We start from the raw sequence: 72,089 nt of genomic DNA on the forward strand, positions 1-72,089 counted from the left end.
TGCAGGAACACCTCCATCACCGAGTAGGATACATGAACCACGGGTTGACCGAGAGGAACTGTATCAGCGGATTCAAGGAGCGCATGACAGGCGCCAGATTTCCTGAAGGTGTCGAAGAATGGTTTACACGGTTAAGGTCAACAACATCTGACCAAATTGAATGGGCATTTGGTTGGTTGACTGATACTGAGGTTATCTACATGTCGGCTGAAGAATGTCATGTTCTCTTAATGGGGCTTCGCAGCATCCAGCCATATGCCCCTCATTGGGTATTACGACAACTGGGCAGGTTTCAAGTGGTCCCTAATGATGAAAATCTGAGCAAGCATGCCTTGGAATTAAGCCCGAGAGTCATATTCCCCGAGGGGAAGATTAGAAAACTGTGGCATGAATGTAGATTCTTGGATCCCAAAACCATGGTACGAGAGCTAGCTAAAGGTGAGGTAGACCCAAAGTACGATGCTTGGTTCGAAAGAAGGTTTCAGACTCGGCAAAGACCTGCTAAAAGGGCCCACGTCCAACACTTCACCAATGATTCACAAGAGCAATGGGGATGGTTAAAAAGGGAGAAAGGTTACCGGGTCGAAATCGGGAAGCTAAAGCAACAAGTTGAAAGGCTTGTATTTGAGAACAATGTGCAAGTCGCCTCGGAGCAGGCTGAAAGAAACAAGTTAGCCCAAGAAAACCAAACCTTGAAGGCCCGCCTTCGCCAAGCCAGTAAGAGTAACGTTGACCGACAGAAGCGTCGCTCTGATGAAAGATTGATAGCAAGTTTGAGAAATCAGGTCATCCAAGGCCAAGAAGAATTAGAACAATCAAGAGCTTGCATAACAAGGATGAAGGTCAGAGGGGCAAAGTACGCAATGGTCCGGAAGCAGCATTTGCAACAGGTCATAAGGGATTATGAAATGAGCGTCAGAATATTAAGGGAAACGAGCTCCACTCTACATGATCGGATCGTCAAACAAGCACGAGACGCCCAGGCCGACAGAAGACAGTGCTATGATGCAATGGCCTGCATGGAAAGACAAATGGGGTTGTTTCAGGATCGAATTGCTGACGATGCTCAGGCACTGGGGTTAAAAAACCAACAAATCAGGCGGTTGCTCAGTGAAAGAGATGACATCCGAGCAAGGATTGATGAAATAGGGCATTACATCTACATGAAATGCTTGGCATGTGAGCAAACACCTCGGAAGACCCTCCTTGTTTCCATCATGGGCTGCGTCCGCCGGATTATGAGCGAGTTGAAGAACCTGCAAAGAGACCTTACACCTAGAGCCGCGGAAAGGCCGAATGATGCCTCGCGGGCCCTTAAATTGGAGAATTAGTTTTGGTCGAGTCCTGTTTATTTGGCTTTGGTTGTTTTTCCATATGTTGTTTTCTTTTCATCAAACCAAGTTTAAAACCGTGGAGTCTGTACTTCTGCTATTTTTATTTAAGTACTGTGTAATAGCAAATTTTGATAATGAAATTAAGTGACTCCAGAAGAATTACTGTGTGTCTTTGTTTTAAGGCAGAACTACGCTTGGTCTGATTCACGCGGGGACGTGATACGTAGGCAATCCCCATAAGATTCGACCGCTTTCAATAAAAAAAAAGAAAAAAAAAAGAAAATGTAAATAGAATAAAACGCAGGGTTTCGCAAAATACTTTAAAGAGACGAATGAACAAACCGGGATGACGCATGTGGATTGAAGCAAAGCATGTAGAAACGGTTAACTGCTTAGGTGCATTGCATCCTCTATGTGTTATGATCAAATCTGTTAAGCTCTAACACTAACAAAGTTTGTTGTTGTCTGACATCAGACAGTTAGTTGTTAAAAGAATTCTGGCAACACATTCATACCAAACCAGATCCAAAGGACCGGTAGCAACAAGCATGACTACTTCAGAGAATAGTAATGAGGAAGAAAGGCCGATGAGCCAGTTGCTAAAAGAGGCAATGGAAAAGATTGAAAGGATGGGACTAGAGATGCATGCAATGCAGCTAGCCCTGGCCAAAACGCAAAAGAGCCCTGAGACAGTGGGACATGTGCCGGAGTACCCTCACTCTGGCCCTTCCACAAGCCGCCCAAATCCCCTCTATCATCAAGAAAGAAGCCCTCATGATTCCCAAGCTCCACCACCCCATCAACCTCTCCCAACACCCAATATTCCCATTTTTGTGGGACCTGCATCAGCCCCTTTGCAGCGAACGACCAGTGAGCCATTGTTTCAGGCTCACGATACACAATACTATCCCCCTGAGCCTACATTCCACGCACCGGAACCACAGGCTTACAATCCCCATTTGGAAATACCGGTAGAGGTTGAGAAGCCGGTTAAGGCCCCTGAACAGGATGAAGTGTTAAGAAAGTTCAAAATCCTGGAGCAGTCCTTCAGGAACTTGCACGGGTTGGGCAATCAAGTCAGCGTGGCATACAAAGATCTGTGCCTTTTCCCAGATGTACAACTCCCGGCTGGGTTCAAGATGCCCAAGTTTGATTTATATGAAAGGCACGGCGATCCCATGGCACATTTGCGGGGATTCTGTAGCAAAATGAGAGGGGCAGGAGGCAAGGATGAGCTTTTGATAGCTTATTTCGGCCAAAGTCTGAGCGGATCTGCACTGGAATGGTATACCAGGCAGGATTTCAGCAGGTGGTACACGTGGGATGATCTGGCACAGGCTTTTGCAGGTCATTTCCAGTACAATCTAGAGATAGTCCCTGACCGTCTCACGTTATTGAGAACTGGGAAAAAACCCGGGGAAAGTTTTCGCGAGTTCGGATTCCGCTGGAGAGAACAAGCAGCTAGAGTCGATCCTCCCATGAGAGAGGGAGAAATGGTAGACTACTTTTTGCAGACATTGGATCCAACCTACTTTGGTCACTTGGTGACAACGGTTGGAAAATCTTTCAACGAGGTGGTCAAAATAGGGGTCATGATAGAAGAAGGTTTGAGGTCGGACAAGATCTTAAACTATTCGGCACTTAAGGCCACAACCCAGGCTATTCAAAGCGGCACGGGAGGTGCGCTAAGAAGAAAGAAAGAAGAGGTTGCCACGATCGAGGCAGGCAGTTGGTCCAGGGCTGGCAGGCCGCACTACAACCAACCCAGGCCTCACAGGTCAAACTACCCATACAACCCACCACAAAATTTCTATCCACCTCGAGAACCACATTGTTCCGTACACCAAGCCCAGGTATACACTCAGCCTCCGGTTCGCCCACAATGGCGCGCACCGGCTCCCCAGAACATATATGCACCACCACAAAACACTTACCCTCCACCAAGGGCATATAGAAATCCTTCAGGGGCAGGTTTCCGGGGAAATCCAGATGCCAGAAATGACAGGTTGCGGAAGCAAAGAACCTTCACCGAACTGGGAGAAACCTACACCGCTGTGTTCCACAAGCTGCGGCAATTGGGTTTGGTTAGTCCTGTCCATACTCGGGAACCAAATCCCCCACCTCAGAATTTGGATCGTTCAATCAGTTGTGAATACTGTTCAGGGATGCTCGGGCACGATACCGAGAAGTGTTGGAAGTTAAGGCATGCCATACAGGATCTTATTGACACCAATAAGATCGAGGTCCAGACACCGGAGGCTCCTAACATCAACCAAAACCCACTGCCAGCGCACCACGAAACTCACATGATTGAGTTGGTGTGTGAGGGAGGAGAATTAAGAAAACCCTCACAAACAGTGATGATGATCCAAGCTGCCCCAAAAGAAGTCTTAACCAGTGGAGGAACAAATGTACAGTCGCAGGAAGAAGGCGTCAAGCCGGTAGTGATATGGGGGAAGAGCCCGTCCATCATAGCAAGCAAACCCGAGCCAAGCAAGTTGGTAATACCAGGGATCCTGCCCATACCGGCAGTCATGTTGAAAGGGGTATGTGGAGAACGGGTGACCATAAAGCCGGTGGTCCAACTGCCAATGCTTGACAGCAGGGCTGTGCCCTGGAAATATGAAAAAGCAGTGGTGACGTACCAAGGAAAACAGGTGGAAGAAGTCAGTTGTGAAGCGCAAGGGCTGACTCGATCAGGTCGATGTTTTGCTCCGGTGGAGTTAAGGAAAACCAACCCAGTGGCAACCAAGAAGCCAGTGTCAGAAGAAGAGGCTGAAGACTTCTTGAGGAAGATGAAAGTGCAAGACTATTCTGTGGTTGAGCAGCTGAGAAAAACACCTGCCCAGATCTCACTATTGTCATTACTCCTCCATTCCGAGGAACATCGCCGGCCCTGTTAAAGATATTGAACGAGGCCCATGTACCCAGTGAGATTTCTGTAAACCACCTGGAAACCATTGCCAGCAAGATTTTCGAGGTGAACAGGGTAACATTCTCAGATGATGACCTGCCGGTGGAAGGTACGGAGCATAACAAAGCTCTATACCTAGCTGTCAAATGTGAAGACTCGGTAGTAACTCGAGTATTGGTGGATAACGGCTCAAGCGCCAATATTTGTCCATTATCCACCCTGGACCAGTTAAAGATTGACCGTGGAAGAATCCGGGAGAATAGCATCTGTGTCCGAGGGTTTGACGGAAACGGAACAGCCACTGTGGGGGATGTTGTACTTGAACTAACCATTGGCCCGGTCCTGTTTACCATGGAATTCCAGGTATTGGACGCCACGGTATCTTACAACTTGCTGTTAGGACGACCCTGGATTCACGCAGCTAAAGCGGTGCCTTCCACCCTACATCAGACAGTGAAGTTCGAGTGGGAAAGACAAGAGGTCGTGTTGCACGGCGAGGATACAACATGCACCATGGGCGGAACCATTGTGCCTTTCATAGAGACCACTGATGACAAGGGTCCCTGGGTCTACCAGATTCTCGATACAGGGTCGGCCAACAAAATTTCTGAAGGAGAAATCATCCCGCACCCTAGGGTAGCTGCCGCAACAGTCATGATGATATCAGAAATGCTGGGTAATGGGTTTGTGCCGGGAAAAGGCCTGGGAGTTGAACTTCAAGGGATAGTCCAACCTGTCTCCCTTCCTAAGAATCTGGAAACTTTCGGGTTGGAGTTCAAACCAACCGCAGCAGACAGGAAGCAAGCGCGAAAAATGAAAAAGAGGGTCTGGTCTCTGCCTAAACCAGTGCCACGCCTCTCAAGGTCTTTTGTTAAAGCTAGTGCCAAGGGGTCAGCGATCCCAAAGATTCGAGGACCTTTGATCGGCATAAGTGAAGACCTGAATCAGAGTTTTGAGAGACTATTCGCGGATGTCAGTATGGTGGAAGCTGGAGAGGGTTCCAGCAGAGCAGAGATAAAATTTGTGGGGCCTGAGGCCAAGACCAACAATTGGACGGTTACTCCTCTTCCTGTCCGAGGGGAGTCTTGGTAGTAGGCTTTGATTAATGTTTTGTTTGTTTATTTGTTTGATCGGATTATTCAAGGGTGTAATCCAAATTTTACTTTCGTTTTGTAAAAGTGTGAACCCTTTTTATCCTGCAAATTTAATAAAGTTCTTTTCTTTTGTCCCATTTTAATTTCTTGTTTTGTTCTTTTTCTTTCTGAACAGTTCTCTTTTTACTGGTCCTAATGACATGGCATGCACATCGGATCTTCGACCTAGTCTAATAAATCAATTTGAATCCGACTCAATGATGCAAGAGGTCGTTTGTGATAATGAATCCGAAGGTGACGAAGGGGAAGCCTTCGAAGAAATAAACCGAGAACTGTGCCAATTTGAAGAGAAACCCAAGCCTAACCTAAATGACACTGAGGCTGTGAACCTAGGAGACGCTAATAACATCCAAGAGACCAAAATTAGTATCCACATTGAGCCGAATGTCAAAGCAGAATTGATCGAAACTCTCAGGGAATTCAAAGATGTTTTTGCATGGTCATATGATGATATGCCTGGATTGAGCACCAATTTAGTGGTTCACAAACTACCCACTGACCCGGCATACCCTCCGGTCAAGCAAAAACTAAGGAAATTTAAAACAGAAATGAGTGTAAAAATCAAAGAAGAAGTGATCAAGCAGTTGCAATCGAAGGTCATTCGGGTCACTCGATATCCCGAGTGGCTGGCCAATGTGGTACCAGTCCCAAAGAAGGATGGAAAAATCAGGGTGTGCGTCGACTACCGCAACCTCAACAAAGCAAGTCCCAAGGACAATTTCCCGTTACCCAACATTCATATCCTGATCGATAATTGCGCTGGGCGCGAGATCGGATCCTTTGTGGATTGCTATGCGGGTTATCATCAGATCCTAATGGACGAAGAGGATGCTGAGAAGACAGCGTTTATTACGCCATGGGGAACCTACTGCTATCGGGTAATGCCGTTCGGGTTAAAGAACGCCGGGGCAACGTACATGCGAGCAATGACTGCTGTGTTTCATGACATGATACACAAAGAAATAGAGGTGTACGTCGATGATGTGATCATCAAATCTTGGCGTCAGGAGGACCATGTGGCAGACCTAAGGAGATTTTTCCAAAGACTCCGGAGGTATGATATCAAGCTTAACCCGGCCAAATGCGCATTCGGGGTTCCATCAGGAAAGTTGCTAGGATTCATCGTCAGTCGACGGGGGATTGAGTTAGACCCATCCAAAATTGAATCCATCCGAGACTTGCCACCACCAAGGAACAAAACAGAGGTAATGAGTTTGCTGGGTAGACTCAATTACATCAGCAGGTTCATCGCTCAACTCACAGCAACTTGTGAGCCCATATTTCGGCTACTGAGAAAGGATGCTGCAGTAGGTTGGACGACAGAGTGTCAGGAGGCTTTCGACCAAATCAAAGGGTATCTGTCTAATCCACCCGTATTGGTCCCGCCTAAGCCCGGGAAGCCCCTAATCCTTTACCTGACGGTCTTGGAAAATTCATTTGGTTGTGTACTGGGGCAACATGATGACACAGGAAGGAAGGAGCAGGCCATCTACTATCTTAGCAAGAAATTCACAGTACATGAGGTCAAGTACACTCAACTCGAGAAAACGTGCTGCGCCCTAACTTGGGTAGCTCAGAAGTTGAAACACTACCTGTCTTCATATACTACTTATCTCATATCCCGCTTGGACCCATTGAAGTATATCTTTCAGAAACCTATGCCCACGGGGAGGTTGGCAAAATGGCAAATTCTGCTCACAGAATTTGATATCATCTACGTGACAAGGACGGCCATGAAAGCCCAGGCACTGGCAGACCATTTGGCAGAGAATCCCGTTGATGAAAAATACGAGCCCTTAAGAACGTATTTTCCTGACGAAGAGGTGATGCATACGAATGAGTTGGAATTACCCGAGGAACCGGGTTGGAAGCTTTTCTTCGATGGAGCTGCAAACGCAAACGGGGTTGGAATAGGGGCAGTACTCATTTCTGAAACAGGACGGCATTATCCTGTTACGGCTCAACTGCGCTTCTATTGCACCAACAATATGGCCGAATATGAGGCTTGCATTCTGGGTCTACGCCTGGCTGCCGACATGGATGTCCAAGACGTCTTGGTCTTGGGAGACTCGGACCTCTTGATACATCAAATTCAGGGAGAATGGGAAACACGAGATCTAAAACTCGTACCATACCGACAATGCTTGCATGATCTGAGCAAGCAATTTCGATCGGTAAAGTTCAAACACATCCCGAGAGTTCACAATGAGGTTGCGGATGCCTTAGCCACCTTAGCATCAATGCTGCACCACCCTGACAAAATGTATGTTGATCCTCTGCACATCCAAGTCCGTGATCAGCACGCCTACTGCAATGCCATAGAAGAAGAAGCGGATGGCGAACCCTGGTTTCATGATATCAAAGAATACCTCAGGATGGGGATATATCCAGAACATGCCTCTGGAGACCAAAAAAGAGCCCTTCGGCGGTTGTCGAATGGTTTCTTCCTCAGTGGAGGGGTATTGTACAAAAGAACCCCGGATTTGGGATTGTTGAGATGCATAGATGCCGGGCAGGCAACGACAGTTATGGCAGAAGTACATGCTGGAGTTTGTGGGCCACACATGAGTGGATATGTATTGGCAAGAAAAATCCTTCGAACAGGGTGTTATTGGCTCACCATGGAACACGACTGTATCACTTTCGTGAGGAAATGCCATCAGTGCCAAATACATGGAGACTTGATTCACTCTCCGCCAACAGAGTTGCATACGATGTCAGCACCCTGGCCGTTTGTAGCATGGGGCATGGATGTCATTGGGCCCATCGAGCCAGCAGCGTCCAACGGTCATAGGTTCATTCTAGTGACCATTGATTACTTCACCAAATGGGTTGAGGCTAAAACCTTCAAATCAGTAACTAAGAAGGCAGTGGTGGACTTTGTTCACTCCCATATCATCTGTAGATTTGGGATCCCAAAAGTGATCATCACGGATAACGGTGTGAATCTTAATAGCAGCTTGATGAGAGAGGTATGCCAACAATTCAAGATTACACACCGCAATTCCACCCCATATCGTCCTAAGGCAAATGGAGCAGTCGAAGCAGCCAATAAGAATATCAAGAAGATACTGCGAAAAATGGTGGAAGGGTCCAGACAATGGCACGAGAAATTACCCTTTGCTTTGTTGGGTTACCGCACTACCGTCCGGACTTCCATAGGCACAACTCCTTATTTGTTGGTGTATGGAACTGAGGCCGTGATACCAGCGGAGGTCGAAATTTCGTCCCTCCGAATTGTCGCTGAAGCCGGAATTGATGATGATGAATGGATCAAAGCTCGCTTGGAACAGTTGAGCCTGATAGATGAGAAAAGATTGGCAGCAGTGTGCCATGGTCAACTGTATCAGAAGAGAATGGCAAGAGCGTATAATAAGAAGGTGCGCCCCAGGAAGTTTGAAGTAGGACAGTTGGTATTAAAGAAGATCCTCCCACATCAGGTCGAGGCAAAAGGCAAATTCGCCCCAAATTGGCAAGGGCCTTATATCGTGACCAGAATATTGTCCAACGGTGCTTTGTGTTTGACAGATGTCGAAGGTAGATGTGTCGACATGGCTATCAATTCAGATGCAGTCAAGAGATATTATGCGTAATTTCTTTAATTATGGCAATTATTCGGTTTGTTTGTTTGTATTTGGCATTTATTGGATAATGAGATGACGGAGGCAATTCTTTCTTCTACCCAAACACTGTTTAACCCTTGCTTCCCCCTTTGAGCCTTAAGCAAATTCTTTCAATACCCCTCTTTTGGAATCACTAATGGGAAAGATACGAAAAAAAAAAGAAAAAAAAAAGAAAAGAAAAAGAAAAGAAAAGAAAAGAAAAAGACATGAAAAAAGGAAAAGAAAATGAAAAGAAAGAAAAGAAAAATCAAGGAATATAAAACCGTGGGAACTACGTTTGACCTGATTCCTCAAAGAGGATACGTAGGCGCCTCACGGCTCGGTCATAGTATGCATCATAGCAAATATAGGATGCATAATGTACATAGTGTGCATAATAGGCACAATGTGCGTAACGCACGTAGCTCAACATAAGCATAAAAGATAAATTCCCCAAGCAAGAAAACTGGGGTAGAAGTTATGTTTTAAGTTCCAACAAAGGTTTGATTCCAAAAGTCGTAACACATCACCCTTCAAATTTGTTTTCATTTTTATAGCCTTTCTTCAAACCCACACCAAAACCAACATCAACATCCAAAAGACCTCCCGATCAATGTTCGAGAGATGCCAAATCCGGCAAATAAGACCGAGAATGATACACTGATCCCCAGCAAAGAAGAGGATCGTGAGACTGGGAATGAATTGATAGTCAAAGGAATCTCCAGAAGAGAGGGTCGTATCTACAACGCCCCGATTCATCGAAAGAAATAAAATGAGAGAGTCTCATCGGTGAAAACCTTCGCAGTCACCGAGAGGCGACGTAAGACGAGGGATATGAAATGAGAGAGTCTTATTGGTGAAAACCTTCACAGGCACCATAAGGCGCCGGGAGATGAGAGAAAAGAGAGAGTCTCATTAGTGAAAACCCCTCGAAGGGCACTATGAGGCGACAAGATAAAGCAGCAAAAGCTACCACATTCGCAACAAGATGAACATCCATTTATCATCCCCAGCAAGTCAGACCATCGGACAAATCGATTGATACAAATAGACTGGGTCGGGAATCTATGGTGCACGCCATGATCACGGGGACCAGTCATGTCCTCCAGATAAGTTCTTTTGATTAGCTCCTCCCACAAAATATTGGTTCACAAAGTTTTTCTCTTTTCCATATCTTTATTTTCTTTTCCTAAAATGTGTCTTTAAAGGATTTTTCAAAGCTTACTACCAGAAATCGAAGGGGAATTCATCCAATGCAGGAGAATACAAACAGTCCTAAAAGCCGGCCCCAGGCAATGCAGGGATTGTGCTCGGAAATTTTGAAAGAAGTAAGCTCCAAAAGGGAGTGGTTTCGGGAGGTAGAAGCAGACTCCCACAGAATATGCTTAAAGAGAAAGTAGAAAAGGGGATAAACTGAAAACCGATCCCCAGCAGGCTAGAAGCCCCCCCAACAGGCAACTTTGCCCGCCAACCAATTATGGGGACAAAGAGCAAGAGAAGGGGAAGAGAGAAAAATGGCTCGCCAAAAAGGCACCCTCTACCACCACGATTAAAACTGATTAAATCCTTTTGTCTGCTGCAGGAAAACAAAGGATTGATGATGGCAGCAAGATGCACCGCCATGGAAGTCACCAAAAACCGGGGCAGAAAATTTTCTGCCAATTGTCGAAAATTTTCTCGGAAGAACGGGAAAGCAATTTCAATACTTTTAAGTTCTAGGTCGCCCACCAGTATAATGCGGGAATACATTTAAGTTCTAGGTCGCCCACCAGTATAATGCGGGAATACATTTAAGTTCTAGGTCGCCCACCAGTATAATGCGGGAATACTTTTAAGTTCTAGGTCGCCCACCAGTATAATGCGGGAATACATTTAAGTTCTAGGTCGCCCACCAGTATAATGTGGGAATACATTTAAGTTCTAGGTCGCCCACCAGTATAATGCGGGAATACATTTAAGTTCTAGGTCGCCCACCAGTATAATGCGGGAATACATTTAAGTTCTAGGTCGCCCACCAGTATAATGCGGGAATACATTTAAGTTCTAGGTCGCCCACCAGTATAATGCGGGAATACATTTAAGTTCTAGGTCGCCCACCAGTATAATGCGGGAATACTTTTAAGTTCTAGGTCGCCCACCAGTATAATGCGGGAATACATTTAAGTTCTAGGTCGCCCACCAGTATAATGCGGGAATACATTTAAGTTCTAGGTCGCCCACCAGTATAATGCGGGAATACTTTTAAGTTCTAGGTCGCCCACCAGTATAATGCGGGAATACATTTAAGTTCTAGGTCGCCCACCAGTATAATGCGGGAATACATTTAAGTTCTAGGTCGCCCACCAGTATAATGCGGGAATACATTTAAGTTCTAGGTCGCCCACCAGTATAATGCGGGAATACATTTAAGTTCTAGGTCGCCCACCAGTATAATGCGGGAATACATTTAAGTTCTAGGTCGCCCACCAGTATAATGCGGGAATACTTTTAAGTTCTAGGTTGCCCACCAGTATAATGCGGGAATACTTTTAAGTTCTAGGTCGCCCACCAGTATAATGCGGGAATACATTTAAGTTCTAGGTCGCCCACCAGTATAATGCGGGAATACATTTAGCTCTAGATTTTGGAATCAGTCACCCCACCTGAAGACAGAAGGTTACAACAGAGATCCCCAAACGGGAAACAATAAAATCCCCAGCACCAAGAAGCAGACAACTGCAAAAGCAAGCGCACATTCAAAGGGAAGAAGGAACGCGTCTCAAAAGAAGTAGTTTGGGAACGTTGTAGCATGCCCAGTATAACAATTCTGATGAAAAGCCATACCACTGAAGAAACCATTGGAAGATCTAAAGAAGAAAGCCGTGTCCCCAGCAAATCAAGCAAAGTGATGAGAACTGACATTCAGAAAAGGTGAAGGACTAGCATCATCTCCAAGTTCACAAAATAAAGGCGTCGGAGGAAAGCATTAGCCGACAAGAAAGCAAGGCAACAAGAACAAGTTGAAGATGGATGAAATTTCAGGATCCTCAGTTTAACTTAGCTTCTTGTTTTCCTTTTAGAGCAATGTAATAGGGAGATCGGTTGAGCAGTAGCATCCTACAGCAGCATACAACAGCGCACAACAACAGCAAACACTACAGTCACACGGTAGTCCCAGCTACCAAAATTTCCCGAACTACATTGACCTGATTCCTGTTTCAGCCCAGGATATGTAGGAAACCCCTGAAGCAAAGGTTCGGTCAAATCTTTTTCAAAAAATGCTTCACACGGAGTATTCGGACGGGCAAAAATCGCTCGCTTATCTTTGCGCGAAAACCCTTCGTGTCTTCGTGCAAAGAGGGGCAGCTGTAAGCACGTGATTTTTGCTTTACGAGCAATCGCTCCAAAAGAAAATAAAAATAGTGACAAATGATTTCGCTGTACAATTTTTCGATCTTTCCGTGACATGTGTTGTTAGTCGTTTGTGAGTCTGTCCATTTTGCATCTAGTCCTTATCAAACAAAAATACAAAAAATATATGTGGCGTTAAGAGAAAATTCAAAAAAATATAAATATACGTGCATCGTCCGTTTTAGGTTGTGATTTAACTTACCTGGTATGATAATTATGTTGAAATGCCATATTGTTATTTGTTTTAATTTCATTTGTTTTATTAATTATTTTTATTTTTATTTTTATTTTAAATTGGAAAACAAAAGAAGTTGAAATCAGTTGGGCCCAAAAAATAAGACAAAAACAGGCCCAAACCAACGATCTGACCCGGTCCAAACCCAGCCTGCCCAGGCACGGACTCAAACGACGTCGTATCGGCGTCCCCATTTGAAGCCGTTGATCTGATTCAAAGGAACGGTCCAGATCAGGTTGTCCAACTCACCTCAACGACGCCGTTTCAGGCAAGTTGAATCTGAGCCGTCCAACCTCATTGATCCAACGGTCCCTGGTTCCCTCATGACCCGACCTATTTAGCCGGTTTAACCCAACCCCTCACCTAAACCAAAACGACCCCGTTCCCATACCAAACGACCCCGTCCTGTTACCCACCAATAGATCTAAGCCGTTCAGATCACTTGATCTAACGGCTCCAATCTCTCTTCCCCTTCCATATATAAACTCGACCCTTTACCCCGCACCCCCTATCCGAACCCCCCCTTTCAGTCATCTCCTTCCCCGAACCCTGAAACCCCCAAACCCTAACGCCGCCCTGGTTTCCTTTCCACCAAAACCCGGCGGCACGAACGCCGGTGACCACCCCCTTCACACCCCTAAAGCATCCAACCACCCTGAACACGAATCCACTAACCACGAACCTCGAATCACTTTCGTTCGTCTCGAATCTTCATTTGAAGATTTGAGTCGAACCCGGATCTATGCCAAATCATCCCATCTTCATACCAGACACTCCCCTGACCTTCCTCGTGACCAAACCAAACTTGGTTTGGTCCGAATCTACCCACAACTCCCAAAAATCCAGATCTGGAAATCCAGACTTTAGAACACATGTACTTGGGGAATCCGGCCGGTTTGGACATAGGTTTGAGGTCTAATAGACCTTAATCAAGGTGTTCTCATGTGAGAACACCCTGATTAAAGTTTGTTCGGCCTCAAAAGTTCGAAGTCGAGTTTGATTTGAGTCCGTTTGATTTCAAACTTTTTCAGTAAGTTTCCTTTTCTCTTTGTTTGGTTCTAATTAAGTTGTCAGCATATTTCTTTGTGTTTGTTTGTTATTTTGTTATTTTTCATTCGGATTTCTTCCATCTCTGTTAAAGGCCTTTTATTTGGCCAATTGTCTTCTGTTTGTGTTCTGAATATACCCTGTGATATACGTGTTCATCAATTAGATTAATCGTCAAGCGAGTTTAATTCATATAAGTTCCCAGTGTTTGAACAAATTTATCTGAGGTCATTCGGGACTCTATACGTGTTGTTTATATGAACGATTGATTGTTATATGTTACGATTAATATAGTCGAGTCGATATATGTCGTCAATTAGTTTCAATCGTTAATGGTAACAACTTGATTCGTATTGCTTATTTCTGCTGTGATCGTATTTGAGTCTCATTAGGAACTGAATTGTATTGCCTGTTGATTTTGTTCAAATTAAATTAAAAGAACATCTAGGGGAAAGGTTATAATGGCAGATTCAGATTTTAGTTTTTAAACACAATGCCATTTGGTTTGGACTGTGGGCAGCATGTGTATGGTTTGCTTTAAGGAATTAAAATAATCGGACAGCATGTGCTGTCAGATTATATTCCTACTGCCCATACTTTGTTTAAACAAACAAGTGATCAGTACACTTTAACAACCAAAAAGAGAGAGGGGCTGTCAGGGATTTCATGGGGGCTTGGTTATTTAAAACAAGTGAGTGGAAAAGCAACATGGGGGGGGGGGAATTTTGAGTTGTTAAACAGACTGTAAAGTGTTAAGGTTAGGCTATAAAAGAGGAGACCATTCGTTAGAAAAGGGAGTTGATTTTTGAGTCTTGAGAGAGTCTATGAGTAAGAAAACTGGAAAAGGAAAAAAACAGGAATAAATTTCAGAACATTGTGAAGGAGTATTGCCTAGAAGAAACTGTGTAAGAATCCAGTTTGATCAGGTTGTCTTCGTGGCTTTGCTTTTTCTGTCGTTTGCCAAGTTTTCTTGTGGTCATTGGATTTCTGTTGCTGTTACATTCAACATTCTGGGCTGTTATTCCCTACTCTGTTTTACTGGGATTGTCCATTTGTTGTTCGACTCTTTGCTGAGCTTCATCATTATTGGCTGGTTGTTTGTTGCTGTGTTGTTGCTGTGAATCTGCTGATTGCTGTTGTTTGCTGTGTGCTACTCAGCTGACCCTTTTCCTTCTTCTTCTGTTCCTCTACATCAGGTACACAACCAAGGCACTATCAAATGTAATTAGAACATTGAGCATGAATGCAAAAGAAAGGAAAAAGACTTGAAGTTGATTTTCATATATATACTGTTATATTAGATATCATGTATTGTATGATAATTTTCATTCTTGTATTGACAATCGAAGCAGCCTATATGCCTAATGTATATTAATATAAGTTAGCTAAATGGTAGCTTACATATGTATGCTGATAGGTGATAATATGTTCAATGAGATATGTTGCATTTCAGATTCTAGTTTACTTTGCAGTATATGTTGATATGTATACCAAGTATGAACACTGTACATCCTGGATTAAGTTCTTCCTTTTTCGGATTGATGGTCTCATATAACTAGTAAACCACCTGTTAAGACAAAGAATACCAAACTTGCAATATCAACCCCGTAAAGGTTGAGTTCAGACCAAAACAGGCCTAGCCGGCCTGCTTCGAGCAAGCAGTGGCCCAGGTTTGGCCCATCACGCATGGGTCGAATTTGGGCCCATGACTACTTATTCGACTGACTGTGCGCGCAGCCTTGTTCCTGATTTTAGCATTTCCGAATTCTGTCATAAAATAACTTGCAAGCATTAATTAATTAGGATTATCTACTGCTTTCGATTGATAGAGGCAAACACGACAAGAAACGTAGTTGCTATAGGATATCCTTTAAAAATAAGAATGAGATGAGCCTCGCCGAATAAAAACACAGATTGCGGGGCCCTCAGTAAATACTTGTTTTAAATTACTTAGAATTCAGGAGGGCCGCTTAGTGAATTCCGTGGCCTTTCCAAAAATAATAACGCGATAGTCTTTTTAGGCGCGTGTTTAATAATTTATTTTCTTAAGACTTAGGGTGTGCATTTCATGCGACCCAAATCCAAATCCCAAAACGTCAAGTAAGATATGTTCCGGATTGTGGGTGCATTTCATGTGACGCAATCCAAAGACATGTTTTAAGCGACGTTCACATTCCTAATAATGATAATTAATAAAGTGGTTAAAAGATAAAATTTGCACATGGTTCATAATTGTATTTAAAAATCAGAAAAATAAGCCGAATATAACAGCTGAGCGACCGTGCTAGAACCACGGAATTCGGGAATGCCTAACACCTTCTCCCGGGTTAACAGAATTCCTTATCCGGATTTCTGGTACGCAGACTGTAATATAGAGTCATTATTTTTTCCTCGATTCGGGATTAAAATTGGTGACTTGGGACACCCTAAATCTCCCAAGTGGCGACTCTGAAATAATTAAACCAATCCCGTTTCGATTGTCCTTTAATTGGAAAAAACTCCCCCCGCGTCCTCCCGGGCGCGGAAAAAGGAGGTGTGACAGGACTGATGTGCATAACCGATATCAATCGAAGATCAGAGTCGAAGCTGATCAACTAGGATCTCCTTCCGGGTCCGTTTATCCTGTTAGACCCGTCAACAGAGTCAAGAGAGATATCGATCGTGAACCAAGGTCGAACATGGATCGATATCTACCGTACAATAAGGATCGAATAAGCAATGGGTCCGTATGGGGTTCTATATGAAATGAAAGAAGAAATGACCGAGGCTAGAGCGACCGGGGACTCACGAGAAAGAATGGTTTTGACAGGCCTATCGAACCTAAAGAAGCACCAAAGTTGTCAGAATATAACTTTAACGGTGATGATACTACTATCGTAACAACTATCGAACGCATCAAAGACACCAAATGTCCTCGACCTCTACAACCTGACCCAACCCAAAAGGATCCGAACTAGATGTGCGAATGTCATGGCACTGACGGCCACACAATAGAGGATTGCCGACAATTGAGGGAAGATATAGCCCGGTGATTCAACAACAGGCATCTTCGAGAATTCCTAAGTGAGCGAGCCAAGAATCATTTCAAAAATAGGGACTCCAATAAACAAATTGAGCAAGAAGAACCTCAACACGTCATTCATGATCATCGAAGGGGTCGATATTCCTCAAGGTCCGATGTTAGAATGCACCAAAGTATCCATCACAAGGGAGAAATGGACTAGATATTACATACCAGAAGGAAATTTGTCTTTCAACGACGGGGACGCAGAAGGAATCATGCAGCCCCATAATGATGCACTAGTAGTATATGTACTCATGAATAAATCTCGAGTTAAACATGTGTTGATTGATCCAGTTAGCTCAGCTAACATCATTCGATCGAGGGTCATAAAACAACTCGATCTACAGGACCAAACTGTGCCTGCAGCCCGAGTGCTAAACGGATTCAACATGGCTTGTGAAACTACTAAGGGAGAAATAACATTACCAGTAAACGCAGTTGGGACCGTCCAGGAAACCAAGTTTTATATGATCTAAGGGAACTTCCATCCGAAAACAAGCTCGAACAGTTCAAGCTATTAAACATTGGTGGCATAAAACCTATTAGGCAATCCCCAAATTTTAAAGGTCACAACCATCCCCACTCGGGGACTGTTATCTTAGGCAAGCCTGGATAACTCGGGGAAAGCAAGCCTACTGGGCGACACCCAAACTAAAAGGCTACGACCATATTAACACGGCTCGGAGATGTCCGAGAAATAAAAACAAGGCCTTCAAAAAGAAAATTTTCATAACCGGTTCTAAAGGCTACCCTCGGCGAACTATAATCTCAGCTACTTACTTTGGGAAGAAGTTTCCGGTAACACATAACCCCCAAGATGCCTTAAATCAGAATAATATAAAGGCGAGGTTTGTTTGAACCTTCGAACATAACCCAAGTTATTTCATGCTAAGGCATTTCAATCATTGTGAACACAAATAATAAACTAAAGGAAAAATTTGAAAGCTGAAAGGGAAAGAAAGCCTTATATATATATTTATCCAAAAATCCTTTCACAAGGTCCAAGTGGCCCCCGATACAGAAATCTACAACGGCCAAAACGGCCTCAAAAAATAAAAGACAAAACATCTAAAAAGATATTAAGTGGCCTAATCTTCATCAGGGACCGCGTCGTCACATTCGGGGTCTTCACCACCTTCGGACTCATCCAAGTCTTCAGACCCCTCGGAATCCTCCTCCTCGGGATAAGCCAGTTTCCTAGCCTTGGCCTCAGATATCTTGGCATTCTCGATCTCAGCTAGCAGGTCGAAGCCCTGAGCTTGAACTCCTTCGAGGGACTCCCTTCGGGATTGCCACTTTATGTGCTCCACCAAATGCTTCACTGGAACCTGAGCTGCCCCGGCATCGGCCTTATGCTGGGCCACCTTCTCATCAGCTTCGGCCTTGACCACAACAATCTCTGACCTAGCTGTCTCAAGTTCCTTGGCCGAATTTTCTTAGCTGGAAGCCGCCGAGCTTAGCTAAGATCGGATTTCCTCAATTGTTTTGGCCTAGGTCGAGGCCTTTTCCTTTGCAGCTGGGAGCTGGACCTCAATTGATGTCAGCTGTGCCTGGGCAGTCTCCTTTTCCGGGGCTAGGAGGTATATGTTTTTCTTCCATACTTCGGTCTCAGCTTTCATCGTATCCACCTCTGCCTGAAGTTTCCTGATCTGGTCAAGTCTCTTTTGAACCTGCAAGTTCGGGTCATTAGACACTATGTCTGAATTGCCGTCACTATCTTCAAGTGCTCGTCTTACCTGATCGACCCAGTCGGCATGCTCCTTCCGAGCCGCTTCTAGCTCAACCTAGAGTTTCTCACTGAGAAGCTTGTAAGAATCCCCCGTCTCAGTAAGCCCCCTAGTCTCGGCCTTGTGTTGGGTTAACTCCTCCCTAATTCGGAGAAAAGCTTCATGGTAAAGCACTAAGGCCTACAAGCGCAAAGAAAATTTTTACGATTATTTGCAACTTAAATCTAAGTACATAATAAAGAGGCATTCGAAATTACCCAATTTAACGCCTGTTGAGCTGCGTTGAACAGGAAAGACGCTTCCAGCTCGTCCATCTTGGCCCGGTCTTCTTCGGTCACCAAGCACCGAAGATAGTTGGCAATCCTCATGGGGGTGGAGAGAACCCGGGCATCCTTCGGGATTGATATGATAATTGATCGCTTTCGGTCAGGGTCTGCACTTGGAGCTGGCAATCAGTCCACTAATCTCGGACTTGAAGAAGACCCGTTAGTTCCCAAAGACAGTATCTTCTTTTCTACCGGTACGTCACCTAGCCTGGTGACATCCTCCGAGGCAGTAGAATCTATGCCATCAAAGAAGTTATTGTAAGAATCTGCTGCCCCTTGAGGCCCCTCGTGTGAACATTTTTTCAGCGTATGGGCCTCGTTGATCATGGAGTCGGTAAATAAAGGCGACCCAGAGAGATCTATCACCCTGAATGCATCCTTCGAAGTACTTTATTCTACTCGAGGAGTACCGGACGTGATCTCCTTGTCAACCTCCCCAGCTCGGGGAAAAACGACATCGCCCCTCCGATTCGGAGGCCTTGGCCACTACCCCCTCAACGGCTCCCTAGCTTGAGGCAATGCAATGTTGCCTCGCACATGAGCCACAAACTCGGAATTCTCTTCTTGTTTTTCGGACTCATTCCTCAGGCGGTGGACTATGTCCGATGAGAGGGCACCAGTGTTTTCCTTGGGTTTGCGCACCTACCTTCTTTGTGGTTTCTGCTTCTCCGAGTTCGGGGAACTCGGGGCCCCTTTTCTTTTCTTCTCTTTATCCTGCTTCGGAGCAGGAGATTGGGAAAGGATGTCTTCATCTTTGGGATGGGGCCTCATTGCAACATCCTTCCCAAGGCCTATAAAGAAAAAGAAATGAGTAAACTCGGAAAAAGCCCAAGTGTTATCTATTTTAGGAAAGGATCTTACCTTGAGAATGGGCCTCCCACTGGCCCTTTGAAAGTTCGCATCATGCGCGCTCAGAATAGAGCTTCTGTGATACGATGCCCTCGACCCACTCCTTGAGTCGAGGGACTACATCCGGCATTCGAGCAACAACTACACCGCAAAAGCATCGATAAGAAGGATGGGAAAAGGAAAAGCAGTAAATGAAATTTTAAAGGCAAATTTATACTTACGTTTCATGTTTCATTTCTCGGGAAATGGCATATCCTCAGCCAGGATCAAATTCGAGGTTTTCACTCGAATGAATCGGCCCAACCAACCTCGGTCTCGATCCTTGTCTATGCTCGAGAATTGGGCCTTAGAGGCCTGACATGCAAGTTTTATTAATCCCCCTCAATAGAGTCGGGACGGTATAGACGCATGAGGTGGTCGATGGTGAAGAGACAATTCTCGATTTTGCTCACGAAGAAACGGAGGAGAATCACTATCCTCCAGAAAGAAGTATGAATTTGACCGAGGGTCACCTCGTACCTCTTACAGAAGGCAATAATGACCGGGTCTAGAGGGTCCAACGTGAAGGGATAAGTGTAAACACTTAAAAAACCCGCCGATTAATTAGCGAATATGAGATTCCTTACCTTTTATAGGATTGTGCCCAAAGTAGGACTCCCCTACTATATAAAGGAGGTATGATTCTTTGTAATACATATTGTAACACGCATTCAAAAGCAATGCACTGTTATTTATAGTTCATATTATCTTGTTACTCTGTTCTGACATCGATTGAGGCACTTTTTGACTCGAGGGTGACCAACCTTCAAGGCTAAAACTGTTCAACTTGTATTGTTTGCATTCAATTTTCTGTCATTGATTTCAATATTAATCTGTTTTCTCAATTTGTGTCAAGTTATATCACGTATCCTTAAAACCGCGCATAAATTCAATTGTTATCTGATTTTGAGGGTAAACACATTTCAATTTTCACTTAGCACAGATATGTCCAATTGTTTGGAGGGTCGTGGTGTGGCATGCCTCTATTTCTTATAGAACTTGGCTTCAGTGAATTTCACTCTCTGTCACCTTCTTTATCTTTATTCTCCCAAACTTTTTCGTGCTGGTGTTTTTGCTCTTATTAAAGTAGACAACGAGTACAGGTCTCTCCCAAAAATGACCATAATTGTGGGTGGCGCAAAAGGTTCGTAGTTGTACCTACCCATGAATTGATTCAACCTGATGATCGTCCTTTTCCTGAGAAGTGGAACTTTACCCATGTGTTTTGTTGTCACTGTCGAAACATCATATTTATCTTCTTCATCTTTTCTTTTTTTAATCATATCATAACGTTTCTCTTGTAGCGTAGCTGCTATGGAGATTATTGGAGAGGTTTCAAATTTTGCTCATTGGATGGAAACGATGTTATCGTCCGCTTCCATGGAGCAAAGGACTTGGAAATACATCTAAGAATTTTTTGGATAGAAAGCTAAAAGTCACGGTGAGTTTTCGAGATATCTGGTATATGTGTGTATGCTTTCTCGTACATAATTTTGTATGTAATATCCACTATTATAGGAGTTGGGTCACGGAGAGCTCAATCTAGTGCTTTGATTGATAAGCATGCAGTCAACGAAGCTCAAGGAATCATCAAGTTCCGTGCTGGCAGATGATCCCGTTAGTCCTCTCAAGAAGAAAACTAAAGGATCGGGGGATAGCCGGAGCATTCCCTGAGCTAGTCCCTGTGATACTCAACTTCGCCTTCTAGACGAGTCCAATGATGCCCCTATCTTCATGTTGGAGGATGATGAGGGAGGGGATTTAGAAGAGCATGCCAACAATGCATCAACAGTTAAAGTGCCCAGACAAAGTTGCTCCTTGGTTGAAAAGGTTGGTCGGCCCGTGAACAGAAAAAATATGACCTATTCTACCGCCAGTTTGGTCAATGATATGGACCGTGTTGGGTTTCAACACAACCTATATTCCTATACTAGTAAGGGCAAAAGTGTGTGAGATTAAGAGAAACCAAACGAAATAGTTTAATCTGCATAATAATGTAATTGCTAATAATCGTTCTTGTAGTACAATTGTGAATCAATCAGTCCTCATACACCAAGTGTATCAGAGAGAATGACTCCTCTATGTTAGTATAGACAAATCTATTTATATATGCATAAAGAGATTATAGATATTTATAGGGAATACAACTAATTTCTCCCTCTCTAGCAGAGATCAACCTGAAATGGAAACTCATAATGTTAACCTTCTACTCCAATGCTGCCTCCTATAAACTTTTATGTCCGATATATACACCGGTAACCACTAGGAAAAAGCCTTGCCTCTACATTCACAGCTCCATTTTCAGCTGATTTTGGTGCAAAGAAGCTGCACATAATGAACAGAGCGAAGTTAGCAATAGTCACTGGTTCTACTTTGACATACAATTTCCCTATGTTTTCCAGTACCGGGATTTACCTGAATTTGAAGAGGAATCATAAGTCAAAAGTGAGTTCTCTGGAGTAATGAAGCTAGAATTATCTTCTTCCCTAACCCAGACAGGCTGATTGAATCCATCAATTTGCAACAGCTGTTGATACTGGTTTCTATTCCCGCTGGTTTGCCCCTCAGGCCAAATCGATGGAGCAACTATGCCCGCGAAGTTACTATCCACTGCAGAACCATTCTGCTATTTTTCAAAAGCAAATGAAAACTAGGTATAAAATACAGGAACGATCTTTTCTCTTTAATAAAGACTATTACGGGTATGATATTCTGAACTTATGAACATAAATTATCACATTTTTTAGACGCTAAGGCCAATTAACAGATATCAATCTAAAGCTAGCAAAAAAGCTTAGACTTTAAAATAAAGCATAAAAGCAAGTGAATTCAAAATCCAATCATCAATTGTTATGATTTTAATCATTATCAGTCAATCCACGACGCCTTAATCCCTAATATAGTGCAGCAAAACATGACACTTCAAGATATTTCTGCATTTCCAGCATTGTAGAAAAGACAGTGTGAGATGGCTCATAACTTTTGATAAGGTTGATTGTAGAGATACCCTTGCCAATTCTCTGTTCACTGATTTAATGAATTGAGGACCCACTAAAATTGAGTCTGACAAAGGTAACTCCCAAGGCTAACAACATTATGGTATGGTGACAGGCAACCCTTCAACTGATCATGTTCTATATGAACAGTTCTATGGTGTAAATGTGCACAGACTGGCAGATAATAATAGTTGGTCCACAATTGACCACTCTTCTGACAATTAGGTTGGTTGAAACTAGTCCTTTAAAATTTTAAAGGGGGGACCAAGAAATTTAACAGCTCTAAATACAATAATACAAGTCATAATTGATAAAGTGGGTTAAAACAAAAGCTGCAACCACAAACTATTTATGTAACTCACAATTTAAGTAGGTTGACGAGGAAGGGAAAACTTACTTCTGCAGCAAAGAGACTATCAAGGTTGAAATCTACTCTTGGGTTTACTGCAGCAAGTCTCATTGATAAGAACTGCAAGCCAAACAAAGCTCCTTCAGGAAAAGAACAGAGACCACTTACTTAAATATAATCCAAAAACAAAAAAATAGGCAACGCAATTTTTTGAACGTTCACTTCTTAAGTGGGATAACCTTGATCTATGACTATCTTCGACCACACTCCTAAAAGTGTGTCTAAACGAAACAGGAGATAAGGCCTGTAGGCAACAAGGTTCGAATACTATATATTCACCATCCAAAGCTGGCTTACTCTCCATGTAATACTACAAACGAGAGGGAGTGACAATAAGAATCATTACTGGAATTTTCACACAACGAATATTGAAAATCCATGATTTCCGCACTAATAAATCAGATGTGAGGATTTTCAAGGTCTTACCTCCACTTGACGCTGAAGGGATTGTACATGGTTAATGATCTCATCCAGCACCATCGCCGTACCTGAAATCTGCAAAACATACTCCAATCTTCACAATGTGCTGCTAAAATTGGATTGAAATTATTTGTTTGCAAACATCAGTCTTCCAAGTGCTTACACTATAAAAAGGGGAAGTATTCAAATGTATGGAACTTCTGATTAATTATACTTTAACGAATAATTAGTTCATTACATACTTTCTTTTTATGTGACAAAGCATAAAACTTCCTTATCGATAGAAAGAGCATAAAACTTTCTAGAGATGAAGTTTAAATCAATAAATTTCAATATGAGATGAAATCCTTGTTAAACTTGTGTCTCAAGATCAGTTTTATATTCTTGCTTGTTGGATGTTTTTTTTCCCAAAAGTTGGATATTTTTGGTTTCTCATTTAATTCGAAAGATTTTAAGGAGTTAAAACATTTTTCCGACAAGGAGTTATAACATATATAACATGTATGAGCACTTCTATTCATAATCACAATCAAGAAAGAGTTAAAAATCAAGTATGAGCATCTAATAAACAAATGCAAATGATAAGCATGGTAGGTAAATGTGTATAAGGTTACAGTTTGATCTAAACGTCGTGAGAAATAATGCCATAAATATATATAAATATATATCTATGGACCACCAGGTGAATGCCCTCACTGCCAAGAAAGGCAAACATACACTGTATTAACTGCCTGGGAAGAAGAACAAACCATTGTAAAGCAAAATAGGTCTTCCTTTCTATGGTTCAACTTACCTATTCTAAAAATAGTAAACTGCAGTTTTTAATTATTTCTGTGGACGCTATACAGTACCTACATACGACCCTTTAGAGGACTCCAAATTCAATCAATCAAGAATCCCAAAGTACTATATTGGCTTTGAATTAATTACCCCTATATCTCAAAGAGTTTTTAAGTTTTGTGCATTTTTACACAACAGGTAACTTTTCACGGTTAGCCTGATATATTAACTTGAAAATAGAGTAGTAAAGTAACTTACGATAGTATAAAAATTCCTTTATATTATTGGTGTATATAACTTAAATCCTTTCACAGACAGATTATGATGGATACACTACTTTGATACATACACCAGGTATTATATGTAAGCATCCCAAAATCATGTTGCTGGCCCAAGGTTTTTGAACTGTGTACCGATCTGATTAAGCTGTGCAACTTAGACAGTATCCTCTATCTATGAAATCTGAAAGAATCAGTACTGCGCTGAAATAAATAGAATAAAACACAAAGATTATCTGTCTGGTCTAATTTTCAGTTGTTTTTTGCAATGCCGCCTCATCATCAATTAAAGTTTGGTATAGAGGCTTGTCAGGACATCTCATCACAGCTTCAAACTTGTACAATGTGTTTTATACCAAACTAACTCTTTTGGTTACTAATTAAAATCTTGAAGGTTTTGGTACAAAACTCGGACCACAAAACAAGTTCAATTGCAACAGGTAGGTAGCAACCGGACCCATGAAGAGTACAACTTAATTAAGTTGCAATCTACATGTCAGTTCATCCTTCTTCCTCTTACATTATATCATATGATTAAATTATGAAAAGTTATACTCAGCAAGACATCATCAACACATGCCTTGGGAAAGGGCCTTCATATTTTCAAAATTATAGCAGCATCTACATTATATTTGTCAGTGTTACTACGATCCTCCAAAATACTATAGATTCTTGAAAATGCATAACTTTTGGAGAAATTCGACATGCATGTACCGTCATTTTTAAAGGACCCGGGCAATATATATATTTGTGGATTGAATGTCTTTCTTCATATTCATATGAAAGTCTAAGAACAAAAACTAAAATAAACACAAAACTTTAGTGAAATGACAAGATTAACCTCAGAAAAGGAGCAGAGTAAAAAGTAATTGGTCATCATGTTCAAATCAAAAAGCTGAATGAACAATAAGAAATACACTTCAAAAATACCACTTTTCTTGGTGCAAAAGAGACCACCTTTTTTCATTAAAAAAGGCAAAAACGACCCAACTATTCTAGTGGTAATACAACTTACTACAATTTTAATTGATAACTAATGATAACAGCTAACCTTGTTACATCCTGGGACCAATTCCTGTAATAGCTTCATTCTCGCATTAATCTTCTCTCTCCTTGCCTACACACATATATTCAATTAAACAACCTTGATTAGCATTCATTATAACCAAATTTAACAAAACATTATCAGAACTAATCCTGCAAAAACACTTTACTCTTTCAGCTAAACTATGGCTATCTGTTGCTTGCCCCCTAGCTGCTCGGACATGAACATATGGAAGCTTCTCTGAGGTATCATTTGCTGATTTTTTGCTCTTTTTGCTACTGCTTTCTTTCCCCTGAATTCCACATAATTCATTCATCAAAACACAGACTTCGTATATATCAAATCATAATTCATTTAGAATTTAAACTTGAACACTACCATTCTTTGTGATAAACCAATAATGTATCATAATGAAGTAGTTATATAGAGGTGAAATTACATGCTAACTTAGGCGTTTGGACATAAGAATTGTGAAATTCTGGAAACAAGTGGGAAAAAAAAATCAAGTGAAACTAGTATTTGAAAATTAGAGTTGTGTCTGGACATCAATATTATTTAGAGCTGTTTTTGAGTTTTTGAGTGATTTGAAGTGAATTTTGAAAAATAATTTTTTGGAGTTTTTCAAATTTCCAAAAAAATTTGGAATAGTTTTTCAATTTGAATTTCTTTTGCCCAAACAAAAAAAGTGAAAAAAATTGTATGGCCAAACGGGCCCTAAATTAATTATAATGAAGTGATACAAGTTCCTATATTAAAAAAATAAAAAAAATAAAAAAAATAAAAAAACACGTCACATATAATTTACCTTTTTCTGGCGTTCTTTTCGCTTTGTGGTTTTCTGATCAAAAGTTGGATTTGAAAATTCGGGAGAAGAATTAGGATTGGAATCAGAATCATCTGGTTCTTGCTTTACGAATTGTGGATTGGACGGAAATGAGCCATTCTCCGGCGAATTCCCGGCGGCGAAGACTGAGAACTCTCGGGCGAATTCTCCGGCGGACGCTCTGTCAATCAGAGGAGAAGAGTAGTAGGTCTTGTTGTGAGTATCTGGTAGGGAAAGTTTAGCTGAACCCATTTCGTCAGAATGTACTAAAAGGTCCAAAGCTTGATTTGGTGGCAGTTCAAGTAAAGCAGTAAAAGAATTTCCAGCAGCTTCCATTGGTACTGGCATTATTATGCTCTGGCTAATTTGATGAAACCCAGTTGCCGTTTCTCCTGCTTTGCCTCCGCAACTTGCGGATCTAACTTGGGTTGACTCCATTTTACAGCTTTTTGCGGCAAATTTTCAAAATAAGTATGCACCAATGGATCAAAATACAGTGCGAGTCCTTTCCAATGACCAACTATATATTATAGTCTACTTAAATCCGAGAAGTTGAGTAGTTTCAAGTCAAAGAGCTGTAGAAAGGGGTAAAACTTGGATTATACTTCAAGATTTTCAAATGGGGGTGGCATGGAAAAGGAGTGAAAATGAAGGGTCTATATATATATATGCTTCTTCTCTTTTTTTTTTTTTTTTTTTGGGGGGTGGGGGGGGGGGGGGGGGGGGGGGGGGTGGTAAGATGGAGCTTAAGAAGCTTCAATGGTGGTAAATATCTTTTCGTCTGCTAGAACTTGATAAAAAGGCATGCTGATGCCGATGCCGATGCAGAGCAAGTAAATTGTTTTTTGTTATATATGGGAAAGCAACGTTTGCTTTGGTTCTCTCTCTCCCCCCTCTCTTTTAAAGGCTACATAAGCTGGAGGTTAGTACTTAGTAGAGGTTTATTTCTAAGGATTTGAACCTCAATTTTTAATTCTTAAATATTTAGATTTCTTTTATGATAAGTGCTAATTAAGTTAATTCTTTTTATGAAGTATTCGAAATCAGCCTCAAAGTTATTAAAAAAACGATTTGATCCAAAGCATAATTATTAAAAAATCACCAAAAATAAGAAAGAAAAACCCAATTGTTTTCCCACTGCTTCTTCTTCTTCCACAACTAGCAATTGGGAGTTATATAAAAAGGTTTAGGCTGAATACATCTCCAGCCCCTTAAACTTGTCCCTTTTTTTCATTTAGGCACTTGAACTAAACTATGTTCCTATTAAACACCCGAACTCAATAAAAATATATCAATTAGACACAAATTGTTGACATGTTAAAGTGAGCGTAATTCACCTCCTTTGAGAGCGTGAAGTTATGTTTCTCTTTCTCCTTCCTCCATCTCCGATCCGCTGCATCCCTATACTTCCATAACACTAGCTCCAACACCATCTTGCCCACCTCCACTATTATAGTCATTATTCCCATTTTTTTGAACCACCAGAAAGGCCATTGTCCACCAACAATGGAAACTACCGTCCAACTCCACCATCACCATTTTTATTGAAAATTTATTATGCAAATGTGTAGGTTGAATTGGGGAAGCCACATGGATTCAATTTCAACAATATTTCACATTCAAACCAAATTGGAATCTAATAAGAACCAAGTTAGATACACCAAAAATTCATTTTTTGTAGGAAGATCAATAACCCAATTGGAGAATTGAAAAGCTATTTGATAGTAGGATCTCATTAATAATCGATTCTTCTTCACATTTTATATGTCAAGTGGCAATTTGATAATTGGGTCTTCTGAAATTGCCCCAACTTTTGTAAATAGAGAAGACGAGTTTGAATGGGATGTGATCAGTGCTAGAGGGAGCATTTGTTGTTGTGGAGGAGGTGTCGAGTGGAGGACAAAACAGGGGTGGTGGATGCCGGAGGCAGAGTTCTAATTAGCGATAGTGTGGCTGGAGGTCGTCGGTTGTGATCCTTTTATGCCGCTCCGTCAAGTGCCTTTACCGGTGGCATCGTCGCCTCAAAACTTATCACCATAGAAGTTTCTGTAGTTTTTTATGTGGGTTGTACTCCCTGAATAAGAAGAAGAAGATCCACGTTTTTTCTTCTTTCAATTTTTTTTTGCTGATGTGCCTTTTCTTTATTGGTTTTATTCCATGTCATCCGCGTGTATACTTTACCCGTTTAGATTTTAGGGTAGGTTGTTTGTAAGTTTAATAGATACAATTTTTAACAAGATAAAGTGTTCAATAGGAATCGGGTTTAGCTCAAGTGCCTAAATGAAAAAAAGGGACAAGTTTAAGGGGCTGGAGATGTATTCAGCCAAAGGTTTATATTATTACATTATCGCTGTTAATTTATTTTTTTTAAAGAATTCGGACCTTAGACTACCTTGGCAGTGCACGATCTCAAAATTCTTGGAGTTGGCAAAGAAATTTTTGTGGATGTCACGATCCAAAATTCCACCTCAGGTCACGATGGCGCCTAACGTACTTGATAAGCAAATCAACTCACAATCAATAGAATAAAGTTTAATTTTCTTTAATTATCAGAGTCATATCATAAATAAAGACGGAAAAGATCTCGATACTATATAATATATGATACAATTAGAATATGGTGAGAGTACGACTAAAATAGTACAACCACCAAGAATTAGGTGACACAAGCACCCGATCAACTACTGAATAAGTACAAGTTTGAATACATAGTCAAATTTTTCTGAGAAAAAGAAAATAGACAGGAGATAATAAAAGACATGGACTCAAGCATTGTAACACGAATCTATGAGGTGCAACTCGCCCTAAGTCTCTGAGCAATCGTCTAGGCCCAACAAAAGGCTCCGCTAGAATCCACTCGAGGATATGCACAATAAGATGTGTAAAAGTATAGTATAAGTATACAACAGTCGCTACTCAATAAGTATCAAGTCTAACCTTGAAGAAGTTGTGGCGAGGCTATACGTATTATGACATTTACAACACATATATAGATCATAAAGACTGAAACTGAAACAATAAGCAATCTCATGAATAACAAATACCAAATATAGCAACAACGACAACAACAACAACAACAACAATAACAACAACAACAAGCCCAATAATTTCCCACAAGTGGAGCATACGCTACTCAGATATGGTATTTAAAGTTGGCATACTTCAATCAACGGAGTCGAGGCTCCCAACCAGCATATATAGGTGACATGCAACAAATAGCATTAATGCTTCTAAATGAGTCAAGGATATCTATGCATGCTTAAGACCCAACCTCTTACCTGAACCTGCTCAAGATCCATGTACCCTGATACAAAATTTATGTACCACTAAATCCCGTTACAAAATTCATGTATCGACCTGATACACAATCCATGTATCGACCATGCTCATAAGGCCCAAATTAATATGGGTAATCACCTGACTCTGGAGGCATGGTACACAAAGAGGAGTTTAATAGCATCACTCATAATCAAATATCCTCTCATCATGTCCTGTGCGATAAACCGATAACTGTATTTCAATCTCACGACTTGCCTTCCGTGCCACAATTTCAGTCCGAATCAAGTATCCACTTATAACACATATACATGTGCCCAGGAATTAATAGAAGAAAGATGCACAATGACTTAACAATAATCATGCGGATATGTGCTCATAAAACTTTTATATGAAGATGATTCAAGCAATTCAACATATAAAGAACAAGTTCCCATGCCTTTCATAAATAATCATAAACCTAGGCATGATCTCCAACATGAATAAGAGAGTGGTTGTAGTCATATAATCCAAAAAAATCATGAATCAAGAAGAGAATATAATTAAAACAAGGTATAAAATATCTAAGCTCTACCCCAAGCATGATATAAACTCGATACGTGCATATACGCTCGCCACCATGTATATATACCATCCCAATAACTTAAACACATAGCAATCAAGTCAAATTCTAGGAGTTTCCTTCTTAACAAGGTTAACTAAGAGACTTACTTCTTTCCGGGCTAGTTCCAACTACAAATCGCTTCAAAACCTCTCTCTAGCCCTCCAATCACGCAAAATCCAAGCCAAACATCATCCAAGGAAGTCAAACAATTCCATACGAAGCGACTCCAATCCATAAATCTTCAATCTTTGATGAATTCCCATAAAGTCAACAAAAGTCAACCTGAACTCGCGTGCCCGAAATTCAAAATCAATATCAAAATTCAATGACCCATAATCTGTCGAGTCCAAGTATATAATTAATCTTCAAATCCTGGACCAAATCGATGGTCAAAACTCCAAAATATACTCTCTTAAAGTGTAGACAAAACTCCACTTTTTAAAAAAAATTCCCATATTTTCGGTGTAGAAAACCATGTAAAATCTTGTAATATAATCACAAATATGTAGAAATCACTTGCCATTTTGCCTTATATGAAATTTTCCATAAAAAATCGCTCATCTCCAAGTCTATGGCTCAAAATATGAAAGAATGGATAAAAATCCCAAAATATAACACTTATGTATTACGAGCAGCGATACCCTTCGCGAACGCGGCACAAGCCTCGTGTTCGCGAAGCATAAATCTGCAACCACTCCAAATCCTTCTTCGCGACCGCAGAAGAACCCTTGCGATCAGGAAGCTCAACCAGATCCCACTCTACGTGAATGCTACTGAAGTTACGCGAACGTGATGACCCAACTTCCCACCTGACTTCATTCCTACGCAAACGCGAAAGAAATCCTATGATTGCAAAGAACGCATCTCTAGCTCCCAAAATACACGTCACGAACGCGTCCGACTGAACGCGAATGCAAAAAATAATGCCCATATGACTAGATCTTTTTCCGCAATCACGGAGCAAGATGCACTGCAAAACACCAGCATATCAGTTAAGCAAAACTCAATCAAAATGGTCCGAAACCACCCTAAATCAAGCCCGAGCCCCTCAGGACCCTGTCCAATCATATCAACAAGTCCAAATACGATATACAAACTTATCCAAAGGCTCGAAACACTACAAATATCATCAAAACCACGAATCGAAGATCAAAATTATTCTCTTAACTTCCAAACATACTAACTTTGCCAGACTCGTTTGAATCACACTTAGACATTCCGGATTACAACCAAACTTTAAACACAAGTTCTAATAAACAAAATGAACCTATACAAACTCTCAAACCCACAATTTGAGTCTGATAACACTAAAAGTCAACTTCCGATCAAACCAATGAATTTTTTAATTCTTCAAATTTCCAGCTTTCAATAAATAGAGCCATAACCCTTCTACGAACATCCGAATTCAAATATAAACATACGCCCAAGTCAAAAATAACCATATGAACCTATTAAAACCATCAAATCCCGACTCTGAGATTATTTACTCAAAAGTCAAGCCTTGTTCAACTTTTCCAACTTAAAGCTTTCCAATTGATTATCATTCTACCAAATCAATCCTGAACCCTGCGAACATAGAAAGCAACCATATATGCAAGTCATAATACATCATATAAAGTTACTCAAATCTCAAGCTACTGAATGAAATACTAAAGCTCAAAGTAACCGGTAGGGTTGTTACGTTCTCCCCCACTTAAACATGCATTCGTCCTTGAAAGCGACAATAATTGTTCCAAAGTTGTCAAATAACTACACAATCTCATCATACACATGCCCATAAGCAATCTCACACTACCGCAATCCATATAAGTCCACTAATACAATCCAAATGAAGATTCTTCCTTCCATTTTAGCTTATAATCCTTAGACTAAATTCCAACAGTCAGAACTTCCTCTTGGCTCTGATTCTTGCATATATACATTGTATCAATCTCAACAAGCTGCACCAAACCATGGGTATATTCCCAATATATAACCACACTATGTGCCCTGTCGCTCATGTACTCATAGTGATACCTTCTGATTATAATAGTTTCTCATTACCAAACTCGGTACCGGCAATCCTTGTTCCAACTATGTGCAACATTTTTAATGATAAATAAACCTATAAAAACTCATAACCATCCATTAAATCAATGAGTCATGGATTTTTCTTGCTCGACAAGAACCATTGCCAAATTCTGAGCCGATTAGTGACATTATTCTTCAAAAACATACATTATACAAATCCGATTGTACTGATTCTAGGTCTGATAGCCTCGTATCATCCGATACAAGATGCTCGACCGACAAGACCCATAAAATACCATCAAGAATCCCATACAACGTGATTCGTGCACCACACAAGCAACTGCTCGAGTATGATCAATAATGAAGAGAGAACCATAAAGGAACTTATCCAACAAATTTTACAGATAAAACAATAATAGCATAATTCTACGAATTCGTCCCATAAGGGAGAAACAAGACACACAAAACGAGCACAAGAAATCGTATCTAACATAAATCTATTGTGACGTACAATCTGATCCATACATAATACCGTTGTAGTATGCAAACCGATCCAAATAACAATTCGTGTGGGGATAACCATCGGGCTATAATGCTCATACTCAGTAAACACGTGTATCATCAACAAATATGTACCATGAAAAAACATAACCATGGGGAGGCAGATAGCATAACTGTCACGACCCAAACTGGAGGGTCATGACTAGCACCAGGGCCATATTTGCCAATCACCAACATACATTTTATCTAACCTTCCTTACTATTTTTAAGGGCCGACGAGAGTAATATAAATGGTAGACATAAATCATGAACAACCAACAATGAAAAATAATGGCATAAACATACATAATAAGGGACGACAAATTTGTCATGAAACTATATATAAGGTACGAGCTGTCAAGCTACCACGAGAGACTATATAACAAAAATCAGCCGACAAGGCATTCAAAACTATACATGAGTCGACACCTGTCTATGAGCCTTTAAAGGAACATAAGTGCTTCAACATTGCCGGAACAGGGCCCCGACATACCCATAATGTCTATAACAAAAGTGCATGCCAAGACCACGACAAGTCCGGAAAAGGGATCTCGCCAATAACCGCTAAAATTGGACAGCATACTTTGGTGGGGGAGCTTTGCCTACCTGTCTATCAGGACCTGCACCACGACATACAGCGTCCACAAATAAAAGGGATGTTAGTACGAATAAAGTATCGAGTATATAAGGCAAGAAAGCATAAATAAGATTAGTAATGTAAATAGGGATAAAGAATATAGAACGAACAGTAATGTAAGTAGGGATATAGAATATACAACCTGTAACGTCTGGGTACCTCTAAGGGCTACTGACATGCAATGCATGATACATATGTATATATGCATAAACTTTTAAAACATACGCCTCTGTGGGCATCATCATCATATCATACCCGGCCGTAATAGGCTGGGTAAAAACGTACCCGACCATCATAAGGCTCGGTAGAATCGTACCCGGCCACGTGGAGTTCGGTAAAACCCAAATGATCAGTGGTTGCACAATAGGTGTCGTACCCGGCCGACTATAGCGCAGCTCGGTAGAGTAAAATAGGTACATATATATAATGCATGCTGGACTCATTGGAATCACATTCTAAACTTCGCAGTGATGTAAGATCGGTATCCTCCGTGCACACTGTTAGGACTAACTCTTTATCATGAATCTTATAAGAATCAGGAAGTACCAACTGTAAGCACGTGATTTTTGCTTCACGGGAATTACTCCAAAAGAAAAAGAAAATCAAAGTATATGCATAAGTGTTTTTTTTTTGTCATTAAGTGATTTTTATTTAATGTTAAAACTGTGTGTTAATTATTGTAAGGTGTTAACCAATACTTGTGTAATTGTATTTTAAATTTTTACAATTTATTTAGGAATGTGATTCAATTTTTTTAATTGAGGAAAGGAATGATTGTGGGAAAATCGCATTGGGCCCCAAAACGAGGCCCAAAACCAAAGCAAGGACCCAGTCCAAACCAGGCCTGACCAGGCACGTCCCCCCGAACGACGCCGTATAAGGCATCCAATATGAGCCGTTCATTCACACTCATCCAACGGTCCACACTCACACCCATAACCCGGCCTATTTTGCTTGGGTCAACCCAACCCCTCACTTAAACCAAACGACCCCGTTTCTATACCAAACGACCCCGTCCCGTCCCTCACCAGTGGATCCAAGACGTTGAGATCATTTGATCTAACGGCCCAAATCTAAACCCCTAGATCATATATAAGCCTCCTATCACACCCCACGCCCCCAAACCACACCCCACCCTTCCCCACTATACACCATCGTCCCAAACACCAACCCCTTCCCGTTCCAAACCCTAGCCGCCCCCATACACTCTCACCCTGAACCCGGCGGCTCCGACGCCGGTGACCACCAAAACAACACCCCCGATACATCCAACTACCCTGAACACGAATCTACCAACCATGCACCTCGAATCATACTCCATCATCTCGAATCTTAGTTTAAAGGTTCGAGCCAAACCTAGATCTACACCAAACCCCCCCCCCCAGATTCACACTGGAAAATCCCCTGACTACCCTAGTGACCAAACCAAGCCTCGTTTGGTCCGAATCTACCCACAAATCCTAAAAAACCAAATCTGAAAATTCGAACCCTAGGACACAAAGAACCTTGGAATCCGACCGGCTTCATAGGGGGTTTGGGGTCTAATAGACTTTTATCAAGGTGTTCTCGGTTGAGAACACCCCGATTAAAGCTTGTTCGGCCTCAAATGGTCAAATCTAAGTCGGACCTGGGTCGGCTTTTGTTAAACATTTTCAGTAAGTTTTCCCTTTTCTTTTTAGTTTTGTTCGAATATTGATTGAGTTTGTTAGCATGTTTTGTTGTGATTGTTTGGTATTTCTGGTATTTTCATTCCAATTTCTTCCATCTTTGTGAGGCCTTTTATTTGGTCGATTGTTTTCTGTGTATGTTTGAATACGTTCTGTGATATACATGCTCGATTAGATTAGTCGTCGCATAGATAACTCATATAGCCTCCCAATGTCGTGCAAGTTTGTCTGAAGCCCTTTGGGACCCTGTTCGTGTTGTTTATTTAATCGACTGATTATCCCTTGTTATAATTAGTATAGTCGACTTGATAAATGTCGTCGATTAGTTTCCTATGACTGAATGTTCAAATATTCTAATTCATACAACTTCACATGAGTGAATGAACCTGTTGTTGTTAATTGATTGCTGGACATTGTTTGAAAGTAGTTTGTAACTGCATTATAAACAACTAAAAGATTCAGGCTAGGGCAGCTAGAAATTGAACTTTCAGAAGTTCAAATTTCCTGCTATAGAAGTAGGGCAAGACAGTGATAACCAGGGGTTAACAGGGGTAATTTGGGTGTTAAAAAGAACAGAAATAATTAGTTTAAGTAAGCTGACAAATAGGGTACTGAATTAGGATTAAACTAATGACAATGGGGAACAAAACATAAAGGCATGGGTTCAAAATGAATACTTTAATACACCAATGACTCTTGATTAGAGTAATAAAACAGGCATGGGGAAATGAAGGGGATGGGCAGACCTGGGGGCTGTGAAGTTCTAGGCAGCCCTTAGGGGTTCTCATTCAGTTATAAATAGAGCTGTTTTTAGTTAAGAAAGGGGCTGGACATTTTTTAGTCTTCAGAGAGGTTTTTAAGCTAAAAAAAACTGAGAAAGAAACATAAAGAAAATTTCAGAATATTGTAACCAAACACTGTCTAAAAACTGCGTAAGAGTGCAAGTTGGTCAAGCTGTCTTTGCTAATTGTTGTTGGGTTAGTTGCCGAGCTGTTTGCGACTGTTGAACTGCTGGTGCTGTTACATTGAATATTCTGGGCCTTCTGCTGTTTTACACTCTGTGTCTGGGATTGTTTGCTTGGTGCACCACCTGTCGGGTTTCCTTGTTGTTGAAACTGCTGCTGTTTGTTTGTGGACTATTGGTGACATTTGTTGCTGATTGTTGTTGCTGTTGATTGTGGACTGTTGTTTACCTGTTGTTGCTGTGTTGTTGCATACTACTCAGTTGATCATTCTCCTTCTTTTGTTTTCCCATACCAGGTACACGACTAATACTGTCCATGTAACTTGAAAGTTGAGCATGAATACAAAAGAGAAGAGTTGAAGATTGTTTATTTTTAGACATAGCCTGTATACTGAATATCACGGGGTGTATAGTAGTTTTACATTTCTGTTTGGATACTGGAGTTAGCTCTCATACATAGCAAATGTCAATTGTAGGGTAACTTGATATTTTATTATGCGTGTAGGTTGATAGATAAAAGGTTTGACAGTATGATAGGCTATAGCTCAGAAATTAGCTATGTCTGTGATTAGCATGTCCATTAATGCATGAAAATTATCCATCATTAGTTAATCTCCTTCCCTTTTGATAAACTGCCTTATTATAATTGATAAACCATACCTTTATAACAAAGAACACAAGTTTACGGTCTCAACCTCACGAAGGTCGAGCCCAAGTTGAAACGGACCAAGCAGGCCCTCGTCGGAAAATCAGTGGCCCAGGCCTGGCCAATCCCGCGTAAGCTGGGTTTGGGCCCATGAGATTCGATCGCTTGCCCGTAGGCGTGGCCCTGTTTCTGATTTTTTTTGTAAAAGCATTCGGAATCCTGCTATAAATAACTTGCAAGCATGTAATTAACTAGGGCTATTTCTGCTTCCAATTAGTAGAGACAAACGCGACAAGAAACGTAGCTACTATAGGGCATCCTTTTAAAATGAAGACGAGATGAGCCTCGACAAATAAAAATGCACAAGCTGCGGGGCCCTCGTTAAATGTATATATCAAAGCACTTAGCTTCTAGGGCGGGCCGTTTAGCAAATCTCACGGTCTCCCCAGAATAATAATGCGATAGTCCCTTTAAGCGCGTATTTGATAATGTTATCTCCTTAAACTCGGGTGCACATTTATGTGACCCAAATCCAAATCTCAACGGAATCGAAATATGTCTCTAATCACGGGCACATTGATTGTGGCGTGGTCCGAGATGCATTTCCATGACGTTGTAAATTCTTTTTAATAATAAATGAGACGATCCTCGACAAACAAAAAATGCACAAGGTGCGGGGCCCTCTAAATATATATATTAATACTTAGAATTCGGGACAGTCCGTTTAGCAAATTTTACGGCCTTCCCCAAAAATAACAATACGCTAGTCGCTTTAGGCACGTCCTTAACAATGTTATCTTCCTAAACTCGGGTGCACATTTATGTGACCCAAATCCCAATCTCAACAGAGTTGAAATGTAGCTCTAACCGCGGGTACATTGATTGTGACGTGGTTCGAGATGTGCTTCCACGATGTTGCAATTCTTGATAAAAATAACAGTAAATGATAAAAGCGGTTTAAAAGATAAAATTTGTACATAAGTTCATATTTGTATAAAATCAGATAATCAAGCCGAATATAATAGTTGAGCGACCGTTCTAGAACCACGAAACTCGGGAATGCCTAACACCTTCTCCCGGGTTAACAGAATTCCTTATCCAGATTTCCGGTACGCAGACTGTAATATGGAGTCATTCTTTTCCTCGATTCGGGATTAAAATTGGTGACTTGGGACACCCTAAATCTCCCAAGTGGCGACTCTGAAATAAATAAACAAATCCCTTTCGATTGTCCTTTAATTGGAAAAAACTCCCTTGTACCCTCCCGGGTACGGAAAAAGGAGGTGTGACAGCTCTGGCGACTCTGCTGGGGATCAACCCAGAATCTCTGGTTCAGGGTTAGAAATTCGAGCTTAGATGAATTGTTATATTTGACTTTTATCTGATTTCGTTACATGATACATGCCTAATGTGCTAAATGATGCTTTTACCGCTTTGATATTATTTGAACTATATATAAACTGTGCCGAAACCTTTCTCTTCTTACCTCCGGGGAGAAGCTCGCTGGTCGAGGCTCCCTATTCTGTTAGTGTCAATACCCGAAATAAGAAAGAGGACGGATAAGTTACGAAGCCGGATGGCCTTTTGGTTCCCGGTAAGTTGCCCCTCCTCGACTCGAGTTGTCCGCTCGGGTACACAGTCTAGAACATATACCCAGGTTATAAACCTAGTATAACGAAACCTCATGCCGGATCCCTAGTAGGAACGCTTATCTGCATCATGTTTCATTTGACATAGGGGACTCAACACAGGGGTTGGGTCCGTCTAGGACAGGCAACCTGAAATGAAAAGACCATCCTGCTGCATCCCGTTTGTTTTGCGCATCCATTTGCTTCGGATCTGCATGCTGACCGGTTTCCGAAAAATTTTCAAAAAAAAAAAGAGAAGAGAATAGTAGGGTAGGGAGATAATTACCTTTTTTTGGAGAAATAAAACCAATGTCCAAGTAATGTCAAAACCTCGTCGGAATTTTTCTTAAAAAAAATGAAAAAAAAGTAAAATGCATAAATATTTCCTTAGTCTCTTTTCAGAAATAAAAATATATACTCTTTTTTATTATTATTTGTTTCCCCCTATTTCTGATCCGCGAGAACTACGCCGGTTTGATTCTCGCAGGGTGTGAGATACGTAGGCAACTCTCATCGGGTCCAACCTCCCATTCTGCAAAAAAGAGGAGTCTTGGAAAAAAAAGAGATCTAGATAATTTTATTTTTTGAGTCTAAATAAATTTTTTTTTCTTCATTTGGCATAATCACCCTAATAAATGTGCAGGATGAGCACGATACAAAACGAACCTTTTTCAGTAATGACCAAGATCCCTTTTGAGTTGCGATTATGGTGGAACGACTTAGGCAAAGAGGGGCAAGACAAAGTAAGGAAATATCTGAAAGATCTCCCGGATTTACTAAACGTTCAGCCTCGGGGTGATATTATCAGATCATTGGTCACTTGTTGTGATTCAGCACACAATGTGTTCCATTTTTCGGACTTTGAGCTCACCCCGACATTGGAAGAAATAGCAGGATACATCGGAAGTGATGAAGCTCCTTTAAGGTTCAAATACTTGATTGCACCTAGTGCTGTCACGGTACACCGGTTTCTGGATTTCCTAAAAATACCTCGAACGTTCCACCATCCAGATCTTGCCAAAGGATTCTGCAGTCTCCACCTCATATATGCTGGATACGGCCACGTGGGCGGGTTCAATAAGCCGGATTTCAAACTATGCAGTAGAGGCAACCGACAAAAGTGGGACAAACACAGGCTAGTAGCTTTTATGACAGCCTTTCTGGGTCTTATAGTGTTCCCAAGGAAAGACAGAAACATTGATCTAAAAGTAACTGGGGTCGTCAATACTTTGCTTACCCAAGATAAAAGTACTCTGGCGCCTATGATTATGGCTGACATTTTCCGGGCTCTCACTGCTTGTCGAGCCAGGGGTGACTTTTTCGAAGGATGTAACCTACTGTTGCAAATGTGGATGACCGATCATTTATGCCATCGCTCCTCGCTCTTGGGTTATGGTTCGCCCGAGAAAACTTGTATTGGAGAATTCTACACGAGAATCAAAGGGTTCAATTTACCTGAGGGAGTCACATCATGGACCTCATTTCTCCGAACTCTCACTGCCAGCCAAATCCAGTGGACGCTCGGATGGTCGCCTATTGAGGAAATCATATACATGCCGGCAACCAGGCCCCACTTTCTGTTGATGGGACTTAAAAGCATCCAACCCTATGCACCATATCGGGTTTTGAGGCAACTTGGGAGGTATCAAGTGGTGCCGAAAGATGAAGATTTGAGTACCCAAGTGATTGAAATCAGTCCGAATGGTCATTTCCCTGAAGAAGAAGTTCGCCAAATCTGGAGTGAGTGCCAACATCTGACAGCAAATACTTGTGTGATTGATACAGCAAAAGGAGAAGTTGCCCCGGGGTATCACGCTTGGTTTAGAGGTAGCCTGTCCTACAAAAGACCGGCTAAGAGACCGCATCTCAAAGATTTCGTAGAATCGTCCCAAGGGCAATGGAACTGGTTAGCAAAAGAAAAGGGTTATCGGGCAGAGATCGGTGATTTGAAGCTACAAATTGACAGTCTAAAATTCAATAACAGCTTACAAATCGCGGCGGATCGAAGCGAAAAGAATAGATTGATCCAAGATAATGAAGAACTTAAGGCCCAAATCCAAAAATTGATATTGTCTCTTGATGAACAGCCCAGAAGTCGATCAGACCAGCAGTTGATAAAGGGTTTGAAAAGAGAAATCACGGAATGGCGAGATGGTTTAGAAAAATCTGAAAAGGTCATGGCAGAGCTCAAGGCACAGTGGGGAACAAGAGTAGATAAGCATCGCCGATACTTGAACCAATTGAAACGTGACCACGAGAAAACTGTTGCCAAAATAAAGAGAGAGATGGCTACACTTGAGTTTAAAGCAGTTAAGCAGGCCGAGGATTTCCAATTGGAGAGTAGATACTGTTACGACTTGTTGGCCCAAATGAAGACAGAAGTGCGGCAGCTGAAGAATCAGCATATACAGGATTCTCAGGTATTCAAGACGTGTAGTGATCAGATAAGACGCCTACTCATAGAGAAGAAACAAACCAGAGATAAGATCAGGGCCATTGCCCACGCCATCATCAGACGGTGTCTACGGTGTGAGAACATGACCAGCGTTACCGTTCTCTCAACAGTGATGGGTTATGTCAAGCAGACCATGCACGAGTTGGAGCAACTCGAAAGGGATCTCGCACCTAGAACCGCGAAAAGGCCGAGTGATGCCTCGTGGGCCCCTAAGTTGGGAAATTAATCTTCGGACGAGTCCTATCCATTTGGCTTTGTGCTTTCCCATATGTTGTTTTCTTTTCTTTTAGCCAAGTCAAGTTAAAACTGTGGAGTCTGTACTGTTGCTATTCTTTGTTTGAAGTAATTTGTAATAGCAAGTTTTGATGATGAATTCAATGATCCCAAAAAAGAATTTTGTGTGTCTTTACCTTATGGCAGAACTACGCCTGGTCTGATTCGCGCGGGGACGTGATACGTAGGCAATCCCCATAAGATTCGACCGCCTTTAATAAAGAAAGAAAAAGGAAAAAATAATAAATACAAGAATAAAATAAAATACAAGGTTTCCCAAAGTGTTTTAAAAGGACAAATGAGCAAGCCGAGACGACGCATGTTGTTTGAAGCAAAGCATGTTAGAAACGGTTAACTGCCTAGGAGCATTGCATCCTCAATGTGTTGTTATCAAATCTGTTAAGCTCTAACGCTAACAAAGTTTGTTGTTGTCTGCATCCAGACAAGTTAGTTGTTAAAGAATTCTGGCAACACACTCTTACCAAACCAGATCCAAAGGACCAGTAGCAACAAGCATGACTACTTCAGAGAATAGTAACGAGGAAGAAAGGTCGATGAGCCAGTTGTTAAAAGAAGCGATGGAAAAGATTGAAAGGATGGGACTAGAGATGAATGCAATGCAGCTAGCTCTAGCCAAAGCACAAAAGAGCCCTGAGCCACTGGGGCACATGCCGGAATACCCTCACTCCGACCCTTCAACAAGCCTCCCGAATCCCCGTTATCATCAGGAAAGAAGCCCACATGATTCCCAAGCTCCACCACCCCATCAACCTCTCCCAACACCAAATATTCCCACTTTTGTGGGACCCACATCAGCCACCCTGCAGAGAACGGCCAGCGAGCCATTGTTTCAGGCTCCCGATACGCAATACTATCCCCCTGAGCCTACATTCCATGCCCCCGAACCACATGCCTACAATCCGCATTTGGAGGTACCGGCAGAAATTGAAAAGCCGGTTAAAGCCCCAGAACAGGATGAGGTATTAAGGAAGTTCAAAAGCCTGGAGCAGTCCTTCAGGAACCTGCACGGATTGGGCAACCAGGTCAGCGTGGCCTAAAAAGATCTATGCCCTTTCCCGGACGTCCAACTCCCGGCTGGGTTCAAGATGCCTAAGTTTGATTTATATGAAGGGCACGGTGATCCCATGGCGCATTTTCGGGGATTCTGTAGCAAAATGAGAGGGGAAGGCGGCAAAGATGAGCTGCTGATAGCTTATTTCGGCCAAAGTCTAAGCGGATCTGCACTAGAATGGTATACCAGGCAGGATTCCAGCAGATGGTACACTTGGGATGACCTGGCGCATGCTTTCGCAGGTCATTTCCAATACAATCTCGAGATAGTCCCTGATCGTCTCACATTATTGAGGACCGGGAAGAAGCCCGGGGAAAGTTTTCGCGAGTACGGGTTCCGCTGGAGAGAGCAAGCAGCTAGAGTGGATCCTCCCATGAGAGAGGGAGAAATGGTGGACTACTTCTTGCAAACACTGGATCCAACCTACTTTGGTCACTTGGTGACAACGGTCGGAAAATCCTTCAACGAGGTAGTGAAGATAGGGGTCATGATAGAAGAGGGTCTGAGGTCTGACAAAATCCTGAATTACTCGGCACTCAAGGCCACGACCCAGGCTATTCAGAGCGGCACGGGAGGTGCGTTGGGAAGAAGAAAGAAAGAAGAAATTGCCATGATTGAGGCAAGCAGTTGGGCCAGGTCTGGCAAACCCCACTAAAATCAACCCAGGCCCCACGGGCCAAACTACCCATACAGCCCACCACAGCACTATTATCCACCTCGAGAACCACATTTCTCCATACACCAAGCCCAGACATACACTAAGCCTCCGGTTCGCCCGCAATGGCGCGCGCCGGCTCCCCAGAACACATATGCACCACCCAAAAACACCTATCCTCCACCGAAGGCATATAGAAACCCTCTAGGGGTAGGCTTTCGGGGAAATCCAAATGCTAGGAATGACAGGCTGCGGAAGCACAGAACTTTCACGGAGTTGGGAGAAACCTACACCGTTTTGTTCCACAAATTGAGGCAGTTGGGCTTGGTTAGTCCTGTCCAGACTCGAGAACCAAATCCCCCACCCCAGAATTTGGACCGATCAATAAGTTGTGAGTACTGCTCAAGGATGCTGGGGCATGATACCGAAAAGTGTTGGAAATTGAGGCATGCCATACAGGATCTTATTGATACCAATAAGATCGAGGTCCAGACACCGGAAGCTCCTAACATCAACCAGAACCCACTGCCAGCGCACCACGAGACTCACATGATTGAGTTGGTGTATGAGGGAGGAGAGTTGAGAAAACCCTCACAAACAGTGATGATGATCCAGGCCGCTCCGAAAGAAGGACCGACCAGTGGAGGAACAGGGGTACAGTCCCAGGGAGAAGGCGTCAAGCCGGTAGTGATATTGGGGAAGAGACCGTCCGCCATAACAAGCAAACCCGAGCCAAACAAGTTGGTAATATCAGGGACTCCGCCCACACCTGCAGTTGTGTTAAAAGGGGTATACAGGGAACTGGTCACAATAAAGCCCGCAGTTCAGTTGCCGATGGTTGATAGTAAGGTTGTGCCTTGGAAATACGAGAGGGCAGTGGTGATGTACAAAGGAAAACAAGTGGATGAAGTTAGTTGTGAAGCGCAAGGGCTGACTCGATCAGGTCGGTGTTTTGCTCCGGTGGAGCTAAGAAGAACCAACCCCGCTACAACCAAGAAACCTGTGTCCGAAGAAGTGGCTGAGGAGTTCTTGAGGAAGATGAAAGTGCAAGACTACTCTGTGGTCGAGCAGCTGAGGAAAACACCATCATAGATCACGCTGCTATCATTACTGATCCATTCTGAGGAACATCGCCGGGCCCTGATGAAAATACTGAACGAAGCTCATGTACCAAACGAGATTTCTGTAAACCACCTGGAAACCATTGCCAACAAGATTTTCGAAGTGAACAGGGTAACATTCTCAGATGATGATCTGCCAGTGGAAGGTACGGAGCATAATAAAGCTCTCTATCTGACTGTCAAATGTGAAAACGCGATAGTTACACGGGTATTGGTGGATAACGGGTCAAGTGCCAATATTTGTCCATTATCCACCCTGAACCAGTTAAAGATCGACCACGGAAGAATCCACAAGAATAGCATCTGCGTCCGAGGGTTTGACGGAAATGGAACAGCCACTATGGGGGATATTGTACTTGAATTGACCATCGCTCCAGTCCTGTTTACCATGGAGTTCCAGGTGTTAGATGCCACAATATCTTATAACCTTCTGTTGGGACGACCGTGGATTCATGCAGCCAAAGCAGTGCCTTCCACCTTACATCAGATGGTTAGGTTCGAGTGGGATAGACAAGAGGTCGTACTGCACGGCGAAGACACAGCGTGCACCATGGGTGGCTCCATTGTGCCATTCATAGAGACCGATGATGACAAAGGTCCTTGGGTCTACCAGATTTTCGATACAATGTCGGCAAACAAGATTTCTGAGGGTGAGATCCTTCAGTACCCTAGGGTAGCTTCCGCAATAATCATGATGGTCTCGGAAATGCTGGGCAACGGGTTCGTGCCGGGAAAAGGTCTGGGAGTTGAGCTTCAGGGGATTGTCCAACCTGTCTCCCTGACCAAGAACTTGGAAAACTTCGGTTTGGGGTTCAAACCAACCGCGGCAGATAGGAAGCAAACGCGAAAAATGAAGAAGAGAGTTTGGTTTCTGTCCAAGCCGGTGCCACGTATCTCAAGGTCTTTTGTCAGAGCAAGTGCCAAGGGGCCGCCAGTCCCAAATATTCTAGGACCATCGATCGGTATGGATGGGGACCTGAATCAGAGTTTCGAGAGGCTATTCGCTGATGTCAGTATGGTAGAAACTGGAGAGAGTTCCAGCAGAGCGGAGATACAATTTGTGGGGCCTGAGGCCAAGACCAACAATTGGACGGTTACTCCTCTTCCTGTCCGAGGGGAGTCTTGGTAGTAGGCTTTGATTTATGTTTTTGTTTGTTTTGTTTTGTTCGGATTATTCCAGGGTGTAATCCAAATTTTACTTTTGTTTTGTAAAAGTGTGAACCCTTTTATCCCGCAAGTTTAATAAAGTTCTCTTCTTTTGTCTCATTTTAATTTTGTCTTGTTCTTTTTCTTTATGAACAGTTCTCTTTTTACTGGTTCTAATGACATGCATGCACAACGGATCTTCGACCTAGTCTAATACATCAATCGACATCCGACTTAATGATACAAGAGGTCGTTTGTGACGATGAATCTGAATATGACGAAGATAAAGCCTTCGAAGAGATAAACCGAGAACTGTGCTAATTTGAAGAAAAACCCAAACCTAACCTAAATGACACTGAGGCTGTGAATCTAGGAGACGCTGATAATGTCCGAGAAACCAAGATCAGCATCCATATTAAGCCGAATGTCAGGGAGGAATTGATCAAAACCCTCGTGGAATTCAAAGATGTTTTTGCATGGTCATATGATGATATGCCGGGATTAAGCACTAATTTAGTGATTCACAAATTGCCCACTGACCCGGCATACCCTCCGGTCAAGCAAAAGCTAAGGAAATTTAAAACAGAAATGAGTGTAAAGATCAAAGAAGAGGTGATTAAGCAGTTGCAGGCGAAGGTCATTCGGGTCACTCGATATCCCGAGTGGTTGGCCAATGTGGTACCAGTTCCAAAGAAGGATGGGAAAATCAAGGTGTGCGTCGACTACCGCAACCTCAACAAAGCAAGTCCCAAGGACAATTTTCCATTGCCCAACATCCATATCTTGATCGATAATTGCGATGGGCGCGAGATCGAATCATTTGCGGATTGCTATGCGGGTTATCATCAGATCCTAATGGACGAGGAAGATGCGGAAAAGACAGCATTTATCATGCCATGGGGAACTTACTGCTATCGGGTAATGCCATTTGGACTGAAGAATGCCGGGGCAACGTACATGCGAGCAATGACTGCTGTGTTTCACGACATAATACACAAAGAAATTGAGGTGTACGTAGATGATGTGATCATAAAGTCTTGGCGTCAGGAAGACCATGTAGCAGACCTAAGGAGATTCTTCCAAAGACTTCGAAGGTATGATATCAAGCTTAACCCAGCCAAATGCGCATTCGGGGTTTCATCAGGAAAGCTGTTAGGATTCATCGTCAGTCGACGGGGTATTGAGTTGGACCCATCTAAGATCGAATCCATCCGAGATTTGCCACCGCCAAAGAACAAAACAGAGGTAATGAGTCTGTTGGGTAGACTCAATTACATCAGCAGGTTCATCGCTCAACTCACAGCAACTTGTGAGCCCATATTTCGGCTGCTGAAAAAGGATGCTGCGGTAAGTTGGACGGCAGAGTGTCAAGAGGCTTTCGACCAAATCAAAGGGTATCTGTCTAATCCACCCGTGTTGGTCCCGCCTAAGCCAGGGAAGCCCTTAATTCTTTATCTGACGGTCCTGGAAAATTCATTTGGTTGTGTACTGGGGCAACATGACGACACAGGAAGGAAGGAGCAGGCCATCTACTATCTTAGCAAGAAATTCACAGTATATGAAGTCAAGTACACTCAACTCGAGAAAACATGTTGTGCCCTAACTTGGGTAGCTCAGAAGTTGAAACACTACCTGTCCTCGTATACTACTTATCTCATATCCCGTTTGGACCCATTGAAGTATATCTTTTAGAAACCTATGCCCACAGGGAGGTTGGCAAAATGGCAAATTCTGCTCACAGAGTTCGATATCGTCTATGTGATGAGGACAGCCATGAAAGCCCAAGCGCTGGCCGACCATTTGGCAGAGAATCCCGTTGATGAAAAATACGAGCCTTTAAGAACGTATTTTCCCGACGAAGAAGTGATGCATACAAGTGAGTTGGCGTTACCCGAGGAACCGGGTTGGAAGTTTTTCTTCGATGGAGCTGCAAATGCGAAAGGGGTTGGAATAGGAGCAGTACTCATTTCTGAAACAGGACGCCATTATCCTGTTACGGCTCAACTATGCTTCTATTGCACCAATAATATGGCCGAGTATGAAGCTTGCATTTTGGGTCTGCGATTGGCTGCGGACATGGATGTCCAAGACATTTTGGTCTTGGGAGACTCGGACCTCTTGGTACATCAGATTCAGGGTGAATGGGAAACACGGGACTTGAAACTCATACCTTATCGACAATGCTTGCACGATCTGAGCAAGCAATTTCGATCGGTGAAATTCAAACATATCCCGAGAGTTCATAACGAGGTTGCGGATGCATTGGACACCTTAGCATCAATGTTGCACCACCCTGACAAAATGTATGTTGACCCTCTGCACATCCAGGTTCGTGATCAGCACGTTTATTGCAACGCGGTGGAAGATAAAGCAGATGGCGAGCCTTGGTTTCACGATATCAAAGAGTACCTCAGAATGGGAATATATCCGGAACAAGCCACGGGAGACCAAAAAAGAGCCCTTCGGCGTCTGTCAAATGGTTTCTTCCTCAGCGGAGGAGTGTTGTACAAAAGAACCCTGGATTTAGGATTGTTAAGATGTATAGACGCCGGTCAAGCCACGACGGTTATGGCAGAGGTACATGTTGGAGTTTGTGGGCCACATATGAGCGGATATGTATTGGCAAGGAAGATCCTTCGAGCAGGGTATTATTGGCTTACCATGGAGCATGACTGTATCACTTTCGTGAGGAAATGCCATCAGTGTCAGATACATGGAGATCTGATTCATTCTCCGCCAACAGAGTTACATACGATGTCAGCACCTTGGCCGTTTGTGGCATGGGGCATGGATGTCATTGGACCTATCGAGCCGGCAGCATCCAACGGTCATAGGTTCATTCTAGTAACCATTGACTACTTCACCAAATGGGTTGAGGCTAAAACCTTCAAGTCGGTAACTAAAAATGCAGTGGTGGATTTTGTGCACTCCCATATCATCTGCAGATTTGGGATCCCAAAAGTAATCATCACGGATAACGGTGCAAATCTTAACAGCAGCCTGATGAGAGAGGTATGCCAACAATTCAAGATTACACACCGCAATTCCACCCCGTATCGTCCCAAGGCGAATGGAGCGGTCGAAGCAGCCAATAAGAATATCAAGAAGATACTGCGGAAGATGGTGGAAGGGTCCAGACAATGGCACGAGAGATTACCCTTTGCTTTGTTGGGTTATCGCACTACCATCCGGACTTCCATAGGTGCAACTCCTTATTTGTTGGTGTACGGAACTAAGGCCGTAATACCAGCGGAGGTCGAAATTCTGTCCCTCCGAATTGTCGCTAAAGCCGAAATTGATGATGATGAATGGGTCAAAGCTCGACTAGAACAGTTGAGCTTGATAGACGAGAAAAGATTGGCAGCAGTGTGCCATGGTCAGCTATATCAGAAGAGAATGGCAAGGGCATACAATAAGAAGGTACGCCCCAGGAAGTTTGAAATAGGGAAGCAGGTATTGAAGAAGATCCTCCCACATCAGGTCGAGGCAAAAGGCAAGTTCGCCCCAAATTGGCAAGGGCCTTATATCGTGACCAGGGTATTGTCCAACGGTGCTTTGTGTTTGATGGATAGCGAGGGGAGATGTGTTAACATGGCTATCAATTCGGATGCAGTCAAAAGATATTATGCGTAATTTCTTTGATTATGGCAATTATTGGTTCGTTTGTCTGTGCTTGGTACTTATTGGATAATGAAATGACGGAGGCAATTCTTTCTTCTATCCAAACACTGTTAACCCCTGTTTCCCCCTTTTGAGCCTTAAGTTATTCTTTCATACCTCTCTTTTGGAATCACTAATGGAAAGATATGAAAAGGAGAAAGAAAAGAAAAGAAAATTTTTAAAAGAAAAGAAAAAAAAAAGAAAAAAAAGAGATAAAAGTCACAAGAAAAGCAAAACATTGGGAACTACGTTTGACCTGATTCCTCAAAGAGGATACGGAGGCGCCTCACGGCTCGGTCATAGTGTGCATAATGTCCATAAGTATGCATAATAGGCACAGTGTGCGTAACGCACATAGCTCAACATAGTGTGAAAATAAAATCCCCCAAGTAAGAAAACTGGGGCAGAGGTTATGTTTTAAAGTTCCAACAAAGGTGTGATTCCAAAAGTTGTAGTGACTCACCCGTCAAAAGTTATTTCAAATTTTTGATAGCCTTTCTTTTAGTCCCACACCAAAACCAACATCGATGTCCAAAAAAAAAAAGACCTCCCGATCAACCTCCAAGAGGTGCCAAGTCAGGCAAATAAAGCCAAGAATAATACACTGATCCCCGGCAAAGAAGAGGATCATAAAACTGGAAATGAATTGATAGTCCAAAGGAATCCCCAAAAGAGAGGGTCATATTGACAGCACTCCAACTCTCCGGTGAAGAAATAAAATGAGAGAGTCTTGGCGGCGAGAACCTTCGCAGGCACCACAAGGCGACGAAAGATAAGAGATATAAACGAGAGAGTCTTATCGGTGAAAACCTTCACAGGCACCATAAGGCGCCGGGAGCTGAGAGAAAAGAGAGAGTCTCATTAGTGAAAACCCCTCGAAGGGCACTATGAGGCAACAAGACAAATCAACAAAAGGGTCCACATTCGCAAAGAAATGGACACCCATTTATCCCCAGCAAGTAAGGTCATCAGGCAAGATTGATTGATACAAATAGACTGGGTCAGGAATCTATGGTGCACGTCATGATCACAAGGACCAATCATGTCATCCAGATAAGTTCTTCTCTTTTCCTTTTTCCACCAAGTATTGGTTCAGAGAGATTTTCCTCCTTTTTATCGTTTTCATTTTTCTTTCTAAGAATTCGTTTTGAAAAAGATTTTTCAAAGTTTACTACCAGAGGCCAAAAGGGTACAAAAGCAAAATACGAGAAGGATAGGCCAAGAGCCGAGGCAATAAGACAAAAGGCATCGGCTGCAAAACCAAAGGACGAATTGTGTAGAAAGAAGCGTGACGTAAAGAGAGCGGAAAATGACGGGTGAAGGATTTGTGGACCAAGTTCCAAGAAGGTTTCCCCGCAGAATGTTGATAAATCCCGGACCCAAATCCAAAGTGGTCAGACAGGGAAATCAATCCGGCACAAGATATCCCCAGGCAATGCAATTCTATGCCTTGCAATTCCGGGAGGAAATAAAACTCCTAAAGGAGTGGTTTTGGGAGGGAAGCGGACTCCCACAGTTTGATTCTGTAAAGAGAAAAGCAGAAAGGGGATAAATGGAAAACCATCCCCATCAGACAAGTCACCCCCAACAAGCAACTTCGTCCCCCAACCCAGTGGTGGGGGCGCAGAACAAGAAAAGAAAACCGGAAAATTAACACTAGGATTAAAACTAACAAAGTCCTTTTGTCTGCTGCAGGAAAATAAAGGTTGATGATGGCAGAAGGACACGATGCCAGAAAGGTCACCCAAAACCGGGGCAGAAAATTTTTTGCCGTTGTCAAAAATTTTCTCGGAGGAACGAGGAAACAAATTCAAACACATTTCTGTCTTTTCATTTTGTTCTAGGTCGCCCACCAGTATAATGCGGGAATACATTTTTTCTTCTAGGTCGCCCACCAGTAAAATGCGGGAATACTTTTTGTTCTAGGTCGCCCACCAGTAAAATGCGGGAATACATTTTTTGTTCTAGGTCGCCCACCAGTGAAATGCGGGAATACTTTTTGTTCTAGGTCGCCCACCAGTAAAATGCGGGAATACATTCTGTTCTAGGTCGCCCACCAGTATAATGCGGGAATACATTCTGTTCTAGGTCACCCACCAGTATAATGCGGGAATACATTTCATGTTCTAGGTCGCCCACCAGTAAAATGCGGGAATACTTTCTGTTCTAGGTCGCCCACCAGTATAATGCGGGAATACATTCTGTTCTAGGTCGCCCACCAGTAAAATGCGGGAATACTTTCATGTTCTAGGTCGCCCACCAGTAAAATGCGGGAATACTTTTTGTTCTAGGTTGCCCACCAGTATAATGCGGGAATACATTTCATGTTCTAGGTCTCCCACCAGTAAAATGCGGGAATACTTTTTGTTCTAGGTCGCCCACCAGTAAAATGCGGGAATACATTCTGTTCTAGGTCGCCCACCAGTAAAATGCGGGAATACTTTCTGTTCTAGGTCGCCCACCAGTAAAATGCGGGAATACTTTATGTTCTAGGTCGCCCACCAGTAAAATGCGGGAATACTTTCTGTTCTAGGTCACCCACCAGTATAATGCGGGAATACATTCTGTTCTAGGTCGCCCACCAGTATAATGCGGGAATACACTTCATGTTCTAGGTCGCCCACCAGTATAATGCGGGAATACATTTCATGTTCTAGGTCGCCCACCAGTAAAATGCGGGAATACTTTTTGTTCTAGGTCGCCCACCAGTAAAATGCGGGAATACATTCTGTTCTAGGTCGCCCACCAGTAAAATGCGGGAATACTTTCTGTTCTAGGTCGCCCACCAGTAAAATGCAGGAATACTTTCTGTTCTTGGTCGCCCACCAGTAAAATGCGGGAATACTTTCTGTTCTAGGTCGTCCACCAGTAAAATGCGGGAATACTTTCTGTTCTAGGTCGCCCACCAGTAAAATGCGGGAATACTTTCATGTTCTAGGTTGCCCACCAGTAAAATGCGGGAATACTTTCATGTTCTAGGTCGCCCACCAGTAAAATGCGGGAATACTTTCTGTTCTAGGTCACCCACCAGTATAATGCGGGAATACATTTCTGTCTTTTCATTTCATGTTCTAGGTCACCCACCAGTATAATGCGGGAATACATTCAGTCTTTTCATTACAAGCGTTGAAGTTGGGAGCCCGCCCATATAACAGAGGCATACATTTCAAGAGCAAGTCAGAAGACAATAAAATAGAAGGTTACAACAGGAATACCTAGCAGGAAACAAAAAAAGAAATCCCCAGCGCCGGGAAGCAAAAGGTTGAAGCAAGAGGTCCCAGCACAAATGCAAGTGCCTGAGTCAAAATGAAGAAAGGACGCGTTTTGAAAGAAGTGGCATGTGAACATTAAATCATGCCCAGCATAACAGATCTGATGAAGAGAGCCGTACCCCCAGAGGAACCGCCGAGAAGCTTAATGAAGAAAGCCATGTCCCCAGCGGACCAAGCAAAATGATGAAAACTGGCATTCAGAAAGGCAAAGGACCAGTGTCGTCCCCCAAGTTCACAAAATAAAAGCATCGGAGGAAAACGCAAGCCGACAAGAAAGCAAGGCGACAAGAACAAGTTGAAGATAGATGAGATCTTATGATCCATAGGCTAGCCTAGCTTCTTGTTTTCTTTTCAGCACAATGTAACAAGGATATTGGTAAGCGGTAACATCCTCCAGCAGCATGTGACAGCACACAACAGCAGCAAACACTACAGTCACACGGTAGTCCCAGCTACCAAAACTTCCCGAACTACATTGACCTGATTCCTGTTCAGCCCAGGATATGTAGGAAACCTCTGAAGCAAAGGTTCGGTCAAATCTTTTTCAAAAATGCTTCACACGGAGTACTCGGACGAGCAAAAATCGCCCGCTTTATCTTTGCGCGAAAACCCTTCGTATCTTCGGGCAAAGAGGGGCAGCTGTAAGCACGTGATTTTTGCTTCACGGGAATTACTCCAAAAGAAAAAGAAAATCAAAGTATATGCATAAGTGTTTTTTTTTATCATTAAGTGATTTTTATTTAATGTTAAAACGGTGTGTTAATTATTGTAAGGTGTTAACCAATACTTGTGTAATTGTATTTTAAAATTTTACAATTTATTTAGGAATGTGGTTCAATTTTGTTAATTGAGGAAAGGAATGATTGTGGGAAAATCGCATTGGGCCCCAAAACGAGGCCCAAAACCAAAGCAAGGACCCAGTCCAAACCAGGCCTGCCCAGGCACGTCCCCCCGATCGACGCCGTATAAGGCGTCCGATCTGAGCCGTTCAGTCACACTCATCCAACGGTCCACACTCACACCCATAACCCGGCCTATTTTGCTCGGGTCAACCCAACCCCTCACTTAAACCAAACGACCCCGTTTCTATACCAAACGACCCCGTCCCGTCCCTCACTAGTGGATCCAAGCCGTTGAGATCATTTGATCTAACGGACCAAATCTAAACCCCTAGATCATATATAAGCCTCCCATCACACCCCACGCCCCCAAACCACACCCCACCCTTCCCCACTATACACCATCGTCCCAAACACCAACCCCTTCCCGTTCCAAACCCTAGCCGCCCCCATACACTCTCACCCTGAACCCGGCGGCTCCGACGCCGGTGACCACCAAAACAACACCCCCGATACATCCAACCACCCTGAACACGAATCTACCAGCCATGCACCTCGAATCATACTCCATCATCTTGAATCTTAGTTTAAAGGTTCGAGCCAAACCTAGATCTACACCAAACCCCCCCAAATTCACACTAGACAATCCCCTGACTACCCTAGTGACCAAACCAAGCCTGGTTTGGTCCGAATCTACCCACAAATCCTAAAAAATTAAATCTGAAAATTCGAACCCTAGGACACAAAGAACCTTGGAATCCGATCGGCTTCATAGGGGGTTTGGGGTCTAATAGACTTTTATCAAGGTGTTCTCGGTTGAGAACACCCCTATTAAAGCTTGTTCGGCCTTAAATGGTCAAATCTAAGTCGGACCTGGGTCGGCTTTTGTTAAACATTTTCAGTAAGTTTTCCCTTTTCTTTTTAGTTTTGTTCGAATATTGATTGAGTTTGTTAGCATGTTTTGTTGTGATTGTTTGGTATTTCTGGTATTTTCATTCCAATTTCTTCCATCTTTGTGAGGCCTTTTATTTGGTCGATTGTTTTCTGTGTATGTTTGAATATGTTTTGTGATATACATGCTCGATTAGATTAGTCGTCGCATAGATAACTCATATAGCCTCCCAATGTCGTGCAAGTTTGTCTGAAGCCCTTTGGGACCCTGTTCGTGTTGTTTATTTAATCGACTGATTATCCCTTGTTATAATTAGTATAGTCGACTTGATAAACGTCGTCGATTAGTTTCCTATGACTGAATGTTCAAATATTCTAATTCATACAACTTCACATGAGTGAATGAACCTGTTGTTGTTAATTGATTGCTGGACATTGTTTGAAAGTAGTTTGTAACTGCATTATAAACAACTAAAAGATTCAGGCTAGGGCAGCTAGAAATTGAACTTTCAGAAGTTCAAATTTCCTGCTATAGAAGTAGGGCAAGACAGTGATAACCAGGGGTTAACAGGGGTAATTTGGGTTTTAAAATGAACAGAAATAATTAGTTTAAGTGAGCTGACAAATAGGGTACTGAATTAGGATTAAACTAATGACAATGGGGAACAAAACATAAAGGCATGGGTTCAAAATGAATACTTTAATACACCCATGACTCTTGATTAGAGTAATAAAACAGGCATGGGGAAATGAAGGGGATGGGCAGACCTGGGGGCTGTGAAGTTCTAGGCAGCCCTTAGGGGTTCTCATTCAGTTATAAATAGAGCTGTTTTTAGTTAAGAAAGGGATTGGACATTTTTTAGTCTTCAGAGAGGTTTTTAAGCTAAAAAAAACTGAGAGAAAGAAACATAAAGAAAATTTCAGAATATTGTAACCAAACACTGTCTGAAAACTGCGTAAGAGTGCAAGTTGGTCAAGCTGTCTTTGCTAATTGTTGTTGGGTTAGTTGCCGAGCTGTTTGCGACTATTGAACTGCTGGTGCTATTACATTGAATATTCTGGGTCTTCTGTTGTTTTACACTCTGTGTCTGGGATTGTTTGCTTGGTGCTCGACCACCTGTCGGGTTTCCTTGTTGTTGAAACTGCTGATGTTTGTTTGTGGACTATTGGTGACATTTGTTGCTGATTGTTGTTGCTGTTGATTGTGGACTGTTGTTTACCTGCTGTTGTTGTGTTGTTGCATACTAATCAGCTGATCATTCTCCTTCTTTTGTTTTCCCATACCAGGTACACGACTAATACTGTCCATGTAACTTGAAAGTTGAGCATGAATACAAAAGAGAAGAGTTGAAGATTGTTTATTTTTAGACATAGCCTGTATACTGAATATCACGGGGTGTATAGTAGTTTTACATTTCTGTTTGGATACTGGAGTTAGCTCTCATACATAGCAAATGTCAATTGTAGGGTAACTTGATATTTTATTATGCATGTAGGTTGATAGATAAAAGGTTTGACAGTATGATAGGCTATAGCTCAGAAATTAGCTATGTCTGTGATTAGCATGTCCATTAATGCATGAAAATTATCCATCATTAGTTAATCTCCTTCCCTTTTGATAAACTGCCTTATTATAATTGATAAACCACACCTTTAGAACAAAGAATACAAGTTTACGGTCTCAACCTCACGAAGGTCGAGCCCAAGTTGAAACGGACCAAGCAGGCCCTCATCGGAAAATCAGTGGCCTAGGCCTGGCCAATCCCGCGTAAGCTGGGTTTGGGCCCATGAGATTCGATCGCTTGCCCGTAGGCGTGGCCCTGTTTCTCATTTTTTTTGTAAAAGCATTCGGAATCCTGCTATAAATAACCTGCAAGCATGTAATTAACTAGGGCTATTTCTGCTTCCAATTAGTAGAGACAAACGCGACAAGAAACGTAGCTACTATAGGGCATCCTTTTAAAATGAAGACGAGATGAGCCTCGACAAATAAAAACGCACAAGCTGCGGGGCCCTCGTTAAATGTATATATCAAAGCACTTAGCTTCCAGGGCGGGCCGTTTAGCAAATCTCATGGTCTCCCCAGAATAATAACGTGATAGTCTCTTTAAGCGCGTATTTGATAATGTTATCTCCTTAAACTCGGGTGCACACTTATGTGACCTAAATCCAAATCTCAACGGAATTGAAATATATCTCTAATCACGGGCACATTGATTGTGGCGTGGTCCGAGATGCATTTCCATGACGTTGTAAATTCTTTTTAATAATAAATGAGACGAGCCTCGACAAACAAAAAATGCACAAGATGTGGGGCCCTCTAAATTTATATATTAATACTTAGAATTCGGGACAGGCCGTTTAGCGAATTTTACGGCCTTCCCCAAAATAACAATACGCTAGTCGCTTTAGGCACGTCCTTAACAATGTTATCTTCCTAAACTCGGGTGCATATTTATGTGACCCAAATCCCAATCCCAACAGAGTTGAAATGTAGCTCTAACCGCGGGTACATTGATTGTGACGTGGTTCGAGATGTGCTTCCACGATATTGCAATTCTTGATAAAAATAACAGTAAATGATAAAAGCGGTTTAAAAGATAAAATTTGCACATAAGTTCATATTTGTATAAAATCAGATAATCAAGCCGAATATAACAGTTGAGCGACCGTGCTAGAACCACGGAACTCGGGAATGCCTAACACCTTCTCCCGGGTTAACAGAATTCCTTATCCAGATTTCCGGTACGCAGACTGTAATATGGAGTCATTCTTTTCCTCGATTCGGGATTAAAATTGGTGACTTGGGACACCCTAAATCTCCCAAGTGGTGACTCTGAAATAAATAAACAAATCCCTTTCAATTGTCCTTTAATTGGAAAAAACTCCCTTGTACCCTCCCGGGTATGGAAAAAGGAGGTGTGACACCAACAACATTGATATCATAAGAATAAGAGAAGCAACATCAACATCAATCGTTCCATAAGAAAAGAAACAATGTAAGTATTGCTAGCTTCTAAGAGTGGAGTATCTTTGGAAGCTCGTTCATTATATTATGTACAATTGGAGTCGTGAAAAAGAAGGAAAGGGATAGCCTCACATACCTTGTATATACCTCCCAACCTCAAGCTACACAATTGTCACGACTCCTTAGTCTACAACAAGATAAATGACATTATCGTTATCGTTTAACCATCGTAACTATTAATATATTGACTGCAACCTATCTTACAATGAAACGGACATCACCTCCCCTATTTATGACTTCCCAAAAGTTAAAACAGCCACCAAAAAGCCCAAACAACTTCAACAATAATCATATTAAACCTCTCAAAATAGTCTACCAACCAACAACATTACTAACAAGCCTTTCGATTGATAACTCACAAGTTCTAGCTTCAACGACTTAGCCGCAACTTGGATAATCTTAAATACATGTAGGGTAAGAGGTTCCTTACCTTTAAATAGAAATAAAGACTCCAATATGACCTTAATTGACCATGAAATGTCTTTTTAATGCTGCCACAAGAACAAGGAAGCGAAACTAGCAATCAATTAAGGTTTTTCGGCACTAGAATCACTTTAGAAGACTTGAAATTACCTAGGGTTGATATTAAAAACTTGAGAGAGTATTTCACAGAACTTAAAACACTTAAAACAACCTCCCACACGAGCTGGAACCACCCAAAAATAAGCAAGAATAAGAAACTTACTAGCGCGACAGGATTTCCGATACTTGATTTGTGTTGTTTGACCTTTGTTTGGGCCTTGGATCATGAGAGAAATTTGAGAGAGTGTTTTTAGGATACTAAGGTCTGAAGCTACTGAAATATAATAAGTTAAAATGGGGTTAAGGCCTCTTATATATATTCATATATCTCAACCGCCTATGTTGGTCCCATAGAGAGCTATTTGGCGCAGTCTCGCGAAAACGCAAATATCTCTCTACTCTGACGTCGTATCGATGAACAGTTTAATGCATTGGAAACTAGACTTATAGACTTCATGTATTGTGGGTAGATCATCCCATAATTCCAAGTAAATTGGGAAAAAGCTTAGTAATATTTGACCTAAAGTTTAAGTAAAATTATGAACGTAAGTTGCGACAACTTTTGTCGACTTTTTTTCCATAACTCGTTTGACTTCAAGACTTGTGATACAGATATTATATGATTCAAATACCTTTAAATACAACCTCTTGATAATATTAAGCACCTCTAGTTTTACCCAAAAATATGGGTTACAACATCCTTGATTCGTTTAACTTCTAATACTTGTTAATCACTCTTATACACCCTTGTATCGTTTAAGACCAATAGAATTAACTTCTTATCATCTCAAAAATAATCTCTTCTCGAATTTATGTCAACGAACTTACAGCGTGATCTAATGCACACAAGTATGGGTTGTAACACCCTCCCCCCTTAGGAACATTCGTCCTCGAATATAAGGATTTATGAGGAGCCTAACTCATCGTGGATTTCGATAGAAATTTTCGGCCGTGTTTCCCCTATAAAATGGACACTAGCCAGATTGCAAGCAGTTAAATCCAACTTATGGCCTCACAAGGCTATACAAAGCATTATAGATATGTATATTATCTGCATATCACCATTTTGTATTAAGGAAGAGTATTCTCAAGCTATTTCTTATCTCATAGAGCCGTTTCACCTTCTAATGCGTCCTGCGCTCCCCCGTCATCCTCGTTATCTTCAATCTGGAATAGGTAAGGGTATTTATACTTCATCTCCTCTTCTTCTTCCCATGTCATTTCTTCTGTATTCTTATTCCTCCATAATACTTTGACAGAAGCTACATCCTTTGTTCTCAGCTTGCGAACTTGTCGATCTAATATAGCCACTAGAACTTCTTCATATGATAGATCCTCTGTAACTTGTACATATTTGATGGGTATGACCCTAGAAGGGTATCCAATACATTTCTTCAACATAGATACATAGAATACCGGGTGGAAAAATTCCAATTCGGATGGCAATTCTAACTTATAAGCAACCTGTCTAATTCGTCGAAGAATTTTGTACGACCCGTTATACCGCGAGCTCAGCTTAACTTTCTTCCCAAAATGCATAACACCCTTCATTGGTGAGATCCTCAGGAAACCCTAATTATCAACCTCAAACTCCAAATCACGACATCGGACATTGGAATAAGACTTTTGCCTGCTTTGCACCGTCCTCAGTCGCTCTTGTATCACTTTCACCTTCTCAATGGCTTGGTGAATCAAATCTGGCCCATATAATTTTATTTCACCGACTTCGAACCATCCAACTGGTGATATACATCTCCTCCCGTATAGTGCCTCATACGGGGCCATTTTAATACTGGAACGGTAGCTATTATTGTAGGCGAATTCTATGAGTGGAAGATGATCATCATTCCCCTTAAAATCTAAAACACATGTTCGTAGCATATCTTCAAGTGTTAGAATGGTACATTCAGCCTGTCCGTCAGTCTGCGAATGGAATACAGTGCTGAGATTCACTTGTGTTCTTAAACCCTTCTTAAAAGACCTCCAAAAGTTAGCCGTAAATTGAGCTCCTCGGTCTGATATAATAGATATTGGCACACCATGAAGCCTAACAATCTCCTTGATATACAACTTCGCATAATCTTCAGCCGTGTAAGTTGTCTTAAGTGGCAGAAAATGGGCACATTTTCTAAGTCGATCAACTATCACCCAGATGGATCCAAACTTACGATAAGAGTGAGGTAATCCAATAATGAAGTCCATATTGATCACCTCCAATTTCAAGGTCGGAATCTCTATATTTTGAATCAATCCATTGGGTTTTGATGCTCGATCTTTACTTGTTGACAATTAGGACACTGGGATACAAATTCTACAATAGACTTCTTCATGTTATACCACCAATACTGCTCCTTAACATCATGATACATCTGTCTTAAGCCGGGATGGATAGAATATCGGGACTGATGAATCTCAATCATAATCTTCTCTCGCAACCCTGCCTTATTAAGCACACATAATCGGCCTTGGTATCTCAATTCCCCATCTCCTCCGATCTCGAAAGTCGTAATTTTACATTGTTAAATGCTCACTCTCAATCATACTAAGGTAGGATCTTTATATTGTCGTGTTTTTACCTCAGCTATCAAAGATGATTCTGATGTATTCTGTACAGTAACACCTCCATCATCAGAATCTAACAATTTGATTCTCATGTTGGCCAGTTGGTGAAGCTATTTAGTCAACCCTTGTCTACTTGCCTCAATGTGTACTAAGCTTCCCATTGACTTACGGCTGAGAGCGTTTTCCACAACATTGGCTTTACCGAGATGGTATAATATCTCGACATCGTAGTCTTTTAGTAATTCAAGCCACCTACGCTGCCTCAAATTCAACTCCTTCTGCTTGAAGATGTACTGTAAACTCTTGTGATCTGTGTAGATGTCAACATGGACGCCATATAAGTAGTGCCGCCATATCTTCAAAGCATATATTACTGCAGCCAATTCCAAATCGTGAGTCGGGCAAATCTTTTCACGTTTCTTCAATTGTCTTGATGCATAAGCAATAACCTTCCCACGTTGCATCAATACGCACTTGAAACCTATACCTGAGGCATCATAATATATCACATAACCTTCTTGTATACGGCAAAATCAGAAGGTCCAATTTCTTGCTATTAAGTCACTTCAGAAGAACGTCTCGAGGCCTCGAGGATAAAAAGTCGTAGACGAGTTCCCTCCCTCGAAGCTCGTCGAGGACCGACCTAAAGAGAATATTGATCGAGTCTAGAGTAAAAATGGGGAATTCCCAAAGCACGCGGCTAAGTCTGACAAAGCCAGCCTACCCAAAGCCTGTATCAAGGTGTCACGGCTAGCCGTCCCATCTCCATACATTTACAATTAATGTATTTTGTACTATGTTAGGATCCCCATCCTATATAAAAGGGATCGTTACCATTTTGTAAGGGGCTGCTATTGCTCCAACTATTCTACACGAAATGTACAAGAACTTTTTCTTGTCTCTCTAACATATTCTCCTGACACTATTGCTATTGCTTACTACTTTCATACTTGTCCATCATTTATTGCTTGTTATTGGCAAAAAAGTGCCTGCTTTGATTATATCCTAACTGTTAGCCCCTTCCCGATTATCCCCGATAGCTCGAGCCCGAGTCAAGGCATCAACCTCGAGGCCCCTCATCAGTTAGTCCAAGGCCCGGATAGCTAACCCCTTGGTTTGATTATAACACTATTTCAGCTCGTATTTCATCTTTTATCTTCACATATCTAGCACCAACTACTTTAACAACTAGCATAAAAATAGATCACGTATTTTTAGAGTCCCATCAACAAATTTAATTATTATTACCATTTTTCACGGTAAACAGTTTGGCGCTCACCGTGTGGCTAAAAATAATAGTAATTATTTTCTTGCTGGTTTCGTTATACAACGCAAGTTATCTTTCGCACTTTTTCTTGTCCGAGATCTTCGATTTCAAGTCAAAATGTCTGGCTCAGTGAACAGGGTTGAGAACGACAACCTTGAAAACCACGGAGAAAATAGTGTGGCTATTCCAATCATCGGCGCGCCACCACAGAACCCCAACAACGCACCTGGACCGATTCCAGCGGATGCGAGTTCGCAAGACGCACATCAGGTCGATGAAACCTCACACATCGACAGGAGCATACAACATGGCGACCAATAAGAAGCCCAAAAAACCCCAGCTCGGGAAGAACGGGAAGTCAGCCTTCATGTTATTTTCGAAATGTTGCAGGCACAACATCTGGCTATCGATCAGCTGCAAAGCCACCCGAAGACCCCCAGCACGGTAGCACCGGGGACAGCTCCTCCAGTCAAATAGGTACCTGAGAGATCGAGCAATAACGGATTGATAGCCGACCCTACCATCGTAAACATGCTCGAGGACCTCGCAAAAAGAGCGAATTAGGCGAGAAAATGATAGCAACCAATGATAAGAAGGTCGAGACCTACAACTCCAGGGTCGACCAGATTGCGGGCACACCCCCAGTCCTGAAGGGTGTGGATTTGAAGAAGTCCGTGCAACGGCCGTTCCCAGAAGAAGCGGCTCTGAAACCCATTACAAAGAAGTTCAGAATGCCTGAGCTCCCAAAATGCAACGGGACCTCAGATCCCAATGAACACGTCACTGCCTATACGTGCGCAGTAAAGGACAATGACATGGAAGACGACGGGACTGGGTCCGTCTTACAGAAGAAGTTCTGGGAAACACTCTCGAAGAGGGCCATGACGTGGTATCACAACCTAGCTCCCAACTCCATAGACTCGTCTTCCAAGCTAGCAGACTCCTTCATAAAGACACACACCAGTGCCATCAAAGTAGCAATAAGGAAGTCCGACGTATTCAAGATTAAGCAGAGGAAGAATGAAATGCTACGAGAATTCGTATCTCGCTTCCAAACGGAACGAATTGGACTACCCCCGATCTCTGATGGCTGGGAGGTGCGGGCCTTCACTCAAGGCCTAAATGAACAAAGCTTAGTGGCCTCAAGGCAGCTGAAAGAGAATCTGATCGAGTACCTCGCCGAAACCTGGTCGGGCGTACGCAACCGGCATCAGTCAAAGATCAGGGTCGAGGATGGACAGCTGGGAGACACCTCAGGCTCAGTATGTCCAAGCAGACTCCTAGCGAAGGAGTCAAAACCGAACAAAGAGAGGTATCAGTCGTACCCCGATGATAGGAGGAACGCCCCGAGATACAATCTGCCTCGCAACGATCAGTTGGTGAACCGATGATAGAACCCTCGGGGACTCATCAATAAAGGCGGATTTGACGGGGACACGGGGCCAACGGGGCATCTCGTCTATCAGAATACAACTTCAACGTTGATCTATCAGACATCGTGCTCACCATCAGCAAAACTAGGGATACCAAATAGCCCAGGCCTATCCAGTCGGATCCTTCCCAGAGGAATCACAACTTAGTGTGTGAACTTCATAACACGCACAGCCATAGGACCGAAGATTGCCACCAGCTCTGAAAGAAAATAGCCAGGCTACTCAACAAAAGTCACCGCCGAGAATCTTTGAGCGATCGGGCTAAAATTCAGTTCCGAGAAAGAAAGGAGGCCAAGAAGAACGAAGCAAATGAGCCACGACATGTTATCCACATGATATTGGAGGGGCGTCGACACTCCCCAGGAACCTGTGATGAGGAGGACAAAAATATCCATCACCAAAAAAAAAATGAACCCGGGGATACGTACCCGAAGATGCCCTCACATTCAGCGAGGAAGGCTCTGAAACCTCGCCCCAACCTCATAACAACATACTGGTAACCTCTTTCTTCATTCATTCATTTCGAATGAAACATGCGCTTGGGAATACAGGTAGCTCGACCAACATTATCAGGTCGAGAGTAATAGAGCAGCTCGGACTACTAGACCAAATCGTGCCCGCCTCTCGAATACTTAACGGATTCAACACGGCAATCGAAACAACGAAAGGAGAGACCACTCTCCCAACCAGCGTGGTCGGCGCGGCCCGAAATGCCAAATTCCATGTCATCGAAAGAGACATGACGTATAACGCCTTATTCGGACGGTCGTGGATACACTGCATGAGCGCGGTACCATCCGCTCTTCATCAAATGATGAAATTCCCAGCAACGGACGGAATTAAAACCGTCTACGGGGAACAACATGCGACAAGAGAAGTGTTCGCGGTACGTAGCGTAGCGCCGACACCAATATCTTCACTCTCAAAAGAACCAAAGGATAATCGAACTACGTCTTCAGCTAAGCCCGATTAAACACATTGGAAGACCGTGCCGAGTCCTCACTCCAAACAATAGGGACACATCAGACCTCGGAACATCACCGGCGCATCCCATGATAATGTAAGACCACCTCCCTTTTTCCATTATTTTACACTAACCCATATGCAGGCGCTCGGTCAGGGTAGTCGAAAGTGCTAACCCAACCCGAAGATCTCAAGGCCTTAAAGGCATCCGTTGCACTCTTTTTCCTTCGACCGAGCTTTTGTCCCGAAGAGGGTTTCACCGGCAAGGTTTTACGAGGCAACGACTGCGCACTACCTAAGGAGGGTCCAACAAGCGTACAGTGCTTCTTTTGCAATCAACCCCAAACACTGGAAGGCACCCCCTCGAGAGGTCATCCACCCGGAAGAACCAGGGAACGAGGAACAAGGTTCCAATAGGAAACGATGTTCCGGGCCAAACGGTCGAATGAACCGTGTCCACATAAGCCAGACTCGCGGCAACAAAACGACATGTACTAATGCCAAGCAATCAAAGAATATCTTTTGCCAAAGCATCTTGTGCTCCAAAGGAAATTCAGCATTTTCACAGCAAAGATCCCTCCACCAAGAACACCCCGAATGCTCAGAGATTGGTGTCACTAACTCGGCGACCGTATGACCTCAGGGTCGGAATCTCCGAAATCGTAATCCCTCAATGAGTTAATCCCGAGCTTACGAGTAACGGCTCCCGAGCCAAAGCAAACTCGTTGACTCGGAGACTGTCACTAATCGCCATTCGTTAAAAAACCCGAGGCCATAAGACCTCGAGCAGGCAGACTCAGTCTCAAAAAACTCGTACCAAGTATCAACAACTACATCTGTAAGACCTCAACGGCATGAAAAAATTGTAAGACCTCAACGGCATGAAAAAATTGTAAGACCTCAAGCAAGGCATGAATCATACTTGTGCCATGTATCAACAAAAAACTGTAAGACCTCAAGCAAGGCATGAATCATACTTGTACCAAGTATCAACAAAACTATAAGACCCCAAAAGGCATGAAAATTTTGTAAGACCTTACTACAAACATAAACTCAATCCCGAAGTTTAGGCTATATGTCGCATTTGTAAGACTCCCGAAAGGGCATACCATCGATGTAGACACCTAAACTACTACACTCGGGATCAAAAATGGCTCCGGCCAAACACAAATGACTACAGCCATACGGTTGTACCAGCCGAATTAACACGACTTGGGGACACCCGACCGTCGCTACAAAATCATAGGCCATTACTTCGAATCTACTTCGAAAATAACCGGTTAAACAGGCTACCCTCGACAGGCAAAAGAGCTTCGACCATCTCAGCTCCAAATCACAAGGCTTCGAGCTACTCAGCCTATGAGCCAAACCTTCCGAGGTGCTCGAACACCGCCACAAACGACTTGAAATTGAGGTTCTTCCTGAACCAACAACGGGTCAGGCAAAATCATTTCCAAAGTCCTTAACGAGAGGAAAACAAAGCCTACATATGTCTAAGGGCAAAGTGTAAGAGCCGTTGTCTCCAGCTTAACGAGCCTCAGGGCCGTACATATAAAAGGTTCCTCCAACCCAAGGCGTAAGAGCCGTTGTCACCAGCCCACGCTAATACAGAACTTGAGGGTCAATTGTGCTCGAGTCGTAACCCGATTCGGAGATCGGACCCAAAATAGTTAACTATACATGCCTAAGGGCAAAGCGTAAGAGCCATTGTTGCCCGTCCATGCAGACACAAAAGTTTGAGGGTCGAATGAGCTCGAGTCAAAGCCCGACTCGAAGACTAAACCCAAAACAGTTGAGCAAAAGCATAGGAGCTCTAATGACAACTTACACTAAAAGTCGCACCAACCGAGCGCGAAAGATCCCCCGGGCCTGCCTAATGAGCCCCAGAGTCATATCACGAATCTAAGGATTCTCACCAACTCTGAAACCAGTCCACCTGGTTAGAAGTGAAGCAGAAAGGGGCACAGAAGAAACAAAGCCTCAAGTTTTCTTTTATTTACATACGTGAAAAAGTGCATTCTCCATCTACAAACATGCTCTGAAGATATCACATACAAGATGGCAAAGTCTACACCCCGCCCCTAAGGGCTACGGCCTACCAGCCTCATCTTCACTCTCCTCAGCGTCGAACAGAAGTGACCGAGCATCACGCTCGTCCGCCCTCGCTCGCGCCAACCCTTCCGGGAGAACAAAATCCCTGGCACCAATCTCCTCGAGAACCATTCTCCGGGATCTGCAACAAGCATATTCTTTGATCCTCTCTTAACGATCAAGGACCCTCTTTAACTCGGCTTGGGCATTGGTAGCATCCTTCAAATAAATCTCCATCTCCTGATCAGCCTTAGCCCGGCTCAGTGCAGCTTTGGTCCGAGCATCAACGATCTTAGCCCTGACCTTCAAAAGTTCGGATTTGAGCTTTGTGATCATATCCGCTTGAACTGAAGCATTATCACAAGATAAGAGGAGTTGGACCTCGAAGGCAGGAACTTTAGCCAAGGCACCCTTCTCCTATGAAGCTTGAACCGGCATCTAAGCTCTTAGCTCGACACAACCACTCCTGATTTGGTCGGCTTTACCCCTGAGGCGTTCCAGGGCCTCTGTCTTTTTCTGCAGCTGGGATAGGCGAAGAGTTAAACTAAGAAGTTAAAAAGCAAAATACATACCCGCCCGGGATGGGAAGTTACCTGCTCCATCAAATAGTTCTCGTAATTCGAGCTCCGGTATGCCTCATATCGCCAATGTGTCAACTCAACTTACTTCTCCTCGCAAAGGAGCCCAAGGGACCTACCCTCATCCAGAGCTTTTTGGAGCCTAGACCCATGATGGAGCAGCTCAGACCTAAGCCTGTCAAAGGCCTGCAAAAGAAAAACTCGATAAGGAAGGGAAGACGCGAGATTCGGAAGGCCTGTGCCAAAGCTCACCTCAAAGTGAAGTCGGCGGACTTCCTCGAAGGCCGAGCACACCTCTGTTAATCTAGTCCCCTCATCCCTGGAAGAATTAACCCTAGTCGAAGCACGATCACTCGGAGGAACCACCTCTCCAGAACCGGAAACTTTGGGCGCAGCATGCTCGGATGGTGTTTTTTCCTCAAAGACTCGGCCCCGTTTCGCCCTATTGTGAGCGCCATCGCACTGCAAATGCATATCCCATTTATTATTGTCGTCGTTCAGCTCGAAAGCTAGCAACCCCTCCCCCTCTCTGGAGGAGAACAACCTCGCCCTTGGAGACCCTCCGATACCTATGGCGGCAAGATTAATACATAAAAAGGGGAAAATGTCTTCCCAAATGTACGGGGGACAAGGAAAAGGCAGTATACACACATACCATGATATTTTGCTTCCCATCTGCCCCAGGACACAACTAGCCACCTACGCTCGTCACAGGTCGAATGGGTCGCCAGCTTCCGGACCCAGCCAGGCAGATCAGGAACTTCGCCCGGTGCCCATGAAATTGCTGCAAAAAAAGAGGAAACACGATTACTAAACTAGATTCCACTATGAGCAAGTCTGAGAAAGTACGAGACACTCCACTTACGCATATAGTTCCATTCCTTGGGGAATGGCATAAGCTCCACGGGAATAACGTCAGCCGTCCGAACCCGGACGAATCGACTAACCCACTCTCGATATCCATCATCCCCATCATCAACAACAAAGGGCATGGACAAATAGCACCGCAAGGTTAGCAGGCCTCGATGATGAAAGGGCTGGTACACCCTAACAAAATGACTAAGCGTGAATTCAAGCCCTGCCTTCTCCACAAAAAACCTCATCATCAACACTATTCACCAGAACGACGGATATATCTGCGCCAAAGTAACCTGATACTTTGGACAGAAATCGAGCACGGCCCTATCAAGGGGCTCGGTGCGAAAGGGTACAAGTACATGTTTAGGAATCCATCGGTAGGGTCCGTAATACCCCCATCCGGGGGGAGCGCATGTAACTCTACCCCCTTGCCCCATCCGCAATCTCTACTCACCAACTCAAACAGCTCCTCTTTTATCGAAGACATAGTCTTCAAGGTAAACTCCCGTGGATCCTAAGCGCTGGGAATGGAACTCTCCCTCCCTACCGGGCAGACTCTGAGATAGCAGTCATGGCTATAGCGGGACTAGCAAACTAAAGCGAGAACCTACACAAACACTTTGGTGCTAAGGTAACGAAATACTCGACGCCGAAACGGAAGGATAGCTATCTGAAATAGTGGGATCTCCCAAGAAGCGGGAGCAACCCCATATATATGTGGGGAAACAACAATGGTCCACCTACCTAAGTTAGGCCCCGGGAGGCCAGTGACTTCAATACGCGTTCCGAGGAGGTATCTGAACTCGAGGACCTCCATCAAAGAGAAGTTAGGCTTCAAAAAGCCAGCCATGTTATCTCCAGTCCCGAGGTGGTACCCGACCTCGAGGGCCTCCATCAAAGAGAATTTAGGCCTTAAAAGGCCAACAACATCATCTCCAGTTCAGAGGTGGTATCCGACCCCGAAATTTCCTCTCAAGAAGAAAAGTAAGCTTTTCGAGCTCCGTTCATGAGGGCTCGACCTCAGGACATCGCCTAAATATGTGTAACCCCTCCTCAAGGACCTATCCACAATGCCTTAAAAGGTTACCTACATCAAGTTCAAAGTAAAGCTCTAGGTTCCTGAAGCTAACCTTCACTCAGAGACCACTCTCAAAAATTTCAAGGTTCGATATGCTATCTTCATATGACTCGAGGGTCTCGATGACCCGAGTTTAACGGATCGTTTCAGGATTGGCCCGAGGAACAACGGTGGGATTGGAAAGGAGCCATTTCTATCAACCAAAGACCGGAAGGAATACTCGCATCTAAGTTAGATATTGACAATCGTCAACATAGGCATACATTCAGAACTCCTACAAATACAAAAGAATATGGCAAGTATCGAAGGCAAAAGTCAAGAAAATATCTTTATATCCATAAATGTTCGCTTACAACGGCCCTCAAGGGGTCCTTACATATGATTACAAAAGCCTACAAAGGGTCTCTACACAGAAACAAAGAAGCAAAGAGATACACGTGGAGAAAGCCTAGAGCCTAGTCTACTCTCGAAGGCCCATCTCCTGCAGCAACGCCTTCGGACATCCTCTCCTTATGCATACGTCCTCAAAGACAATATCTTCCAAAGTGTTGTTCCCTCGGGAGCCTCATCCCAGTCTTTCACACTGATATCCCTAAAGGATAAGTCGAAGAGGAGGAGAGGGAAGAAGTAGGAAAGGATGAAAAAATGCCATAACTCGCCAAAGGTTGAGGACCCTCACTTGACAAGAGAACCTTGGAGAGGCAATAGACCTAGCGAACGTCGGCCTCGCTTGCACGGCTACTTTGAATTCACTTCTTAGGACATTGAGTCGTGTAAGCTTCCAGCCCTAGGCAAAGCGCCACGTCAAGCAGGGGTATGAAGGTGAGCAGTGGTATATAATCTGAGCCCTCTCGTGAGCAGCGGTGTATAGTTCGAATAACTTTCTAAAGTGGGGAAAGTCGATCCCCCGTATATTATCACCTCGAGCCAATAAAGATAGCAGTAGCAGGCGTACAACAACAACAGCAATAACAAGATGGTATGATCTCGCTCGACAAAGGGAAGCTCAGGCAAAAGGCCACCATATGGCCGATGGGAATGCTGCCAAAAAACCTTAAGGCCGTAAACTCGAAACATGGTGATTAACAATAGAGAAAGATGGCAAAAGGGAAGGGATGAATAAATGGAGAAAGGCACTTGGAATAGAGAGATAACGCCAGAATACCCCCATTTATAGGGGAGATAATGACACAACCATCAATGCCTTCGGAAAACTGACCAGCATGTATAATTAATGCGTTCTTAAAGAATTGAATTGACGGCGGTACTATCACTTTGAAGAACGGGAATCGACAGCGCATTAAATGGCGTCGAAAAGACAAGTCCATGAGAGGTCCCGGTTATCGTGAAAACTCACACCATAGGTTGCATCATTGACATGATGTCGTCATGGGAAGCCCGAGGAGTCGGGTATCAGAATCGTTTCCCATCGCTTCGTTCTTGGAAATGCGGAGACTATCTGTATGCGGCGAAATCAGAGGGTCCAATTTCTTGCTATTAAGTCACTTCAGAAGAACACGTCGAGGCCTCGAGGATGCCAAGCTGTGGACGAGCTCCCTCCCTCGAAGCTCGTCGAGGACCGACCTAAAGAGAATATTGATCGAGGCTAGAGTAAAAATGGGGAATTCCCAAAGCACACGGCTAAGCCTGATAAAGCCAGTCTACCCAGAGCCTGTATCAAGGTGTCATGTCTAGCCGTCCCATCTCCATACCATTACAATTAATGTATTTCGTACTATGTTGGGATACCCCTCCTATATAAAGGGGATCCTTACCATTTTGTAAGGGGTTGTTGTTGCTCCAACTATTCTACACGAAATATACAAGAACTCTTTCTTTTCTCTCTAACATATTCTCCCGACACTATTGCTATTGCTTACTACTTTCATACTTATTCATCATTTATTGCTTGTTATTGGCTATAAAGAGCCTCCTTTGATTATATCCTAACTGTGAGCCCCTTCCCGATTATCCCTGATAGCTCGAACCCGAGCCCAGGCATCGACCTCGAGGCCCCTCATCGGTTAGTCCGAGGCTCAGACAGCTAACCCCTTGGTTTGATTATAACTCTATTTTAGCTCATATTTCATCTTTTATCTTCACATATCTAGCACCAACTTCTTTAACAACTAGCATAAAAATAGATCACGTATTTTTAGAGTCCCATCAACAAATTTAATTGTTATTATCATTTTTACGGTAAACACTTCTGTTCCTCCTAAGAGAGTGAGCAGTGGCATGGATCTCAATCGATTCTTTAGCTCCTGAAAACTACGTTCACAAGCGTCAGACCACTGGAACTTGATAGCTTTTTATGATAACTTAGTCAATGGTGCTGATATAGAGGAAAATCATTCTACAAACTGCCTATAATATCCTGCTAGCACCAGGAAACTGCAGACTTCTGACAGTGTTATAGGTCTCGGCCAATTCTTTACTGCATCGATCTTCTGAGTGTCGATACTAATACCCTCGTCAGATATCACGTGGCCAAGAATTGCTACTGAGTTCATCAAGAATTCACATTTGGAGAGCTTAGCATATAACTTACAATCTCGAAGGGTCTGTAATACAATCCGCAAGTGGCTTGTATGGGTGTTTGGTGTGGAGCCCCGAGGGCTCGGGTAAGTTTCAGGCATTCGAAAGGATGAAAAACACTTCAATTTTTCTAGTGTTTCTTGGCAGCAGTTGCAGGTCTTACAAATGCAAGAATTTGTTCTCACTTGCGAACCTCGCATTTGTGAGAAGGGCTTCGCAATTGCGAAGAAGCCCGAGCTGGGAAGTGTTCGTATTTGAGACACTTTGGTCGCATTTGCCATCTCAACAGAGTCCGCATTTGCGACTCCTTAGTTGCATTTGCGACCTTGGCAGCTTAAGCCTAGGTTCGCATTTGCGATGGGTTTTCACATTTGTGAACCACGTGTCGCAAATGCGACATCTGAGACCTGTGCACAGCTTATTAATTGCGAGACTTAGACCATTTAGCTCATTTTCTTTCATCTCTTGGGCGATTTTTGGAGCTTTTGGAAGAGGGTTTTCACCTAGAACCTTGAGGTAAGTAATTTCTACACAACATGAGTTAACTACATAGATTATGGGTAGATTAACATGTAAAAATTGTTGAAAATCAAGGGTTTAGATGAAAACCTAGGTTTCTGATAAAAATGAGATTTAATCACAAAATTGGTTATGGAATTTAGTAAAAATCATATATTTGAGTTCATGGGTATGAGTAACAACTTTCTTCAAAAAATTTTGGAATCCAGGCACGTGAGCCTGGGGGTGAATTTTAGGAATTTTGCAAATAGGCTTGGAATATCATCTTGATAGTTAGGATATGAACTTTTGAGCATATATTGATTACTTTATATAATAGTTGACTAGTTTCGAGTTGTTTGGCATCAAATTTTGGGGTTTGAGCACAACCTTGGACCGGAAAATAGGCCTTGAGATGAGGTAAGTCTCTTTTCTAACCTTGTAAGAGGGAATTAACCTCATAGTTGAACTAAATAAATATTTGTACCTATTGTGGGGGCTACGTACGTACGAGGTGACGAGAGTCCGTACGTAGCTACTAATTGTGCTATTGTTCGGGTAGTCTAGGACACATATCATGCTATACTTGTAATGTTTTCCCCTGCTTGATGACGTACTTAAGTCCTATTGAAATTGATAAAAGAACTGCAAAGGGTTAAATTTCACTTACTTGAAGTTGCAAATGAGATACTTGATTGTTATTGAAAATTTGTGTTTCTTTGAAGTATTTTCTATTTGTGGAGTGGGCCGAACGCCTCGGTAGTAGATAGATGCATCTATGGTTCTTGCGACCCTTGACAGTGCACAGTTTAAATATTATGTTAGATTGGACCGTACGACCTCGGTATAATTTGCGCATGATAAATCTTTGGAACTATTCATGAT

At 42.7% G+C, this 72,089-nt stretch overlaps 1 protein-coding gene across 3 annotated transcripts; it reads right to left on the reverse strand.

Annotated features, from left to right (window-relative positions):
* Positions 1 to 21,656: 21,656 nt before the first annotated feature.
* On the reverse strand, positions 21,657 to 27,308 carry LOC107823459 (transcription factor bHLH48). Of its 3 annotated transcripts, none has more exons than XM_016650103.2 (7): positions 26,415 to 27,308; positions 25,779 to 25,901; positions 25,616 to 25,681; positions 23,513 to 23,581; positions 23,075 to 23,146; positions 22,097 to 22,304; positions 21,657 to 22,006 (listed from the first exon to the last, which is right to left on the reverse strand). In XM_016650103.2, exons 1-7 carry the CDS (start codon positions 26,868 to 26,870, stop codon positions 21,969 to 21,971), a joined length of 1,032 nt encoding a protein of 343 aa, XP_016505589.1. In that variant the 5' UTR covers positions 26,871 to 27,308; the 3' UTR covers positions 21,657 to 21,968. The 3 variants fall into 3 exon arrangements, with proteins under 3 accessions (XP_016505589.1, XP_016505584.1, XP_075110707.1); XM_016650098.2 differs by having other exon boundaries at positions 22,097 to 22,307; XM_075254606.1 differs by lacking the exons at positions 21,657 to 22,006; positions 22,097 to 22,304; positions 23,075 to 23,146 and adding an exon at positions 23,153 to 23,396.
* Between the last annotated feature and the right edge of the window lie 44,781 nt (positions 27,309 to 72,089).

Source organism: Nicotiana tabacum, chromosome 6 (genome assembly GCF_000715075.1).
Source record: "Nicotiana tabacum cultivar K326 chromosome 6, ASM71507v2, whole genome shotgun sequence".
Taxonomy (NCBI): Eukaryota; Viridiplantae; Streptophyta; class Magnoliopsida; order Solanales; family Solanaceae; genus Nicotiana; species Nicotiana tabacum.

What these genes read in the sequence shown, in the direction of transcription:
- LOC107823459 (XM_016650098.2), bottom strand. Translation starts at nt 26,870, where the DNA reads ATGGAGTCAACCCAAGTTAGATCCGCAAGTTGCGGAGGCAAAGCAGGA. An exon ending in GCCATAGTTTAGCTGAAAGA is followed by an intron (nt 25,682 to 25,778) that starts GTAAAGTGTTTT and finishes ATATGTGTGTAG; the next exon opens with GCAAGGAGAGAGAAGATTAA. An exon ending in TGGTCCCAGGATGTAACAAG is followed by an intron (nt 23,582 to 25,615) that starts GTTAGCTGTTAT and finishes TATGTTTTGCAG; the next exon opens with ATTTCAGGTACGGCGATGGT.